General features: G+C 41.8%; 4 protein-coding genes, 1 long non-coding RNA gene and 1 pseudogene across 10 annotated transcripts in view; 1 reads left to right on the plus strand and 5 right to left on the minus strand.

Moving 5' to 3' along the window:
* The window catches only part of TTC7A (tetratricopeptide repeat domain 7A), a 105,791-nt gene extending 105,779 nt beyond the window's left edge, over positions 1-12 (plus strand). For all 5 annotated transcript variants that reach the window (XM_036435230.2, XM_045580712.1, XM_045580711.1 and 2 more), the window contains one exon: positions 1-12. This exon is cut by the window's left edge and continues 1,490 nt beyond it. The gene's annotated coding sequence lies outside the window, so the exon portion shown is untranslated.
* A 4,778-nt stretch (positions 13-4,790) lies between these two features.
* Positions 4,791-4,942, minus strand: LOC118717875 (annotated as a pseudogene).
* Positions 4,943-5,852: 910 nt separating this feature from the next.
* STPG4 (sperm-tail PG-rich repeat containing 4) lies at positions 5,853-42,686 on the minus strand. The gene is made up of 7 exons (XM_036436113.2): positions 42,651-42,686; positions 39,339-39,398; positions 37,718-37,975; positions 29,952-30,016; positions 29,370-29,424; positions 8,544-8,648; positions 5,853-6,018 (listed from the first exon to the last, which is right to left on the minus strand). The coding sequence occupies exons 1-7, from the start codon at positions 42,684-42,686 to the stop codon at positions 5,902-5,904; spliced, it is 696 nt and encodes a 231-aa protein (XP_036292006.1). The 3' UTR covers positions 5,853-5,901.
* On the minus strand, positions 10,176-32,015 carry LOC118717753 (40S ribosomal protein S29). Of its 2 annotated transcripts, XM_036435241.2 has the most exons (3): positions 32,005-32,015; positions 30,056-30,065; positions 10,176-10,435 (listed from the first exon to the last, which is right to left on the minus strand). In XM_036435241.2, the coding sequence occupies exon 3, from the start codon at positions 10,423-10,425 to the stop codon at positions 10,255-10,257; it is 171 nt and encodes a 56-aa protein (XP_036291134.1). In that variant the 5' UTR covers positions 10,426-10,435; positions 30,056-30,065; positions 32,005-32,015; the 3' UTR covers positions 10,176-10,254. The 2 variants fall into 2 exon arrangements, with proteins under 2 accessions (XP_036291134.1, XP_036291135.1); XM_036435242.2 differs by lacking the exons at positions 30,056-30,065; positions 32,005-32,015 and adding an exon at positions 22,433-22,447 and having other exon boundaries at positions 10,176-10,433.
* A 2,805-nt stretch (positions 42,687-45,491) lies between the features above and the next one.
* On the minus strand, positions 45,492-60,383 carry CALM2 (calmodulin 2). The gene is made up of 6 exons (XM_036435240.2): positions 60,255-60,383; positions 54,165-54,195; positions 47,460-47,603; positions 47,267-47,373; positions 46,842-46,977; positions 45,492-46,132 (listed from the first exon to the last, which is right to left on the minus strand). The coding sequence occupies exons 1-6, from the start codon at positions 60,255-60,257 to the stop codon at positions 46,104-46,106; spliced, it is 450 nt and encodes a 149-aa protein (XP_036291133.1). The 5' UTR covers positions 60,258-60,383; the 3' UTR covers positions 45,492-46,103.
* LOC123652214 lies at positions 49,806-51,323 on the minus strand. The gene is made up of 2 exons (XR_006741414.1): positions 50,988-51,323; positions 49,806-50,776 (listed from the first exon to the last, which is right to left on the minus strand). It is a non-coding gene; the product is annotated as an uncharacterized LOC123652214 (long non-coding RNA).
* Positions 60,384-71,468: the final 11,085 nt, after the last annotated feature.

Below are 71,468 nucleotides of genomic sequence, written 5' to 3' on the forward strand. Positions count from 1 at the left end.
GCTGGTGGTGGGTGTCTTCCCTGCTGCTCCCCTTGCCTGCTGCAAGATGCTCCTGCAATTCTCCCCAAGAAGTTGGTCTCCCCACAGGCCTATCAAGGGAATTCTTTCTTTTCTTTTCTTTTCTTTTTTCTTTTTTTTTTTTATCAGCACTTTGGGTTTTAGTTTTAAAGCTCTAGGTACATCTCTCGTTTTAAGACGTGTGGAAAGGCTGGGAAAGGAGTTGCCTGGGTCTGTCCTAGCCCAGTCTCTGTGGGAGGCCCACCCTCCTCACTACACTGGCTCAGCACCGCGCCCCCAGGTGCTTCCCAGGGAGAGCCCGTGCCTCCTGGGCCTCCGCCAGGTGAGCAGCACTGCGGAGAGCAGCAGATCCTTTGCCACGTGGTTGAAGGATCTCGATATATGTAAGTGTGTGTATAAATATATATATATATATGATAGAGCTCTATTTTTATTCTGAAATTCTGTTAGGAAAAAAGGAAACAAGACAAAGCAGATACCATTGAATTAATTGCCTTCGGGGCCCCAAAGATGTTGGTCATCAGTTCTTGGTCATAAGAAAGGCACCAAATGCATTTTGATTATATGCCCTCAGAGGAAGTTATGAATTTGCAGATTGAATAAAGAGATCCCTGAATGGGGAAGCAGGTTTATCTGGAGCAATGTGTTCATTCAGCGCACGGGTGGCCTCAGAACAGTTCTTGAGCAGATATTACAGAAGGAGAGAGGCCCAAGGAGTTATGAAGCTGGGGGCGGGGAGTAGAGAAGCCAGGAGGGGCCCACTGAGGGGATTGTGATTGGAGCCAGTGAGAGGATGAGCATGGTGGAAGCTGGGCCCCTCAAGGTCAGGCTGAAACCTGGAGGAGCCAGAGGGCCCGGCAGGGCCAGCTAGAGTAGGTCTCATTCTGGACTGCCATCTGTCTCTTAGTTAGTGGTGGCCAACCGGTAGTCTGCAGGCCACTGGTGGTCCGTGAGGTCCAGAAGGTTGACAACCGCTGCCTTAGGTGGCTCTGGGTCCTCTGCTGCCTACCTGGCCCCCTGGAGAGGCCAGGGCCAGATCTGTAGTCTGAATAGAGACTGTTCCCAGGGCACAGCACATGTGGGAGAGGCTCCGGGGAGGGGTGTGGTGAGCATCCAGGCCGAATTTACATTGGCCGCCTTCGCTGAGAAGTCTATAACAACCCACATACAATATGCATAATACCACATACCAACACACCACATGTATTTCACAGTGTGGATGAACATTTGGAAGGATGACATAAACTTACACAGGAGCTCGGTTTTCTTCATGTGCCCCAGGGATCATCTGGTGCACCCCCAAGACTGCACCCGCCCACTTTGAAGACAGCTGCCCTTGAGGCTTTCCTAGAACTTGGGGCTGGCCTGAACCCAGCTTCCTGCTTCCGTGGCCTCACTGTGGCCTGGCCTCCCCCACCCTCAGTTCTATTCTCCATTATGGCTTTGCTGTCCTAGTGAAGGAGCGTCTGTCTTGGAGCCTTTAGGTGTCCAGGGTCTTTTTTTTTTTCTTTTTTTTTTCTAGAGGAAGAGGGAGAGAGAGAACCATTGATGTGAGAGAGAAACATCAATTAGTTGCCTCCTGTACGTGCCCCACCAGGGATGGAACCCACAACCTGGGTGTGTGCCCTGACCGGGAATTGAACTCGCAACCCTTCTGTGCACAGGACGGTGCTCCAATTAATAGGCACACAGTCCAGAGCCCAACTTCTCATTTGCTGTGATGCTTTCTTTTAAGGAAACACATTCACAGCATTTAGTGATTTAATAATTAGTACCAGATTGCTTGTCACCCCCAGCTCATGATCCCCTGGGGTGAAAATTAAAGGCCAGAGGTGATGTGATATTCCATTATCATCCAGCCTGGGAGAAATTTTAGAAGCCTCATCCTCCAAGGCAGAGAATGGAGGGAGGCCATCCTATTCAATGAGGGCTCTGCTGGCCTCAAGTGGGTCAGATGCTAAAGTCAAGGAAGGGGTGGAGACATGTCCTGACACCCCCCTTCTCCCCCCCTCCCCCCCCATCTTCAGACCCCTTGTTCACACACAAAAAAACCTCACTGGAGAAGGAAGGAGCCAGCCCTGTGGCCAACCCACTGTGCCAGAACAAGGGCCGAGTCTGGGGACAAGACTTGCATTGCACTACCACCCCCATGGACCTCCGACCCACCCGTCACTCTCCAGGACACAGCCCTTCAGTATTAATAGTGTTTATCTGCAGGCACAAATATGAATGGAATTTCAGCCGCCACCACCCAGACTCCTTTCTGGTACCAAAGTGCTCATTGTTTCACTTGTACCCCATCCCGGGCATTCAGATGTCATCACCATGTAAATATTTCTTGGCCTTGTTTGGGAAACAGCCAGCTAACGAAACCTTCAGCCCATGCTGCCAGCTCTTGATGGCAACCCAGTGCGATCCCAGAGCCCACAGTGCAATCTGGCCTCAGGCAAGGACCTGGGGCTGCTGGGGCCCTGGTGAGAGGCACTCAACAGCCTGGAGAGGACTGGGGAGCGTTCTTGGTGCACACCGAGGGGCCCCCGGAGGACAGTACATCAGCAGAATGCCTCCCCATTCCTGCTGCAGGTTAGATGGATGGTGTAGAAGGCAACATCCCCCCAAAGGTGCAGTGGGGGTGAGGAAGAAGGGAAAGGGAAGAGGAGTGGGAGGAGGACACCCTGTCCCCAGCAGTGCTGTGACTTTTGACATGCTCTGACTTCATGGAGAGGAATTTCACATGGAAACAGCAGAAGACATTTGCAGCCAAGAAGAGTCATTCCCTTTGGTGGAAGCCAGATTCAGAGGGGAGAGGAACAGAGCATGCTCAGGGAAGCCAGGCAGGGACCTTGAGGAGCCAGTGTTACAGCAGCCAATGGAGGAGGGAGGAGAGTCCCTGCAGGGAAGGCCTCTGGGGCTTAGGATAGAAGTCTCCTCATCTGCACTAGGCTTTGCTGAGCCCTGTGGCCATATCATTTGATGTGCACAATGGCCCTAGTTGATAGGTGTTACTATACCAATCTCAGAGCTCAAGCTTAAAGTCAGCTTGGGTCTGTCCTTCTTTCCATTGCGGAAAGGCCAGAAGGAGCCCTGATCTTCAATAGTGTCTTGATTTTAGGCTCGTGGCAAGAGAAAGCCATCTAGAATCTCTCCAGCCTCTTTGGGAGAGACTCTCCCTAATTGTACAAAATGCTATAAAATATTGGAATACGCCAAAGAGGAGAAGTAAAACATTCTTCTCACCACCTAGATCCTGCCAGCACCTCAGTGAATACCTGGGCAGAGTCCCCGTCCCAGCCCCCGAACACACAGGCGGGTGGGGCTGCGTTATGACCAGATGGCAGCACTGGTGAGGACGACAGGGGCCAGTCCCCCAGCTCCACAAAGGCAAAGCTTAGGGAATGGTCCCAATGCACCAGGGTGTCCAGAAGGCCCTGCAGTCTCGCCTCTGAAATATCTGCAGGCCAGTCAGACACCCTCTCCCTCTGCATGGTCTTCATTCTCTCCTGGGACACCGGGAGCCGCCCTCCCCCCCAGTTACACACACCACACAGCTGGGCCCCTGCAGCCTGGTCTGCACCGAGGGTCTGGGCCCTTCCGGCCAGAGCTAAGAGCCCAGGGGTGGACTCCTGACCCCAGGCTGGATTCTCTCTCCTGGAAATCTAATACCGGCACCGAGAGGGCTGGTTGCATCCTTTCAGGGCATTGACTCAGGAAATGATATGAGAAAAGGCTACATCAGCTTCTGTACCTTAAAGTGGCCGTGAAGTCAGCCTGCTGAGGGAGGAGGCCTCAGAGAGAGGAAGAGGGGAGACAGGGAGGGAGAAGTGGTTCCTGCCAGCCCCTGGCCCACCGTCTTGTCGGGAGATACCCCTACATACTGACAACACCATCGCCCTCCTCCCCTGCTGTGAGGGGTTCCTCGAATTCCCATCTACAAACTCTCAGATTGACACAATCGCCCCTCTGTAGAACCACTTCCCCGAGCACCAGGTGCAACTGGAGAAAACACCTCTGCCCGCACCAGCTGATCAGGGAGACTCTGACCCACTTGGAGGATAAAAGGCGTAGAAACCTGCCAGGAACTACCTGCTCTGAACAAAGTGGGACAGGAGCCAGGGCCTAGGACATCCCTCTGGTCTTCCAGTGGCTCTTAGGCCCTGAAGGAATGCAATGCCGGGAGTGTCCTCCACAAATGGGAAATTTGAATGAATTCAGTGAGATGGGGCCTGTCCTTCCTTGCCCCCGATAGATACCCTTTTGATAAGGACCTACAAGACCAGAGAAATATAACAAACTCCTTTCAAAATATAACAAACTACCGCATAAGCATTTTTTTTTAAAAAAAAAAACATATTTTATTGATTTTTCACAGAGGGATAGAGAGTTAAAAACGTCGATGAGGGAGAATCATCGACCAGCTGCCTCCTGCACACTCCCCATGGGATGTGCCCGCAACCAATGTACATGCCCTTGACCGGAATCGAACCTGGGACCTTTCAGTCCGCAGACCAACAATCTATCCACTGAGCCAAACTGGTTTCAGCTGCATAAGCATTTTTTAACGTTCCTTTTAATTATTGATCAGTGACTGGAATCTCCCCGGCTCTCATGTTTGGCCTCTCTCAGGCACGGCTCCCTGAGCAGGCTACCTTGGCCTGCGTGGCTGCCTGTGGTCCCCGGCTTTCAGACGGAACCTCGTCCAACCCCCTCCCACCCTCAACACCAGTCCAGCAGGCTAGGCTCCCTCTGTTTCCCTCCAGCAAATGTTTATTGCCTTTGCGCCGACCCCCACTACCACACATTATGCAGTCGAGTTTCCCACATTTGGGGAAATCACAATGGCCAGCACATCCAGAGCGCAGTAGAAAGGTCTCGCCCAGGGAAAACCACCTTCATGATCATGGAGTCTCCCCTGCCAGGTGAGTATGCAAATGTTTATTTTTGCCTTTTGTCCAAACCAGGTTCCTCGCCTACCACCTCCTTCCCTCTCCCCGCTGACTCACAGCCGCTTGGTCTCTTGGGTGTCCTCCTGCATTCTGCCTTGTCCCTGCTTCCGACCACCTGCGGCCTTCGTTGTAGAAATTGTTCCTCTGGCCACCAGCTTCCTGAGACAAGGGCCTGTCCTCCCGGTGAAACTGCCCCTGAGCTCCCAGCACCAGAAGGAGTGGCTTGGCCCAGGGTTCAAAGCCTTCCTCCAGCCGAGGACCCCCCAAACTACCCTCCTGGCCTCATCTCCCCTACAGCTCCCGCCCCCCCAACTCAGTCACACGCCTTCTTCATCTTTTCTTAAGCCCCCACTCCCCAGTCAACTACACAGCACCTGGCACAGAGCAGATACTCAAAATATTTGTGTTGACTTGAAACCACAAATACTCATCGAGATGAATAAATATTGTTCTTTTCAAGGAGCTGAGAGGGAGAAAGAACCACCTGTTGGGATCCCATCAAGCTCAGCCTGGCCTTGGTTGAATGCACACACACACACACACACACACACACACACACACAAACACACACCCCACCCCCAAGGAAGTCTCCCTGAGACCCCAGCACAGTCCTGGCCCAGCCGGAGAGCCGAGGCCCACAGAGCGCAGCCTGGACCCATCACGCCTGTCTAAGCTGCTGCAAGGGCAGCCGGGAAGTTGCCCAGGAAGACGACCTCTGACAATAAACAGATTGAGCAGAAAACTTATTGTTCAGGTCAGAACACTTGTGAGAGTGAACTGGAAATTGTGCTGAGACTAGGCCAGGAGAGCAGGCTGGATGGTCACTCGGGGCAATCTATTCGATTCTGGGTTCAAACCCTCCTAAGAGTAAACATAATAGAGTTTTCCAAACATAATAACTTGCTAAAACAAGGCAGCTCAGAGCAAAGATGGCTTTATTTTAGAAGCCAATTGTGTTGTTGAAGAAAAGGCTATGTTCTCGCCCCATCCTGGCTATGCTCCGGGGCTGCTTGGGGTATTGTGCTGAAGCCGTGTACGTTCCTGGGCCCGGGGTTCTCTGAAAACAGAACAGAGAAAGGGAACAGATGAGAGTGTGACACCAAAATCCTGGAGCCTGCTGAGCCTGGCCCCTGGCTCAGGGGTGGCCGGCGAATCCCACCGAGGGAGACAAGGCCCGGGGCACCCTTGCACCGGCGCATGTCCGTGGCGCTCAGACCTGCCCCTCTCCCCACGGCTGCGGAGGTGCTGGGAGGCAAGCAAGCCACGGGGCCTAGACCTGCGGGGTGGCCGCTCACATGCCCCCACTTGCCCCCACAGGGCAATCTGTCCCTGGGCATGCATCAGAGTCCCCTCTGGTGAACCTCCCTCCGCCTAGCAGTAAGGGGATGGAGAGGATGCATTCTGCACCTGAGTGGTTGACCTCAAAAGCCCAAACTCGTGGGTGTCTGCCGCTGACCCAGCATGAGTAGGAAGGCATTTCTCTGCCGCGGCCGGTGGGCCCAGGGTCAGAGCATTCTAAAGGGGCCTATGAATTCTACTTTTTAGTAGTCACGTTTTCACTTTGATGAAATTCTTTTTAAAAAATGACCGTGCCAATTGTTTAAACAAAGCTTCCGTTGTGTGGTGATACATGCAAATGGCTGTCATTTCCATAGACTAAGGCTTGGATTTCTTAGGCCCGTGTTTTCCATGCTGGGGTGCCCACATATTCTTAAAAACCCAAAGGAACTTTAGCTTGGGTTGCTGGAGAGACACCAGGTTCCGTGTGTGTAGTTAAGGGAAGAATTTTATGGTCAGACAGGCCTGGGTTTGGGTTCTCGCCTCACCCCTACTGGCTCAGTGTGACCTTGGGCCATGGGGCTTCCCGTGCCTCCCCCATCAAGTGAGGTGCTGAGGCTCCCGGGAGGCCCTCCAGGGCAGTTGCTCCCCACACTAGCTGCAAGTATTATTCCCTGTTATCACCTTCTTGTCATTTCCTTCCTTTCCTGCAGCTTGTTATCTCTTCGGGAGACAGTGAGAGTGGAAATTGGATTACTCTGAGAGTGGGACAGAGAGTCAGCGTGGATGAGGTCAGCTGCCTGCAGAAGCCGCTTTAAATGACAGGATGTTTCCTTTGCCAAAAGCAGAGGAGCAGCCTGGAAATCTCATCAAGTCCTGGCCGGATGTCAAAAAAGCTGAAGCCTTTATTAGTGCAGTTAATGAGGAAGCAGCCTGTGTGAGAAGTCCCGGAAGACCGGCCCACAGAATAGGTTTGTGGGCCCCCCTGCTCCCCAAGACCACCTCTCAAGAGGCTGCCGAGGAAGGTTCTGAGACCTGGAGAACATCTGGCTCCACTCCCCCAGCCCTGATTTCACTGTCACCAGCAAGCTTCTCGTTGTCCTTGGCTTCCATGAAGAGTTTCTTATAACGGGAGACACTCCACAGAGTAGCAGCCCCAAACACCAGCAACCCCCTTCTGGCTTCTCCAGCATTTCCTGGGGGTTTGGTTAGCATGGCTCCAACTTCCTGGGAAGGCTCAGCCCTGTGAGCTCCAACAAAAGTATGAGTCTGGATCATGGCGATGCCATTAGGGTATGAGGATCTGATTAAGGAACCCACCAACCTCCTGTTTTTAATTTTATTGGCAGGGACTTCCCAGTATTCATACCTCCAGATAAAGACCACATTTACCCCACACCACAGTTGGCAACTCTGGGACAAGATCTTGAAGGCAAGGGCCTGGGACGCCTGCTCCTACCCACTGCCTAGCGTCCCCCCGCCCTCCTTCCAGGGTGGGTCCATTTCCTTACAGGCAGGCAAGATTTATATTTCTGTCTCCCAAGTATCTCAAATCCGGTTATATCAGCGAGTTTGAGCGACTTTCAGACTGGTGTGCAGGCTGGAAACACCAAAGCCATGGGAATTAAAACTGTCTTTAAGCATTAAAAAAAAAAAAAAAAAAAAAAAAAAGCCTCTGTTCATAAACTCCATGTTATGCTTTTGAGATCTTCCTTGGTCTTCCCTGGGTCTTTGAGGCTCTCACACACTCCCAGAATCTACCTTCTCTTTATCTCTAAGTGGACTTGAGCCTCTTCTCCGTCTCCTGAGCCCTAAGGGCAGGATGATTGCTCATGCCTTCATGATCTCCTTTGGTTCAATAATAATGTTTCTGCTCTTTCTTTTTACTCTTAGAAGCCACAAAGGAAGACAGTTCTGGATGGAAGGGGCATCCACAGGTCCACTGCCTGCCTCGGTTCACTAAAGCCGTTTCCCCACAAAACACCCAGGCCATAACATGGATGGCTAATCACTGTGCTGGCTCTTCTCAGCTGGAGCCATAATTCAGCTGCAGTCTTCAGGAGTCACCTGTGCCTGAATCTGGCCCAGGGCTTGCCAGGTATTTGAGCCCTAGACTCTGCTGCCTTGACAAGCAATTACACACACACACACACACACACACACACACACACACACAAATTGTATATAATAATCCCCATCCCACCTTCACAACCACGACCACCACCTTCCCTCTCACCGCCCCCCCCCCCTTGCAACACACAGCCATAAAACCTACAACCACAATCTGTCTTTTAGAATACTTACCGAACAGGCGGGCAAGAATCGAGGTACTCTGGATTGAAAACAAGAAGTAACGGAACTTGCTGAAGGTATTTTCAAGTCATAATGACCTGGTCCTGGGCCTTCACGCTATAGAAAAGTTTTTAAAAAGTGTTTTGTAATTACTAATACTTGATATATGTTAATGCTTTATTTGCCTTCTATAAATAAACTTATGAATCAGTGTGACATGGTAGAAAAACTGGTTTGGGACTTGGAAGATCTTATTCATGTGTGCCCTGGCACAAGTCACTATGAAATGGGAAAAATACCTGCTTTATCTACTTTACCTGCCTGGCAACTCTGCAAGATCCTCAACAAGATCCTGAAGGCAAGGGCCTGGGACACTCTCTTCTACCCACTGCCCAGCATCCCCCACCCTCCTTCCTGCAGGGTGGGTCCATTTCTTACAGGCAGGCAGAATTTATATTTCCATCTCCCAACTATCTCAAATCTAGTTATATACCAGCCGATCAGTGATTGTCTTTCATCATTGATGTTTCTATCTCTTCCTCTCCCTTTCTCTCTAAAATGAATAAAAATATATTTTTTAAATGTAAAATTTTGTGCCAAAAAAAGAGCATTTATTTGTGGGAAGTTTTAATTTATTACTTTATTTCGAAGAAAAGTGCTGCTGAAAGTTATCGCATACTTCGGGGAAGCTTATGGTGAACATACTTCATCTCAAGATCTTTGTGAACACTGGTTTAAATGCTTTAAGAGTGTGATTTCAATGTGAAAGACAAAGAACAATCAGGCCAGCTGAAAAAAAATTTGAAAACCAGCAATCACAATCATTATTAGATGAAGATGTGTGTCAAACTCAAAAACAACTTGCAGAAAGATTAAACGTTTCTCAGCAAACACTTTCTGATCATTTACAAGCAATGGGATAGATTTTAAAGGAAGAAAAATGGGAGCCACATCAACTGAATGGAAGACAAATGGAAAACCGAAAAGTAATCAGTAAAATGTTTCTTCAATGGCATGAAAGAAAGTCTTTTTTGCCTCGAATTCTGACTGGCAATGAAAAGTGGATTTATTTTGAGAATCCCAAATGCACCAAATCATGGGTTGATTCAGGTCGACCATCAACATGTACTGCAAGGCCAAATCGCTTCGGAAAGAAGACAATGCTCTGCGTTTGGTGGCATCAGGAAGGTGTGGTGTATTATGAGCTTCTAAAACCAGGTGAAACCGTTAATACTGATCCCTACTGACAACAAATAGTCAATTTGAATCACGTTTTGATTATAAAACCACCAGAATGGGTCAGAAGACATGGCAAAGTAATTTTGCTTCATGATGACGCATCATCCCACATTTCAAAACCAGTCAAACCGGTATGCACAGTTTTAACTGGTAAAGGGTCAATCCATATTTTTAACAGGTATCCGCATTATTAATCAGTACCGGTTAAAAATGCGAATTGATCTTTTACAGGTTAATAATGTGGATTTTGTAATCAAAGAAAACAGGATAATTTCAAGAGAAACATCAAAAGTGCTTTATTCAAGGTAATGTCTATTGCTAGCTACACATTTCCCCATCTTTCAGGTCATGTGTGGATATCGTTCCAATAGAACTTTTTTTTTTTTTAAGAGTGTTGTTTTTTGTTTTTGTTTTTATTTTATGTACAAAGAGATAGCATTGTCATAAGGTAGATGTCTTCAATGACCTATTCACGGAAGTTCCCTTAGTCCAACTTAATGAAGGCGATGCCCTTCGCGTACTGGCGGAAACACTGGCAGCACATGTTGAGGTCGTACTTCCGGATCAGGCCGTGGTGGTTGGAGCAGACGCGGCAAGAGTGAGAGCCCTGGCCGAATTTCCTCGGATGGCTCCAGTGGAGTTGCTGGTGACCCATCTTGCTCACTCTGTAGCAACGAGGCAAAAAAAAAAAAAAAGCCAATAGAACTTTTCTTGTTTTGAGGCAGACCAATTTTCCACTTCTTTTTACGTTTTGAAGTGCTGCTCAGAAAGTACGTGTGCCATGGGTCGGAACAAGTGGTAATCTGAAGAAGCAAGGTCTGGTGAATATGGCAGGTGGGTTAATACTTCCCAGGTAAGATCTTTTAAAGTGTCTTTAACTGGTTTTGAAGTGTGTGATGGTGTGTTATCATGAAGCAAAATTACTTTGCCGTGTCTTCTGACCCATTCTGGTGGTTTTATGATCAAAGTGTAATTCAAATTGACTATTTCTTGTTGGTAGCGATCAGCATTAACAGTTTCACCTGTTTTTAGAAGCTCATAATACACCACACCTTCCTGATGCCACCAAACGCAGAGCATTCTTTGTCTTTCACATTGAAATCATCACTTTTAAAGCATTTAAACCAGCGTTCACAGTATCTTGAGATGGGGCATGTTCACCATAAGCTTCCCGAAGTATGCGATAACTTTCAGCAGTACTTTCCTTCAAAATAATGAATGAATTAAAACTTCCCGCAAATGCTCTATTTCGGTACAAAATTTGACCTTTTTAAGCGTAAAGACATCTATGATGTTAACACCTTCAGAAAATTTGACATGAAGTTTTGAAGCTTGTTTTCAATACAACAAAATAGCATACATATCAAATCGCATACATATCAACATACGTGTAACTTGATCTATTGAAAAAAAATCTGCATTAGTAACCGGTACACCTGGTAAATGAATATGAAAAAAGGAGTAAAAGAGAAAAGGAGTTAGGGGGGAAAAAAGATAAAATGATCAGAACAGAAGACTATATCCCGTAAGAGCCTTATCATAGGTAGGGATGGGCCACAAATGAGCAAGGGATTTGGCAGGACAAGCAGGCCCTCAGAGGACAGGATTCAGGAGCAGGGCTTCCCCATTCACTCCTGCAGGGGCACAGCAATGTAATTAAGGCTCCGTCCTCCATTACTGTGCCACGAGTAGAGTCTGTTATTAACAGCCAAGCAAAGTCTGATAATCAAGGGATGGATGCACCTTATAATTTGACAACTCATGGCAACTCAAAAATAGTGATGTTTTCAAACAAATGAACATGGGGACGGAGACGCTCTCGGTGCGGAGTGACCTCGGCACTCCCACTGGAGAGTCTGAGCCGCCCCACAAACAAAGGCAGGGAAAGCCAAGGGGATCTGGACAGGGACAGTCTGTGCAACGTCCCGTCCCCTTCGTTCGGCCCTAATAAGCACAGCACTCTCAAGCTCAGAGTGGTAGGTGGGGCAAAGGCTGGTGCTGAGTGTGCTGCCATTGGCTGCGTGCCTACGACAGCCCAGCTGTCTGCAGGATGGCCAAGAAATGCCACCACCTCACCTTCCCCCTCCCCACCCCCACCCCTAAGCCTAATGTGGCTTTCATTTCTAAGCTTCCAAGTCATGAGCTCTTTGGGAGTCCAGGTGCCTGGCTAGTGAAGCACTGATGTCTGCCTGCACCACCCAGCAGCCTCCCTGTGTGGGCTTGGCCACCTGAATTTAAAAAGACCAGCCCTGGTTGGTTTGGCTCAGTGGATGGAGTGTTGGCCTGCAGACTCAAGGGTCCCAGGTTTGATTCCAGTCAAGGGGCATATGCCTTGATTGCAGGCACATCCCCAGTAGGGGGTATGCAGGAAGCAGATGATCCAGGTTTCTCTCTCATTGATGTTTCTAGCTCTCTCTCCCTTTCCTTTCCTCTCTGTAAAATATCAATAAAATGCATTTTTTTAAAATAAATAAATAAATAAATAAATAAATAAATAAATAGAAAAGACCATGACTTGGGGCAAAAATAAATGACTGAATGCTATTTGCCCCACATCTGTCAGATGAAATCTTTTAAGTGGGGACATTAGGGAAGTGGATTCAGGCCTAAGCTCAGATTCCAGAAGCCACAGGAATACTGTTCTGAATGAAAAGTAATGATCGGGTCAGAGTACTGGGATGGGTGGGAAACGTTTCCAGCAGAGTCCTGGCTCCTGCCCCAGGGAGGACACGTGAGTGGGCAGAGCAGGAATGCAGAGATGGGGCACTGGCCAGTAGGGCTCTGAACGCACGTCAAAGAGTGGACCTCATTCAATGGAAGGGGTTTAAGACAAAGACTTCTGAACTGTGCCCCACTCTTCCTTGAGGGTGGGGACTCTGCTCCCTCGTTTACTGGGGAGCACTGAGTGTGACCCAGAGCTCTGGTCCACAGTAAGTGGGATGCATGGTGAAGGGCGGCACCTCTTGCATAAATCGAATGGGTCGCTTCTTAAACCTCGCTACTGTCACGGCCATGATTTGGCAGCTCCGGGTTTCCCGAGACTAAACCTATCAGAGACATTTGGCGCCAAGGGAGAACAGAACCGTCACCTTCCTTGAGTCTGCAGCCAAAAGAAACCACGGGAGCCCTTTTATAGTAGCCGTTCTTCTGCTTTGGGGCATGATTATATCTCAGCCCTCCTGCCAAGACGATAATATCTTTCTCTTCCCTTTAAGAAGTCCTATTTAGTTGCCTTTCTACTTGAGGAGCTGTAGGGATTAATAAAATACTATCTTTAAGCTCAGAGTTCATAGTCCAGTGAGGGACACAGGCAAAAACTAAATAAAAATACCCCGGAAGAAGAAATAAGGTGTGAGGAGCTGAGTGAGGACTGAGCGAGCTTCCTGGCTTCAAGATTCTACACCAGGCCCTGGTGAAAGCGGCCTGTGCTAGCCACGTGTGATCTCAGGGGCCGCAGGATATTACAAGGGCAGAGCTTTCCACTCACTGCAAAGGACTTGAATGTAAAGCCCCCACTGACTTTTCTGGAGTCCTCCCGGGTTCCCATCACACCATGAAGGAGCTTGACGCGTTTGGTTACAACCGCGTATGGCCAATGACGCTTATTACCATCATAGGCCTTTGGTAAGCCCTGCCACCCCTCCACTACACACACTCCTTCAGGGCTGAGAGAATGGAACTGGTTCATCCACACAGCACTGCTCAGGAAGGACAAGGTACCAGGTGCCTCTGAAAGACTGGTAAGAGTATAGATGAAATTACAAGTGTGTATGTGTTGAACTATGTCCTTCCAAAATTCATAAATCCTGTGCCTCTTCGTTCTGTTGAATACTAGAGTTCCCCCCACCACCACCACCAAGTTCACAAGTCCTGTGACTTTTGAATTCCCAGTAGCTCAGAATGTGACCTTATTTGGAAATAGGGTCATTCCAGATGTGATTAGTGAAGATGAGGTCATTAGGCCGGGCCCTAAGCCAATATGAGTGGTGCTCTTTATATGAAGGGGAATTTTGGACTCGGAGACACGTACACAGGGAAAACACTTCGTGAAGATAAAGGCAGAGATCTTGTGGAAGATTGCCAGCAAACCACTGGGAGCTATGAGAGAAGTGGGACAGAAGAAACCACATGGCTGGCACATTGATCTTGGACTTCTAGATTCTAGAACAGTGAAAAAGAAAAAAAACACCTATTTCTGTTGTTTAAACCACTCAGTTTGTAGGACTTGGTTAAGGCAGCCCTCGCAATTAAATACACAAGTGTTCAGTCCATTTCCTGGACGAATATATGTTCAATGTGCCACACAGTGTGCTGGGAGTTGGGAATACAGCAGTATAGAATTGTCTCCCAATAGCCTTTCTCCTATTCCTTGGTATTTGGTCCATTTTTAACTGGGCACATGTCTACCCAGAATAAAAACTAAATTTCCCAACCTCCCTTGCAGCTAGTTGTGGCCACATGGCTAATTCCTGGCCAATAGGATGGAGGTGGAAGAAGTGTATGCAAATTCCAAGGAGCATCGTTAAGGAGAGGGCTGCTTGTCCATCTTCCCCACCCTCCTGCCTGCCAGCGTGTCCCGTGTTCCAGCTCTCTGGGAACACGGGAATGGAAGCCATGCTTAGCAGAGCAGCACACCAAAATCTGACGCTGTGGAATTGCCACCTCAGCTTCTGCAGGCAGTTTGTGCAAGAGAAAATAATGTTCCTACCTTGTTTAAAATAGTCATATGAGGACCTTATTACTGGCTTAAGTGAAAAGATATACTCTCATGGACCTTACATCCTATCAGGGAATATATACCTTGCTAAAAAAAAATATACTGACAAATGTGTGCAATATCACACAAAGAAACTCGCACAGTGCTATGGGAGAGCATGTAAGAGGGTAAACTGATCTGATCTGAGGGGCCTATGAAGCCCCTTAAAGAAGTACATTTGAGCAGAAACCTAAAGAACAAGGAGGAGGCGCATGTAGGGTAAAAAGGCTGATGGAAGGGTTGGAGGAAGCAGTAATAGGAAAGGTTAGGGAAGGCCAAAGTGGGCAGGGAGCCTAGAGAGAAGGCTGTTGTTCATTTTAACCCTGTAGTCAAATTCACTGCATCATAAACAATAAAATAAAATAAAATATATAAAAGTGCATAGGCTCCTGTCAATAATACAGTTAGGAGTGTAAAATTCAGCCTTCTCACTACAGTTAATCACTTTGTCGTTTTTTACATGTGTATTAACACTAAGAATGATTTTACCATTTAATTGCAGATGTAAAATGTTAATTGTATTTTATTTTATTTTAAGTAGCCAGATTATTTATTACTCATTCCCAGGGTTAATTGTATTTTTTGTATTTCCAGTCTCCCTAAGTCCTCAGCGTTCTGCAGCCTCCTCATTTGCAAGCAGGAGTGCAGGCTCAGCGGACTCTCCATGGCAGGGAGAGTCCATGGCGGGGCCCTGCTTGCTCCCCATCCCCACTCTCCATCCTGACCTTGGGCACTGCCAGAGTTGCCCCATCCCTGCTGCCATCTCTAGCTCACATACCCATTCTCATCTGATCCTCACAACAGGGTAGGGAAATGCTATTACCTCCCTTTAGCTGAGGAGAAAGTGAGGTTCGGCAGGGTTAGAAACAAATGACTAAGCACCTCAGCTGTAGGAGCCAGAGCCGGTTCCTGGCCCTCCTCCTCCCTTGCTGGGAGATGTCAGTATGTAGCTCTAAGCTTCTTATTTTTAATCACAGCTAAAGGGAACCTAAATGAGCACACTGTCTGTCCCTAATGATCCTAGCACAAACAACTTTCAGTGAATCATACGTGGAGAGAAAGGGTCAGAAATAAATTGTATAGTCCCAAATGTATATATGTGTGTGTGTGTGTGTGTGTGTGTGTGTGTATGATATGCAACATAAACTGAAATTACTACATGGGATAATAAAAACGACACCCCCCCCCCAAATTTGGTGAGAAGGGAATGAGAGGAGGACCATATTGTGCAAAGAAGAAAACAGATACCTCACAAGGAGAGGAGACTCCTGTGTGGAGGTGGCACAGAGAGAAGCTGGCAGCTTCGGGGAATTCGTAAGGCAGGTGGCAAGGTGTTTCTGACTAAAGAAATTCCAGAACTCGGTAAACATTGGTCTACATTAGGGGTGTCGAACTCAATCAGAGAAGGGGCCAAAATCTAAAATCCAGCCTAAATCGCGGGCCAAATGGTTTACTGAACAGTCATAAACTGTCATTGTGATGGAAACGCAGCGGAGTGCAGTGATGACAGCGCGGTGCGGGCCACATTGCAAGGCCTGGCGGGACGGATTTGGCCCACGGGCCTTGTGTTTGACACATGTGGTCTACATCTTCAGAGGAAAAAGAAGGGAGACATGCATGTTGGTGGGTGGGGTACAAGCAAATCTGTCAGGGGCCAAAATTATCCACATTTTTGAAATTAAGAACTGGCGTACCTCTGAAGCCTAGCTCAGTACTGTTTATTTCTGCTGAGACTGTGTCAGTCTCAGTTTTCAGGTATGGGCTGTGTGGGTGGGGCAACACTGAGTGATCACAAACCTGCCCACCCTAGAAATGTAGCTTGTCTAGAAATGCATGTGCCAGGGCCCACCAGGTAATTTAGAATTGCCAGAGGTGTTTACTGGCCCAGCCTCCCTTTTCTACATGACCCTGGGGGCAGAAGGGGCCCCACCATCATTAGAAATCTGAGGCGGTACTTCTGCCTGGAAACTTCCAATCCAGCTGGCAATCCCCTACTCCTGGTCACAGCAAGTGGTCCAGGGTCAGGCACAGGACCACCATTTGGCCAGTCAGAAGAACTTCCCTTTTCACAGCAGCTGGGGCTGCTGGAGGTTTTCTTGCCCAGCTCATGAAGAGACCATGTCCAAAGGATGGGGAAAAGTAAATCAGTAGCCAACGTGCCCAAGGCTATGTGCATCAATAAATTCCACCCCACCTTTATGTTTGTACTAGAGACCCGGTGCATGAATCCGTGCACATTAAAATGAAAGTAATTAGAAGAAATATTTTAATATCCCTTTTTGCCCTTTCTCTATAATAGAAGTGTCAACCAAATTCACAATCAATGATGACAGATCAAAACACATGCAGGCAATTGGTGCCAACAAGACAGATTTATATATTAAGCATATATATATATATATATATATATATATATATATATATATTTCAATATTTGCTTAATTAGACCTGCTTTCTGCTTTAGCTAAACTTTTTCCAGCCCAGTGAAGCACCCAAACTTCTCTTTCAGGTAATTGTCAGCAACACAACAGTAAATATTAACACAAAGCAGATTATTATTGTAGATCACACGGGGAGAACAAAAGGTAAAATATTTAACTGCAGCAGTGTTTGACTATATTCTGCACAGTGAGAAAACCTGAATTTATTTTCAAGGTCCTCCATTTCTTACTTCTTTTCAGTTGGGTCAAGTTTCTAAGCTTTCTAAATTTCCATTTTTCTGGTTAATGAAAAGAAAATAGGATTCCACCGAGTCTCCTATCTACCTATTTCAGGACTTCTGTGAGGATCAAATTCGATGAGGCATGGGAAAATGCTTCACAGACATTTGGTTTAAGTATAAAATGTTGGCACCTGGCTACAAAGCAAGTCATGTTCCTGGGCTGAGGAAACTGCAAAGAGGTTAGTCACTAGGGAGAGGAAGCTGGGCATTGCTACATGATGTCATTACCAGGCGCCCACAGTGACTGTTTTCCGGGCTGGGATGGGCTGTGGAACATATTTTGCGCCATGGGGTCTCAGCAGTGCTGGCTGCGATTTGGTGGGGTGTCACTCCAGGGTGGTGGCGGGGCCTGTGTCCCACTTGGGAGAAGCCGAGTGTTGCTTTATGGGCGCCAGGTCTGTGCCCATTTCTCTGTAAATGGCCAGTGTGTGTCACAGCAGCTCCTGCATTCAGTACCTTCCCCCTGGTGGTCAGTGTGCATCGTAGCAACCAATTGAACAGTCAGACACTTAGCATATTAGCCTTTTATATATATAGATTCTTTGCTTAAATTAATTGGGTTGGGTTTCTGTCACTTGCCACTGACTAAAATCCTAATGTATTCTTTTTTCTATTTCTTGTCAAGATGTTATTGTAAGAAAGGAGTGTAGGACCCAGCTGGTGTAGCTCAGTGGTTGAGCATCAACTTATATGACCCAGGAGGTTCAATTCTCAGTCAGAGCACATGCCCAGGCTGTGGGCTTGATTCCCAGTATAGGGCATGCAGAAGGCAACCAATCAATGATTCTCACACATCATGTTTCTCTCTCTCCCTCTCCCTTCCTCTCTGAAATCAATTTTAAAAAAATAAAATAAATAAAAAAGAAGTGCAGGAAATTCCTCACACTCACAGCCAGGCAGGGGTCTATGACTGCTGGTGTTAATAGCATTGGAAAACTTGCATAACTTTTTGAAAAATAAAAATTGCCAGGATATCTTTTTCTTAAAAATCCTAGTACATCTGTAACTGTATTTGAAAGGTTGTATTTTTCCAAAAATGTTATCTACAACCGAACTCATCTTTGAGGACATTGAAACTGAGACCTTCTTTCATTAACTTTCAGATTCCATTCAATTTGTGTTTGGCATTATACAATCTGACCAAGTTTATTAATTATTTGTCTGCTCCTCATGAAATTTTAAACTATCAGCTTAGTTTCTTTTGTAGTTCACTTTTTAAGTATAGTTAGTATACAATATTAGATTAGTTACATTAGTTTCAGATATAGTGATTCAACATTTTTATACCCTACAATGTGAACACCACACTAAGTCTAATAATCATCTGTCACCATATAAACTTATCACAATATTATTTGACTATAGTCCCCTTCACCTTTTTCACCCATCCTCTAACCCCACTCTGCCAACCATCCCTTTGATCTCTGTTTAGGAGTTTTTGTTTTGTCTTGTTTGGGTTTTTTTTTTTTTTTTTTTTTTTAGATTCCACATATAAGTGAAATTATACAGTATTTGTCTTTCTCTGTCTGACTTATTTCACTTAGCATAATACCTTTTAGATCCAACTGTGTTATCACAAATGACAAGGTTTCATTCTTTCTTTAATTGCTGCAAAATATCTCATTGTATGTATATATTAAATCTTCTTTATCCATTTATCTATCGATAAGACACTTAGGTTGATTCCGTATCTTGACTTTTATAAATAATGCTGCAATGAATATAGGGTGCATATCTCTTTTTGAATTAGTGTTTTTCTTTTCTTCAGATAAATACACAGAAGTGAAGTTGTTGGGTTACGTGTTAGATCTATTTTTAGGGTGTGTTTTTTTTTGGTGGGGGGGAGGGGTAGGAAATTTCCTACTGTTTCCATAGTGGCTCCATCAATTTGCAGACCCATCAACAGTGCACAAGGGTTCCCTTTACTCCGCATCCTTGACAACACATATTATTTGTTGACTTTATAATAGCCATTCTAGCTGGAGTGAGGTGGGATCTCATTGTGGTTTGATTTGCGTTTCCCTGATGATTAATGACGTTGAGCATCTTTGCGTAAGACTATCTGTATGTCTTCTTTGGAGAAATGTCTCTTCATATCCCCTGCCCATTTTTTAATTGGGCAGTTTACTTTTTTATTATTGAGTTGAATGAGTTCCCTGTATATTTTGTATCTTTTTTTAAAAATATATATATATTTTATTGATTTTTTACAGAAAGGAAAGGAAAGAGACAGAGAGCCAGAAACATCAATGAGAGAGAAACATCGACCAGCCGCCTCCTGCACAACCCCCACCGGGGATGTGCCCGCAACCAATGTACATCCCCCTGCCCAGAATAGAACCCGGGACCCTTCAGTCCGCAGACTGACGTTCTACCACTGAGCCAAACCGGTTTCAGCACATTCCCTATATATTTTGGAGATCAACTCTTTAATCAGATGTATCATCTGTGTATATCTTCTCTCATTCAGCAGGTCATCTTTTTGTCTGATGGCTTCCTGTGCTGTGCAGGAGTTTTTAAATTTGATGAAGTCTCATTTGTTTATTTTTACTTTTGTTTCCCTTTATCAGCTTAGTTTTTAATTAAATTAATTCTTTTAATGCAAAACAATTGAAAGAATGCTAGTTTTAATGCAAAGAGTATGCCACGGATGCCATAGCCCTTTTCAAACCTCTACAATATTAAATATGACTAAAACAGACAAATCATATAATGCTCATCTCTGCCTGTAAAGACTCATCCCTGTTTATCTAATCCCTTCCTACTCTTTATAGGCTTGTCAGATTTTAAGAAGTACAAAAACAGCCGAAACCGGTTTGGCTCAGTGGATGGAGCGTCGGCCTGTAGACTGAAGGGTCCCGGGTTCTATTCTGGTCAGGGGCATGTGCCTGAGTTGCGGGCACATCCCCAGGAGGAGATACGTAGGAGGCAGCTGATCGATGGATGATTCTCTCTCATCAATGTTTCTAACTCTCTATCCCTCTCCTTTCCGCTCAGTAAAAAATCAATAAAATATATATATTTTTAAAAAGTACAAAAATATCATAAAATATTTCTGAAATCAAGTAAAAGAAACCCATTTTCATTTGACATTGTAAGATTTTACTCCTACCACCAGGAAAGATGTGCACATCCAATTTTTCACTTTATATACAACTGTGAGAAATGATAATTAAAGAATCTGCTCTGCAAATTGCTGGAAGCCCCAAATCATTTGACCGACTGATTCCCAATTAAGTAGTAAGTGGCACTATTTTTATTTTAGTAACAAAATATTTTTATGTTGACCATTTTGATGGCTCTTTTCCTCAAACATTGCCTACTTCCTGATTTTTTTAAATTGGGTTTTGAAAAATTAAAAGAGAAATGGAAAAGAGAGAAACAAAGTAAACAACTACCCTTAACCACAGCACCTCAGTATGGCCACTAATAGCATTTTGACACATTTCCTGTTTGTTATACTCATAATTTTTCTTATATTATTTTAATCATAATATACACACCAATCTGTATCCTGCATTTTTCATTATATATTAGATCACAAACATTTGCTGCTATTTCATAATTTTAACAATTGTTTCAATGATTGTAAAATATTCCTTTAAGTATATACACAAAGTTCTTTTTTAATTATTTCCCTTCTATTGAATATTAAATTGTGGCTGTTGCTATCTTACTATTATAAATAATCCCTTGATGATATCTTTGTATAGATGAATAGTTCTGTATATAATATTATTACATTAGGAGGATTTTCTCCAAATGGAATTGGAGGGCTAAAAGATATAAATAGTTTTTATAGCTCAATACATACTGTAGGCTGTTTTTCAAGGGATTGTATTAGTGTATACTCCCACCAGCAATTAGATAAAACAAGCATTGGGTCTCTATAGTCCACCGCCAAGTAGATATTAGAGAGGGGGGAAAAAGATTTAGAAAAATAAAATCTCCCTTACTCTTCTAAATAACATCGCCAGCCCCATCCAAGTGGCCCTGATGGATAAATGTCATCCCATACACTAAAAAGATGGTGGGTTCGATTCCCGGTCAGGGCACATACCTAGGTTGCAGGTTCAATCCCTGGTTGGTGCACAGGGGAAACAACCAATCGATGTTTCTCTCTTTCTTTCTCTCTCTCCCTAAAAGTCAATAAAACATATTCTCCAGTGAGGATTATACATACATAAACAAATAAAGAAATAACATCACTTGTAGCTCCTATATGTTCAAAGAAATTATGCAGAATATCTGATATCCTTCTTACTGACATTTTCAAAGACATTCAGAAGGGAACAAAATTTATGTGATTTGTTGGTAGATCAGGAGATTTATTTGGGTCATTTCTAAAAGCAGTTAAATTAATTAAAGGGAGGGCAAGAGGAAGAAAATCCACAAATGACAAGTTTCATTTTGTTCAATTTGATTGCATAAGAATGACTAAGATTTGTTACAGTTTGCTTTCTCTCTTGAAAAACAAAAAAGTCTTGCTATAAGGACTGGCCTTTGGATCTTGGCATTGGTGGGGCGTGTCATTATAAAGGTGCTAAGAGGGAATGGTGGCTGTAGAAGTTCCCGATTCAATTTTTTTTCTGTAGGTGCAAAAAGGCCCTTTTTATTTATGGTAGACTTGTGCTCTGGCATCTGTCCCCAAATACTGAGTCTTTCTTATGGGCAAAGCAATTGTGCTGATCAATAACTGAGAAAGCCAATAAGTACACCACCTTACATTGGTAATTTCAAGACTAAAAACTGTTTTCCAACCAGACAAATCTCTCACCAACTGCTTCTGCTGAGAGCCACCTACACTTCAGGGACAAAATGTAATTCACCAGCTGAATCCCTGACAAACAAGAAGGCTGTGTTTTTGAACAAGTGAAAATGGCTCCTCAGAGGCACCTAAGATCCTAGAGGGTTTTCAGATGAAAAGTTAATGTGCTTTTTATGACTGAAAAATCGTGTAGTAATCTGCTATGCCTTTACATGGTCATCTAGTCCTTTTTTAATAGACTGCTCCTGGAGGTTTCATGCACAAATGATTAAATTTCAATGAGCTAGTTTTCACAGATGATGGAAAGAAAGGAGGATGTGATATGCACCTGTATGTATCCATCTTTTATAACCTGCTCGTTCTCAAAATGGTGTAAAGTGACTCGGTGAATGTCTCTAGGCCGTACTATGTTGCACCAGATCCACAGGTCAGATTTCTGGTGATGGGAGGTTTCAGGTATAGCAACAATGAGACAACCTGTCCCAAGTCAATAGGGCTCAAATGACACCACGACCTTACCATACAACTATACACAAAACACATCTCAGAATAAGTCACACATTTTTTTTTTCTTTTTCCTTTTCTTTTTTTAATATACATTTATTGATTTCAGAGAGGAAGGGAGAGGGAGAGATGAAACCATCAATGATGAGAATCACTGATTGGCTGCCTCCTGCACATCCCACACTGGGGATCGAACTCACAAACTGAGCATGTACCCTGACTGGGAATCTAACCATGACCTCCTGGTTCATAGGTCGATACTTAACCACTGAGCAACACCAGCTGGGCCATTACAATTTTTTTTTTCAAAATCAAAATGCCAAGCCTTGACCAATGTGGCTCAGATGGTTGGTGCTCATTAGAACAACACTCAACCAACTGAGCCACACTGGCCAGAGCTGTCTCTTATTTTTAAGAGCATACATGCAGCACAGTATGTCATTAGAATAACACTATACTGATTCACAAAGCTAGCACTCTTAGAAACATCTTTCATACACACGTCTTAGGCACGCCTGTATTTGAATAGGCTCTAGATAGCCTAAGACAACTATTTTTAAGTCTTGGCTATTCTTCTGACAATCATTTTCTCATCACTAAATAGTATGTGCATTTTGTTATTTCTTAGTTGGCATTTTAGACATTGCCTGTTGATGACTTCTTAGAATAAATGAAGAAATATCTCTCTTGCTCTAGCTCCTGCTCATCCAATCAAAAAGTAGTACTTTAAATCAATGTTTCCTAAAGAACTGTTATTCCTTGCAGAGCCAACTTCTATAACATGATTTCTTGTTTGCACAGTCTTTTGTTTTATCTGGAGTTAATTGATGCCTTATTTTTGCACTTGCATATTTTGCTGTTCATATTTTCTTAATTGTTCTTGAGTGCTTTTCCCTGTAGGAACATTCTTTCTGGAGTTCTTCCAGTTTCTTTCTTAGTGTGGATTGTTTTCTCTCTCAGCGTGCTGTATAGTGGTCCTGTTACAGGACAGGGGATCTGGCCCCGAGCTAGTTTGCCAGGGGCCTGCAGGTAGGGTGTGGGTTCTTGACTTTGTGCAGGAAAGATTTCATAAGACAAGTCCACATGACTTAGATTCTAAGTCCCTAGCATGTGTCTTCAAACTACGGCCCGCGGGCCACATGCGGCCCGCAGAGGAGTCTGATCCGGCCCAACAAGGTTTTTTGGGCAGTGAGCGCAGCCGAGGTGTTACAGTAGGAATTAGTAGTTCATATAGTCCGGCCCTCCAGCTCTCTGAGGGACTGTGATCTGGCCCCCACTTTAAAAAGTTTGAAGATGCCTGACTTAGAGGGTACATTTACTAAAGCTGGGGACAGTGAAACAAGGAAGGCCTTAGCATAGAAGCAGCAGCAGGAGAGCCTAGGTTGGGCTGCTTGAGCTTGAGAGGGCAGGGCGGGGCGGGGCTAACTCCTGACTCTATTTTGTACTGTGAGGCTGGATGGAGCAATCCTCCATTTTGTAACTGGACCCTAGCCCTCACCCAACCAATCAGGGTCAGCCAAAGCAGTGACATCACCACCCCTATAAAACCCTTTGACCTGTTTAAGCTCATGCTCTTCCACCACTTGGTGTAAGTGGGACAGAGCCCATGCTAGAATGGAACAGGCTTTCTGCTATTGCATGGGACTCGGCTCCCTGGTGGTCCTTGGGGGTCACGAAATCTGGGCATAACAAGGTCAATGGGAAGTCAGAGAGAAGAGCCTTGGAGATAGGATCAGGAGATTCGTCCAGGACGAGCTGCTGCTGCTTCCCTGGTTGCACGTCTTGTGGGGTCCCTGACAGTTTAGGAGAAGAGTGCTGTGGGAGAAGAAGACGGGCAAGAGCAAAGGCATGGGTGTGAGTGAGCACTGGGTTCTCTGTCTTGAGGGTTTTATCTCTCCCTTGCAAGTGGCAATCTTAGGGGAGGTCTCAAGGGAGGCTTTCAGCAGAATACTCATCAGTTTCCCAGGTGTGCTCTTTCAGGCTCACAGTCTCCACTGATTGGCCAGAGCTGGGGGTCATGGGTCATTGCAGCTGGTCCTAGAGTCGCCCATCTGGTTTTACTACTTTTCTGGGCCTAAAGCTGAAATACAGCTGAGGCCTAGATGTTACCCCCAGGGAGGTATCTGGCTGTAAATTGCTTGGCCATTTTGTTAAGCTGTCCCATTTTCCCCATTCCACCTGCCAAGAAGTTTTTCTTAGCTTCTTACTATCCTGCCTCACTCTATACCTCTTAACAACTGTGTGACCTCAGACAATTAACTTCCATCTCCCAATCTATCAAACAGAGATGATAAATACTACCCCATCGAGTTGCTGTGAGGATTAAGTGAAACAGGATATGTCTGTCACAGAGCACTGTGACAGGAACCAGAAGACACTCGACGCATTATCGCTTAAGCCAACCTTAATAGTAGTAGTAGGTTTATACAGTTTCTTCCAGTTCTAAAAGTCCTTAACAGACGAAACGGGTTTGGCTCAGTGGATAGAGCGTCAGCCTGCGGACTGAGGGGTCCCAGGTTCTATTGCAGTAGGGGGCATGTATCTTGGTTGTGGGCACATCCCCAGGAGGGGGTGTGCAGGAGGCAGCTGATTGATGTTTCCTCTCTCATCGATGTTTCTAACTCTCTATCCCTCTCCCTTTCTCTCTGTAAACAAATCAATAAAGTATACTTTAAAAAACATAAAAAATAAAAGTCCTTAACAGTTCTTCGACTATGATTTTAATTTTTAAGACCATTAAACTGAATGATAAAGTCAATCAAATGATTTTTTCAGATAAAGGTTTATAATGGCCTAATGATTACTGCATTTATCACAAGAACACGCACATCTCCCACTGCTGGGACCAAAGGAGTCTGCTCTCTGAGTTTACAGATTTGTGGCTCTACACTAAACCCATAAGTCTGCTCTGGGAATGCAAGTTTGGGACAGACATGAGTCATAGCCCTGGGCTACTTCTTTATCTTGGAATATTTTAGTAATCTTTTCACCTTGTTGAAGGACAGGATGTTCCAAGTCAGTGAATCACTGTTATGCATGAAATGGAATGGATGAGATGATATCAATGAAAATGGTGGAATAAGGATCTCCAAAAATCTTCACCCCCATAAAAGCAAAGAGAACAAAGGCAAACTTTTGCAGAATCAATTTTGTTGTGCCATTTCCCATTCCAGGCCGCTTATCTTGCAAGAGGCCTAACCTAAATTGTTAATAAATTGTTTTAATTGAATTTCTCTTTACTACGAATATAAACAAACCCTTACTAATGCATGGCATCCATTTAAAATGTGTAATTCAAAGGAAATACAGTATCACCCAGTGGGGAAGAAACTGGTGTCTCCACTGCTTGCTGCCAAAGCCAAATGAACAATGTTATGACCATCTCCTTCCCCACACACATACACACCTGTGCATACATGTACGCACACACAGAGCCAAGAGAACAGACAATGGCCAAGAGAGATAACATATTTGGAAGATGTGAAGCAGTTAGGAGGAAGAGAACCTGACGTGGCGAGGTGGAGAAAACTGAAGGTTCAGTGCCAGAGAGGGCCTGCCAAGGAGAAGCAGGCTCCATAGAACCTAAGAGAAGCTCGGGAATTTTAGGCATCAGGCACCTGTGAGATGGAGATGAGAGTGGAGCTGAAAACAGGATTTGCTGATCGTCTTCTCCCAAGTCCCTGCTCACCTCATCCCCATCCCACATCCCGGTAGAAGACAGAGGGCTTCATTTATGGGGAGGCTGTGCCAGAGATCTGGCCTCAGGAGCCCCAGGCGCTGTGAGTACTGGGGCCTTTACTGAAGACAGGAGTTAAGTGAATGAACCCTTACGCATGGTGAGACCTCCCACCTTTCCCCCATCCAGTTCCCAGAACTGGCAACTGGCTTACATCCCAGGCAGGAGGCTAAGGAGTCGTCTTGAAGCAACTGAGGGTCCAAGAGAAAAGGCCTACCAATATAAACAATTATGGTCTACCAAAACTGAAAGCCAGGTCCTCTCCCACCCATCTACTGTGAAATCCACCTGGAAATAATCCCCACCTTATCAGTTTCCTGTGGTTGCTGCAACCAATTACCATATATTTCGTGGCTTAAAACAACAGAATTTTATTCTCTCAAAGTTCTGGAGGCCAGATATTCAAACTCAGTTTCTGAACATGGAACTCCCATTTGACCCAGTAATCCCACTCCTAGGAATATATCCCAAGAAACTAGAAACACCAATCAGAAAGGATATATGCACTCCTATGTTCATAGCAGCACAATCTACAATAGCTAGAATTTGGAAACAGCCTAGGTGCCCGTCAGCAGATGATTGGATCAAAAAACTATGGTACATCTACACAACAGAATACTATGCTGCCATAAAAAAGAAGGAATTCTCATCATTTGCAGCAACCTGGATAGAATTAGAGAACATCATGCTGAGTGAAATAAGCCAGTCAATGAAAGAGAAATACCACAAGACCTCACTCATTTATGGATATTAAAGAACATTATAAACTGATGAACCAAAAGACAGATATAAAGACAATAAACCAACAAGCAGACTGTCAAATTACAGCGGGGAGGGGAGGGAGATCTGGGGGAGATAAGAGATCAACCGAAAGACTTGTATACATGCATATAAGTACAACCAATGGACACAAAACTCTGGGGAGGGAGGGTACGTATGGGGGGGGGGCAATGTTAAAATATGTACACAGATAATAATTTAATTTAAAAAATCAGTTTCACTGGGCCAAAATCAAGGTGTGGCAGGGCCATGTTACCGTTGGAGACTCCATGGGGAGAATCCATTCTCTGCCTCTTCTTGTTTCTGGTGGCGGCTGCCTTCCTTAGTTTGTAACCACATCACGCCATTTCTGCCTCCATGGTCACATTGCTTTCTCCTTACCTTTTATAAGGATTCTTGTGATGGTATTTATGGCCCATGAGATAATCTAGGATAATTTCTCCACCTCAAAACCCTTCATATAATCATTTCTGCAGAGTTTCTGCCATATAAGGTGACATGCACAGATTCCGGGGGTTTGGTCATGGACATCTTTGGGAGCCATTATTTAGTCCATCACACCCCCCACATATAGCAAGCTTTCAATCAGCCTTTTAGTTTTTCACACTGTAGTGTTAGTGACATCAAAACGATTTCACCTTTGTTGGATATCTCAATTTCTTGCTTTATGAATTATCTGTTCATAGCTTTATCTGTTTTACTTTCTACTGGTGTTTTTCCCACAGATTAGGCAAATTTTAGATAAGGTCACCACTAACTCTTTATCTGCCACGTATGTTGAACAGACTTCTAATTGGCATTTGCCTATTAACCTGTTTACAGTTTGTTTTCTTAAATATATATGTAGGAAAATGTATGATTTCCTAAATTTATTTTTTAAATATATTTTATTGATTTTTCACAGAGAGGAAGGGAGAGGGATAGAGAGCTAGAAACATCAATGAGAGAGAAACATCAACCAGCTGCCTCCTGTACACCCCCTACCAGGGATGTGCCTGCCACCAATGTACATGCCCTTGATCAGAATCGAACCTGGAACCTTTCAGTCTGCAGGCTGACGCTCTATCCACTAAGCCAAACCGGTTTCGGCCTAAATTTATTTTTCAATGTATCTTTGTTAATTTATTCCCTATCTCTCATTAAATATTTAAGAATGCTAATCATAATATTTTTAATATTTTTAGTAAAAAATATTAAAATGTTATATAATCTGATATATTTCTTTTCCTTTGTACTTCATGCCATTATGTCATAAAACTCTATCTGCCTTATCCTAAAAGTAGATATATGCTAATATATTTTCTCCTGGTTTTATGGTTTTAAAATTATTTAATTATTTAACAAATATGGAATTTATTTTAATATGTGATAGATCCTAACATGTTTTTTCCCAAGTTATTTAACAATTGTCTAACAAAAAATGTCTCTTCCTTTTCCTATGGATTTCTCCTATCATCTTTCTCAAATATATAAATCTTCTATATCCTAGTGTCTGTTTAAGAGCTCGGTTCAGTTATCTTAATTACTCTGTCAGATGGTTCTATATGTCTCCTTCCCCTACCCCGAAGTTTCTAGTTACAAAAAAAATAACTATAGTCCATTACATTGTTCCAAAGAAATTTCATATTTTCTTATCTTTCTAAATGTTTTTATAGTTATTTACTTTTTGGCATTCTACTGGTCACTTATCTAAAAGAGTTTGTTTTTTGTTTGTTTGTTTTTTTATCATAATTCATGTATATGTATTTGGAAATTTTTAGAAACAGGAAAACATTTTCACATTTTTTAAAGAAAAGAGCCTAGAGATACTTTTTCTTTTTGTTGTTAATAGAATGAGTTATTTGAATATCGCTGATGATTTAATTGCTTAGTTAATTCAACAAATACTATGTGCCAGTCATTCTTTTGGCACTGGGTATGTAGGACAAAACCAAATTATCTCCATCTTCATGAAACTTACATTCTAAGAAGGGAGACAGATAAAAACAGGAAAGGTCAAACTTTAATGCAGTGAGTGTATCAGACAGTGATGAGTGCTATGGAGGAAAATAAAGGAAGGGGGACAGGAAATCTGAACAGGAGCCTAGGGAAGACCTCACCGAGGTGGTGTGAGTCAAGACCTAAAAAAGTAAACTGACACAAATGGTTACCTTACATTTGAAATCCCTAGTATAGCTCCGGATACACTGTAAGTATATTTAAAATCAATGATACAATCATTCATTGCTTATCTATGCCAATGAGCAAAATGTTAATCTTGATATATCAAAAGGAATCATTGCATATTTTAAACATCAAATTCATCATGAGTTAAGTTTCTACAATGTACTTACAGGAATGAAGTAGGATGTTGGAAATCTTTGAACTGTAGAACGAAATACAAAGCTCCTATATTAAAAAAAAAAAAAAAAAAGAAAAGAAAAAAAAGAAAAAGAAAAAGAAAGGAAATATATTATTTCCTAAATTTATTTTTTAACGTGAGGATCTTTGTTAATTTATTCCCTATCTCTCATTAAATATTTAAGAATGCTAATCATAATGGGCATATATGATTAAAAGCCATTAGTATTGATTGTTAAGTCTGTATATAGAAAGGCATTAGTGGAATGATTAAAAGTAAGTTAATAAGAGAGAAGATATTGCAATGTTAACGAAATACTATGTTAGTCCTAGATGGTTTGGCTCAGTGGATAGAGTGTCGGCCTGTGGAGTGAAGGGTCCCTGGTTCAGTTCCAGTCAAGGGCATATGCCTGGGTTGCTGGCTCAGTCCCCAGTGGGGGTGTTCAGGAGACAGACAATCAATGATTCTCTCTCATCATTGATGTTTTTATCTCTCTTTCCCTGTCCATTTCTCTCTGAAATAAATAAAAATATATTTTAAGAAAAAATAAGTAACTTAATAAGTATATAGTTACCTGGAAGCATACTTGGGAACTGGTGCAGGAAGTAGATTGTATTGTCCTGGAGAAAGCTTAACTGACTATACAGAATGGACAGGACACCAATAATAGATTAATACAGATCTTAAACTCACTTTATCTGATTATCTGTCATTTATTACATGAGAATACAACATTATACAATTTATTCTTTATTTTAACAGTGGAAATGGCACATTTTCAAAGGTGGAGCTTCAAAACATTCCACAGATATTCACATTTCAAACACTCTTAGAACTAACCAATAAATTCAGTAAAGTTGCAGATATCGGAATAAGAAACTAAGAAAACAATCTCATTTGTAATAGAATGAATCACAATAAAATACTTAGAAGTAAATTTAACTAAGGCAGTGAAAGATCTGTACACTGAAAACTATAAGAAAGAAATTGAAGCCCAGCCAGTGTGACTCAGGGCTTCAATATCAACTCAGGAACAACAAATCACTGGCTCAATTCCTGGTTAGGGCAAATGCCCAAGTTTGCAGCCTCTATCCCTCCCAGTGCAGGAGGCAGTCAATCAGTGATGTTCCTCTCCCATCAATGTTTCTCTCTATATATCCCTCTCCCTTTCTCTCTCTCTAAAAATCAATAAAAATATGTTTTAAAAAAAGAAATAGATACAAATAAATGTGCCACAGCCTCTGTCAGGGCCTCAAGCTGCAGCAGCAGTGGCATCAGCAAGAGGCGGCGCCCACGTGAGCAGCCCTGAGCAGGCAGCACATTCCATCAGCAACTGGTCCGGTACACACACATGGAGGTGAAGTCTCTAGCACCTGCTTTCCCACAGGCCTGAGTCCCCCAACCTCCCTAAACCCCTCCAAGCAGCTGGGGATGAGCTGGGGATCCCAATGGTGCCTGGTGGTGAAGGTGGCGTTCAGCCTGGAGACTGGCAGACGGGCAGAAGATGGCCCTGATCTCAGGAGGCTAGGCCTAGGGACCCTACCTGCAGGATTTAATCATGCACCGGGCCTCTGGTTATATTATAAAATCCAAGGACGGCTGAAACCGGTTTGGCTCAGTGGATAGAACGTCAGCCTGTGGACTGAAAGGTCCCAGGTTGGATTCCGGTCAAGGGCATGTACCTTGGTTGCGGGCACATCCCCAGTAGGGAGTATGCAAGAGGCAGCTGATCGATGTTTCTAACTCTCTATCCCTCTCTGTAAAAAAAAAAAAAAAAAAAAAAAAAAAAAAAAAAAAAAAAAAATTATAAAAATATTAAATAAATAAAATGAAATAAAATCCTAGGAAGAATCCTTCCCAAAGTGAGCAATCTACTCCCCTCTATTATTTTAAAATCAGATTTAAAACTACAATGCTGCCTTATAAATTTTTATTTTTAAATCCTTATGTAAGTTTTACATATGTCCTCCTTCTCCCCCACTGACCTCTTGTAGTCTGTCCCTGCTGCCCATCCTTTCCTCTCCCCACCACCCCCACCTCAACCCCAGGCCTTCAAAATAAGGCTCCCATATGCTGGCATTCTGTGCCCATGGAAGTTCAGCTAATACAGCTCACCCTGCTGCTTTCATTCACATGTTAGTACACAAGTTTGAGTGGATGGGCGGATGTTGTAGATACACTGACAATATCAGTAAATACAAATTTTATGATAAAAGACACACATTGTCCTGATGCACCTGTGCCTTGTTAATTGTTCACTTGACATTAAACAAACACCCAAGGAAACATGGTATTATTTGTTATTCTAGTGTGGAAGCAGGAAAATGTATTTTAAGCAGGGGGCTGTTTGGGGGCTGCAACATCCTATTTCTTGACTTTGATGATGGTTATGTGGGTGTTGGCTTTCTATTTACCTTAAATAGTGCATGTATGCTTTATGTGCTTGCTCTCGCATGCTCGCTTACTCTCTTATGTACATATACACACATACTCAGAAGGAGAAAGAAGAAAGAGAACTGAAAGATGAAGAAGAAAAAAACACACCCTTAAAGCAGCTGTTTATCTATGCATACTCAGCAATCACATAGAGTTTCTATATAAAAGTATTAGGGGAAAAACTCTCATACAGCACAAGTCTAGAAAGGAATATTGGTTTCCCGTAGCTTCTGTATTTGTCTTTCTTTACTTGGCGTGGCCATTCTTTGCTATTTAATGTTACTGAGAGAGGGCTTCCCCCTTTCCCCCCCATAAAGTTGTGAATAGTCAGCTGCCTTATGTAAAGAACTGTTTCTCTGCACATTGTTGAAAACTATTCTGGGTGGCTCCACTGTCCTTGGAGATTTTTAATATACACATATATTTTCCTAATCCCTACAGATGCGTGTCACTTCTTCATTTGTAATGAGGCACAAAGAATCTACACAATGTGTCCATAAAAACACCTGATTCTAGTTAATGTATCAGTCCATGTAGATTAGGCACTCAGAAATCTTGCAATAGCTTGTAGCCGTACAATATGACATGATGCTATTAGTATGGATACTTCATTCAGTTCTGTTGTACCAACACCATCAAGGTCAGAATAAGTGAAAAAATCCAACCCTTCTTATTAGGCTCTTGGTATGACAATATTTTGAGAACCAAATGCATAAATAGGTGGGACAGAAGGACGCAGATTTTTTCAGTGTGTTAGAAGCCCTGTCGGAATGATCATAAGGTGAATGCAGCCAAAGGGCTGGCAGGTGCAATACTTTGTAGGTACTACTGGTAGAAATTCAAGTGTATCTTTTCTCTGAGAAGTAAAATCTTTTGTGCTGTATGGAAGTCTCACTGACTCACCGCTCAGACTTCTTTATGGAATGAGAGATAAACAATATAGGACCTTCTCAAAAAGAAGCCTGCTTAATGATACCAATTATATTGTTTTTTGGTTTTTGTGGTTTTTTTAAGGCTATCCAATATCTGATTTTATTGTCTTCCATATAGACAAAATCATATACTGTGCAACCTTATAGAGTCACTTCAGACTTCTTTGGTCTATCTGAGGAGATATTCTATTAAAACACTGCTATCCACTCCTGACATCCTTGGAGCTGAGATGGTGTGAGCTTGATCTCAGATAGTGTAAAAGACTTAAGCAGAAACAAGTTAAGGAGGCAAGGTAAACAAAACGGGAAATAAAGCAGATAACACTGATATTATTTGTAAATTTACCAGTACCTTACAATCATTATCGGCTCCAAATGAACTAGGAATTGCAGTGGGTCCCAGTCCCTGAGATACATTTTCTGTAACCATCTTTCAAAATCCATTTTCATTTGCCACTTTCTTGACATATTTGCAAGTGACACTAGCTCTTTGAGAATTCAGTTTCAAACATATCTGCTAAATGAGCCAATTTTCAAGGTCACTTTTTTAAAATTTAAATATGTTGGTACAATGAATTGCTCCCTCTTACCTATGTTTTGCTCTTCATTATCCCGACATTTAAGTCTTGAGTTCCCTAAAGTATCACTTGCCAGCCCAGTCAATGCTTTGCCCAATGAAAAACCATCCTGTTGAAAATCCCTTTGGTGGTACCACGGAGCACTTTCAAATTAACACGTCTTCAGAGATATCTTTATCACAGCTGTAAACACAGCGAACAAAGGTCAATGAGCTGGCAAGATCCAGTGCAAAGACCCTGAGACGGGAGTGGCAAAGTCCGGAAGCCTCCAGGAGGCCAGTCCGGCAGTAAGAGAGGGAAGAAGGGGAGTCCAAGAGGAAGTCTGGATTAAAGCCAGTTCACACTAGAACTGCTGACTCTGAGAAAGACCCCTCTATTGCAAAGATTTAAACCCAGTGGTTCCTCATGAGGAGGGGGGTGCCCCTCCCCCAGGGGGGGACACTTGGCTATGTCTGGAGACAGTTTTAGTTGTTACAACTGAGAGGGGGGACTGCTCTTGGCATCTAATTAACTAATGGCCTTAATTACCCAGGAATGCTGCTAAACATGCTACAACGCACAGAACAATCCCCCACATTCCACAACAAAGAATGATCCCGTCCAAAACGTCAGTCGTGCCAAAGTTGAGAAACCCTGAATGAGACATGTAAGCAGAGACATTTTTTTTTAAAGAGCAGTTGGATATACAAGTCTGGAATTCAAAAAAGAAGTCTGGGCAGGAGATATAATTTGGAAACCATAAAGAGTTGGTGTTCAAAGCCGAGACTAAATGAGATCACCAAGGGAGTGAGCATAGAGGAAGAGGTCTGGGGGCCTGGGGCGGGGAGAAGGCACTGAACCTGCAAAAAGGCTGAGAAGGAAAAATAACGAGGATTGAGGTGCAGGTGTCAGAGATTTGGAAAGGAGGGAGGTGAGATAAAACCACCCAGGAGGGTGGGAGGCAAACAGACTAGGGAAGTCCATTCAGCGCTCACATGAGGTGAACACTATAAAATGAGGCCAGTCATTCCGAGACATGGATGCAGGTACAAAGTCCCCTGCGAGAGTTAGATTTAGCCAGGCTTGTGGCTTTGACAAACAAGTGAGATGTGCTGTCAGGGGTAAGGGAATTGAGGGTGTATGCTGGGAGTAACTCTGATGACTAACTATGGAATTTAAGCTTTGCTAGTAGGATCAATGGATTATAGATTGTGGGAAGCAGAAAAATTGGTGGGGTTACTAGAGTGAGTGAAGCTGAATCTTAGGAGTGGTCAGAGTGGGGTGCATGCACTTGAGATTACGCAGGGTTGAAATTATTGGTCTTGAAAAGAAATCCAAGGAGTTAGTACCTGAGGTAGAGAGTTCAAGAAACTGAGAAGGGAGATTGTTGGAAAGTCATCTGCATGTGTACTGCAATGGTGACAGGAGTAGTGGAAAGGATGGCAGGGAGAGAAGGGAGCTAAAATCATCCAGAAATAAGTGGGAGTAACTCTGGGGTTAGTGGATGACAGCAACATTGGGGAGAAGCAGGTCGCACACTGTCTATATGGAGAGAGATGGTCCCACTTTTGTACATATAATTCTATAATAAAAATGTATTATTTCTCTGGTAAGAAAAATTTATTTTAAAAAATTTAGGACCATCTCCAATACTCTCTTTTATCTTTTACCCACTGGCGCCAGGCCAACCAAGGAGGGTGCGATGTGATTGGTCGGGGGCCCTGCCACTGCCCCATGATCACCCCGAGAGGGAGGCCCAGGCTACTGGCCAGCAGCACTGAGGCGGGTGGGCAGGGCTCCCGGACTGCGAGAGGGCACAGGCCGGGCTGAGGGGGCCCCCACCCACAGTGCATGAATTTTGTGCACCGGGCCCCTAGATTATGATAAGATTCTTTGATACAGGTTCTCTAGTTGGGTTACATGCTTCAGAACAAAAATAGTAAAAACTTTCTTACAAATAAACAGCCCTAATGAGGAATAAAGTGGATATTCTATTAAAAATTCTGAAGCTTGAGAGAATGTTGTTCTATCTTAATAAGTAATAATAATAATAAGTACTATATCTACCTCAAATTATTTGAATTATTATTTTACTGAATTCTGCCACAAAAAAACACACACCAGAATTATGAGTTTTATTGGTGAGTAAACAATGTTACATACATCTGGGTAGCTCTCCCGTCATAGAAACATAAAATTTGAAATAGAAAATTAGGAAAACATGTAATTTTCCCGGTTTCTGGAGCTCAATCCTTTGTGTGAGGTGGGAAGAGAGAGGAGAAAGAAAAGAAACAGGAAAACTATGTTTTCAGAAGGTTCTGTCCATCCCTATGAGTAAGCCAAATTCTTTTGGTCTTTTAAAGCCTTAAATTTTGCCTAATACCAACCTTCTGTGTTTGCTCTTCAACAATGATCCTCAGAAACCCCTAAAAGCAAGACAAGATGAAGCAGAAGAGAGTAAATGGTGGTGGAGAATAAGGAAGAAGGGTTTGGCCAGAATTATTTCACATGAAGCATGGTGACCTGATACCAAGCCATAAATGTCTAACTTTTGTTTTAGTGTTTGTATCCATCTACTGAAGGGACTAGGAAAAGACTTGCCCAGTGAACTTTTATCATTCTGTCCTGTTCCAAAGCTATAATTTTAAAAAACAATAAGATGGATTTACAGGTTGTGTATAACATGCGCTCCTCCCAGGGAAAAATTCTCGTTCATCCTAATAATCGCTACAACTACTGTATTTCATTCAACTTCCAGTTACAATGCATTTCTGCTCAGCCATACTCTGACATGGTTGTGAAGGCTAATACTATGACTAGCTTCCTTACAAATGGGAAATGTTAAGGCCCAAAGTCCCAAGTTACAAAGTCCAAGTCATAACTCAGTCCCTGGAACAGGCCTTGACAGAGCTATGCCCCTCCCTGGAGACACAGCCCTTGAGTTCCAACCCTCCAAACCCTGACCTTTATTCACAGCCAGAGACACAGGGTGGTTGGAAAGAGGGCCCCATCGGGAATCAGAAGCCCTCAGTTCAAAGTACTCCTCTGCCTCGGAACAAATTACTTAGTCTCTAGTCACCTCGGTTTATGTGCATGTAAAATGGGGCAAGCATCTGTTCTGCCTACTTCAGAGTGCCTGGGGAGAACTGCTAAGAGAATGTACGTAGAAGCTCACAGTAAACTATGAAGAGCCGCATTTAAGTGCCATGTATTATTCAAGGTCTCGTGTGAGTCCTACTTCGTCCAGGGAACCTTCCAACTTTTCCATCCAGCCTACACTGAACGCTCCCCTGGCATTTCCTGCTACACTATTTGTCTCAGCATGTGATATATTTGCTCTTGCATTGTTACTTAAATATTTGCAAGTCAGGGACATCTTCCCTTCAGAGCCTGGCACAGGGCTGTAGGCATAGCAATTATTACCGCTGTTATGAATGAACGGGTGGACCTGAGAGTAGAGTCTTACCTTCCTGGTACCATAGTGCTCATTTCCACAAGAAATTTTGGGAAAAGCTTCCCTGTGGCATAGAGTTATGTTCATGCTCTAGTAAGAATATTCACTCACTGAAAGGCAGAGTTTTCTTTTCTTATTAAAAAAAATATTTTATTTATTTTTTTTACAGAGAGAAAGGGAGAGGAATAGAGAGTTGGAAACATCCAATAAGAGAGAAACATAGATCAGCTGTCTCCTACACACCTCTTACTGGGGATATGCCCGCAACCAAGGTACACACCGATCAGAATCGAACCTGGGACCTTTCTGTCTGCAGGCTTTATCCACTGAACCAAAGCGGTTAGGGCCAGAGTTTTCTTTTTAAAAGAAGAGAGTACAAGCCCTGCCAGCATGGCTCAATGGTCAAGGGTCGACCTGTAAACCAGGAGGTCACGGTTCGATTCCCAGTCAGGGCACATGCTTGGGTTGTGGGCTATATGCCCAGTGTGGAGGGGAGCAGGAGACAGCCAAATCAAATCAATGATTCTCTCTCATCAATGATTCTCTCTCATCAGTGATTCCCTCTCTCTCTCTCTCTCTCTCTCTCTCTCTCTCTCTCTCTCTCTCTCTCTCTGTCTCTCTCTCTCTCCCTTCCTCTCTAAAATCAATAAGAATATATTTTAATCTTTATGAAAAAAGCAAAAAGAGAGAGAACATTGTGTAAACTGTTTGAAAAGACCAGAAGCCTGGGCCAACCACAGATAAGATCCCAGAGGCTCCCCTAGTTGGGGAATTCTGCCAAGATTCCCTTGCAGGACATATTTGCAAATCAGGCAGCCCTAGTTTGATTTCTGCAGAAAATAATCTATCCTAAAGGTTGTTACTTTGTCCCGGGGGAGATACACTCAAAGTTATGTAGTCTATTTTCCTCGGGGCTCTTGGTAGCTTTCCCACGAAAACGCAGCTGCTAGTAGGGCTTTACCTGATCTTTGTAAACCAGTGAGCTGGGGCTTGACCGCGGTTGGTCTTTAAATGAGTAAGTGGCCGCTTGCTTCTTCAACAAGTCCAAGAAGTCAGGAGGCATGTACTGGGGAAGGTCCGTTACTACTGGATTGTTTCTTTGCACAAGAGGTGGCTTTTTCCTTCCTTCGTTTTTAAAATTGTAGGTTGCTGCCACTGGGTTTAATTGGGATTCTTCAAGAAACGTTTTCAAGTGGTAAGTGCCAGGAATAGGAGTATTCTGTGGAGAATTGACATCGTTTTTCAGACCAGTGTGTAAACCAGCAACATCTCCGAAAGCAGCATTCTTGAAAGGGTCATTCCTAAACAGTATCTCTTAGTTTTACAGTTTAATAAAATTCTATTAAAATACAGCAAACAGCCGAAACCGGTTTGGCTCAGTGGATAGAGCGTCGGCCTGTGGACTGAAAGGTCCCGGGTTCAATTCTGGTCAAGGGATGTACCTTGGTTGCGGGCACATCCCCAGTGAGGGGTGTGCAGGAGGCAGCTGATGTCTCTCTCTCATTGATGTTTCTAACTCTCTATCCCTCTCTTTTCCTCCCTGAAAAAAAAAAAAAATCAATAAAATATATTTAAAAAATTAAAAAATAAAAGAAAATATAGCAAACACTCTGGACAGAACAATCGTTTAAGAGAATCATGATTATTTCCTTTCTGAGGCAGCTGCTGAGTAATAGCCAATGGGTTATGGCTATAGTTGAGGGGGTTTTTGTGTGTGTGTGTGTGTGTTTTTTTTCTTAAATAGTAGCTTCACAGATACTTAAACTTGAGATTCAATTTGTTATAAATTTCAGGCCTCTAACAAGACCTGAAATATAGTTTCTTGACTAAATGAAAAGTATTCTACTTCTGCTCAGTAGATGCTACATGTTTCTGTCTAGCCCTTATATGGGAAGCTACAGGGTAATACCATAAGGCGGAGGATGAGTTGGCAGAGCATCTCGTCTAATGAGTCCAATAAGGGGTTGAGAACTTTCAAATCCCAACCGCAATGTGGCTACATGGCCAAACCTGAAAGTTTAGTCACTGCTGCTTTGTGGCCATCTTTCCACTGAGCGCTCAGCTCAGCGCCACCATTACAATGAGTTCCATTCCCAGAAGGCTCTGGCCACGGGGCCCCCTGTTACTGCAGGGAGTGCATAGGAACCATTTCCGCAATATAGAAATGATGTCTCCTGAGAGGGGCATCTTCTGGTCATTTTACTTTCATCTATTACTACCTTGCTTTCATACGCCGACCATGTCAACCGATAAAAGTAATCATAGGCTCTATGCTAAGAACTGAAACCCAAAAACCTCTCAGGAATGTATGCTTTTTTCTTTCTGGTGTCCTCTTACCAAGCTCATAAACTAGGTTGATCTTACCGCGATGTTTTGTAACACAACTAGATTTCTAGAGTTGTTTTACTGTTCCAAGCTTTTAAATTGAAATTTTAGTTTCTCATTCACATGCTGATGCTAAAATTGTAAGTATGAAATAAAGCCTACTGTTCTCTTATGAATTGTGAGTGATTTAAATGGTAAGACGGACGTAATCAAATGTTAATGGGCATAAGAATGGAAAATAATGAAAATGTACATACTGTTAATGCTGCTCTCCACCATCCTTCTCTTTCAAAAGATGATCGCTTCCGGATTGTCTTCTATTGGCAAACATAAAATATGCTTATTCATGTGAGAGGTGACCCCTGGAAGTTAGATATAACTTATAAAATATTTACTTAAATTAATTAATACCTGCACTAGCTCTAACTGGTTTGGCTCAGTGGACACAGTGTCAGCCTGCAGACTGAAAGGTCCCAGGTTCGATTCCAGTCAAGGGCATGTTCCTTGGTTTTGGGCACATCCCCAGTAGGCAGCTGATCGATGTTTCTCTCCCCTCAATCTTTCTTACTCTCTATCCCTCTCCCTTCCTCTCTGTAAAAAAATCAATAATATATATTTTTTTAAAAATACCTGTACCAAATTTGTCAGTCTGACTTCAAATAGAAACATTGCTACCAATTTTGCCTGTAATAGTTCTTTAAATTGCTATTTTATTGTTTTAAGTGCTTTTTAAATATCTAAATTCCCTTTGGGAAAATTAGAGCAATAAACATCCCCATGTGACAGAGGTGCCATAAGGATAATTAGATGTGACAAAATTTGGTGTTCTTGGGAAGGAAAGAGTTGTGTACATCAAAATCGTATTATCATCGTTGTTATTCAGATTTATGGTTCAGTCCTTCTATCTATGTTAGTGGGTGAAGAGAGCTCATCCTCAGACGAGGATGAGCTGAGGAACATGGCACATTTTGATGCCAAGAACTGAGTAGATATTATGCCATGGATGTTTGAGAGGCTTTAGGAAACCTAAATTTAAAAGAAAGCAATAAAGGAAATGAGCTTCCACCCATTCCTCTTTGATGAGGTCCCAGTCCATAGACAACGCCCTCTGCGCTGCATTTGCCAATGAAAGTGTACAACTAGCTTGGGTTTGTCTGGTGACTGTAATTTCGGGTCTGTTGCTATGTTGTGTCCATTCAAAAGGAAGAGAGAAAATATATATAACGATCATTCCCACAGAATTCATTTTTACTTCTAGCAGGTAAATGTAGGCAGCAGTGCAGGGTGATTGATCCCTGCTTCCTGTACCCTGGCATGCCAAGGGCTCTCCTAGTACTCCACATTCAAACTGAAGAGGGAAACTGAAATCTCTGATGAAGCTGCTGTGTATTAATTGAAACTGCTTGGATGTTTTACCCTAAAAAAATGTGTGTGGCTCAGGTGTCTGTGCTGGGAACTCAAGGTCAAAATGTGTAGTCATCAGATTGAAGTGATATTGAGATACAAATTCCTGAAGATATGGCAAACATTGCCAATTTCTATTTCCTAGGTTCATATACATTAAATATATGTACATACTGATATATATATATTAAATATGATACAGCTGGTTCCCTCAGCTTGTCCAGCTAGCTGTGACACTGAAGTCAGAGTGATAGAGGAGCCAGACAAACTTGGGCTTGAACTCCAGCTCTGCCACTTACTAGCTAAAGAGTACCAGGCAAATTACTTTGGCCCTTATGAGCCCCCACTTCCTCTTAGGATAAAAACAAAGGCATCAGGGATGGACATAGACAATAGGGGGGGTGAGGGCATGTGCTGGGGAGTGGAAGCAGCAGGGGAGAGGTCAATGGGGGAAAAGGAGTCATATGTAATACTTTCAACAATAAAGAATTTAAATTAAAAAAAACACAAGGCATGAGCATAAGGCATCTATAATAATAAAAGTGTAATATGCTACTTAGATGGGACAGCCGAACAAACTTCCGGACGTCCTTCTGGACTAAGCTGCAGCAGCGGGGGCCAAGGCAGAGGCAGTTAGGGGCAATCAGGCAGACAGGTAGGCAGTTAGGGGCGATGAGGCAGACAGGCAGAGTAGTTAGGGTTGATTAGGCAGGGATGCACAGTGGTTAGGGGTGATCAGGCAGGCAGGCAAAGTGAGCGAGTAGGAGCCAGTGGTCCCAGATTTCAAGAGAGATGTCTGACTGCCAGTTTAGGCCTAATCCCACAGGGCCTAAACTGGAAGTCGGACATCTCCCGAGGGGTCCCAGATTGCAAGAGGATGCAGGCTGAGGGGCCCCCCTTCTGTGTATGAATATTTTGCCCCAGACCTCTAGTTGTACATATAAACATTTGCACCCACAGCCAATGTTCCATAATAAATGGTAGCTTTTATTTTTAACATCTCATCTGCCACGTTAAAAAACAGATTATTTTGGTATTCTTCAGTTTCCAAGGACACTCTTGTCTTCCTTAATAAGTACTCTATATATATACCCTTTTATTATTTTCCACATTTGATTCAGCTTCACTGTTAACACGATTGTTCAGTGTTTCCTTTTGTGTTATTCCCACTAAGTAAAATCATTAAAATATTGATTTCTACTTTCACTTACAATGTTTTTGTTTTTAGTACAAAATATGGGTTATCTCAAACAACAACACATTAAAAATAATAAACAATCAAATTAGCGAAACTGATATAACTCATTGTTCCTGTCTAGCAACTTATATCTACTCTACTTATGAGTACCCCTGGCTTTAGTTTTACTGTGTAACATGTGCATTTCTCTAAGAAACGCCTTGTTCATACACACTAATCTGAATTTCTTCCTATCTATTGCCTTTGTTAGATTTATATTGAATGTTCTCTGTTACACATTTATAGTCACAGAAATTAAACTTCCCCAGACCTGTCAAGACAGATCTCCCACCTCTGCCTGGGCCAGGAAAATGAGTTGGGAAGGACAAGGGAGAAGTAAACATGATATATATCCAAAAGAAGGTGACTGGCAGCTGCTGCTTTGTTTTGCTCTAGGCAGGTGATCTAAACTCCACCCATCTACCACTTCAAATTCGCTTTAGGGGTGAATCACTTTACAAAAGATAGGCTAAACATCCCTAGCCCAATTTTAAAAACTAAACAAAGGTAGTTTAAAATATTTTATAAAGACTAAACTCAAAAACGGGCTCATAGACTGAAAACAACAACAAAAACTCTCTCTCGTTAGAGGGAAATGAAAGAAATCTAATCACCATTAAAGCAGCGGTCTCCAGCGTTAGTAGTAGGGAAGAGGGAAAATACAGATAACAAAGGGCAATCGGGTGGTTGAGGGAGTAGCAAGGGCAGAGGAAATAAAACGAAGTAGAACTCAAAGGTCAGAAGAAAGGACTACAAGGTGGTAAGAACAGAGAGAGGAGAGAGAACAGGAGCGGTGCAAAGGCCTGGGACTAGAGGTGGCATCTTGGCAGAAGAGAGGGGCGAAGGGGACGGGTAGTTGGGCGCATCAGGGGGAACGGCAGAACCCAGGCCATGACCACTCAACCCCATGCCCCAAGCCTTCCCTTACTGGGGTAGAAGTGACGGCCTTATCTGGCTGGTCCATTGCGACCTCCGCAGTGCCAAGGCCAAGACTGGAGTCCAGTTGCCAGGAGACAGGGGAGCTGCATCCGAGCATGCGCAGTTTCTCTCTCCCCCAACCCCCCCCTTCTTTCTCCAGTGGGGGAGGGGAGTCAGGCGGCCCACGTTTTGAAGTCCTGCGCTTAGCCTCGGGCACGCACACTTGAGGAGTCGCCAGAAAGCCTTCAGGTATCTGCACCAAGACTTTTTAAATTTTATTTATTGATTTTAAAGAGAGGAAGAAAAAGAGACAGAGAGAGAAAGACAGTAACACCCGCAAGAGACAGATACCAGATAAACACACCCTAAGGGCTTGGGAACGATACTCTAACCAACTAGGCACCCGTCCTGTGGGTTCGTCCTAGGCTGCGCTGAGACTTCTAAAGATGGTTTGTAGAGGCTTGAACATACCATAATTGCCCTCAGCCCTTTCAGAAATCACCCCCGGCCCCTTCCTTCAGAAAAAGGGAATGCTTGATAGGCATAACTAGCTTTAAAGCAAAATTCAGCATTAGCACCCACTTTCTGGGGTTGTTTCCAAGCTCCTCCAGATGGAAATTGTGTCACTTCTCTAGCCTAACTTTGGAAGTGGTGTAAGCACTGGACCCAACAGGATTCACTGAGAAACCAGACCACCCTTTCCTACCAGTATAGACCCTTTCACTTTCAACCTCTTTTGATGTAGCATTTCAACCTATAAACATTCCCATCTTTAAAAACAAACCCTCTCCTCAACCTTAATAATTCCATTTTGTCGAGTACCTGTGTTCACTTGCCCTCCATTTGTCATTGCTGCACTCCCTCTTTCGAATCCCTCTCCTCTCTCTACCAGAACTTGAGGGTTAGGGGGGCATTGGCTACATTTGCTGTGATTTGTGCTTGTCTATAAAGGTGATAAACTGGTACCTCCCCACAGTGATTATGAAGATTAACTTGAGTGAAATGTTTGGAACCATGTCTGGCACAATGTTTTCAGTAAGTATGGACTTTAGTTTTAGGAAAAAAACAAAATTTACAATTGTCTCCTTTCCCTTGTCAGCAGTTCACGTTTTGATGTATTGAGTTGACCCTTCAACACTGGATTAGGGATGTGGACCCCAAGCCAACAAAACCCATGCGTAACTTTTGAATACAGTCCCTTGGTTCCAGGAACCCCCATGAATACCAAAATCTTCAGATGTTTATGGCCCTTATACGTAACATGGCTTAGAACAATGCTTACAACTGGCTCTCTGCATCGGTGGATGTGAAACACAGAGATATGGAAGGCTATCCATTTTGGAGGGGGTGGGAAGAAGTGTTAAGACCCACTCTGTTCAAACCTGTGTTGTTCCAGGGTCAGCTGTACTTGTAAACCCCTAATTTGCTATTTTCACACTTCTAAGGTCTCCCATATGCTAGCCTTCCTTTGACAGCCTGATACAGCCTCTCAAAAGTCAATTTCTCTGAGAAGTCCCTTGGCTTAATCCCTCGTAGTCCAAAGGGACCTTTGTGCCTATCTTTATTGGAGGATTCATTGTAATAAATCATCCCAATTTTAAACATATCTAAAACACTGTTTTTATCTTCTGAGCCTTTGAATATAGGATTAAATCACTGAATAAATGATCAGTTTTCCTCTCTATAAACAGGATAAACTACAGCAGTGCTTTTAAAAAATTAATGTGTACAAACATCAGGGCCTTTTGTTAAAATACACATTAATTCAGATTCTGGGGCAAGGCGGAAGATTCTGCATTTCTAAGAAGCTTTCAGGTGATTCTGTGGCAACTTGAGTAGCAAGAGACTAGAGAACTCAGTTTTTCTTAAAATGGGATTCTAAATTCATTTAATATAACCTTAAAAATTATAGAAGGGTAAAAACCACCGAGCACCAGGTTTGAAATCAAGAATTTTAAGGCCAAGAAGCAAGCAAAAATAAATTTTTACAAATGTAAAATTAATCAAGTCCATCATTTTCTTCAATTGCTCAGCAGACTAGGGTCTAGAGACTAAAATAATATAATGAAAGGTACAAGTACAGGAACCCACACAAGGGAACATCTAGAAGAGAAAATAGCTTTGAGTATACCAAAAATGGAAATAGCATAATGGGTCAATGATTTCAAGGACTTCACCAATAAAATAGATTAAGCATATAGGATAAACAAAATGTCCTAAGAAAACATTGTGTTACATAATACCACTGGGAAAAGTTTAAAAGTGATCATAACAAGCATTTTTCTTTGATGATACAGCACTAAGTAGAGCTTGGTAAGCTTTTGCTATGCATCAGATCTTTAAAATTACATTCCAGGATCAATTTTAACTACAATAGTTGATGGTTTTGTTATGAGAGCAAACATGCTACAGATTGTACTGAGAAAATAATTATCAATTACCACAACCCTGCTAATAAAGAATAGGTAATATGGTAAAAATTTGAAAGTAAGGTTTAAAATTAGCCTTGGCCCGAATGAGCTAATCATCATACTTGAGTGTGAATCTATGAACCAGGAGGTCAGAGTTCAATTCCCAGTCCGGGTACATGCCCAGGTTGTGGGCTCAGTCCCCGGTGGAGCACGTGCAGAAGGCAGCTAATCAATTATTCCATCATCAATGTTTCTAGCTCTCTCTCCTTCTTTTCCTCCCTGAAATTAATAAAATATATTTTAAAAACACAATGAGTAAAACATTAGGAAATAGAGATTAAAACTTAACACCCCCTCCCAGATTTAGATTGTGTTCTTAATTTGATTCTCAAAATTATTAAACCCAAAGTTAATTAAATGACTCAGATTCAGAGCAACAGTTGGGTAAAATTTTTTTTTATTGGAAAACAAATATACAACTTGGAATGGATTTGAGGCAAATTGTGCCATAAGCAGATTTTCTTTAAGTGGCTAAACAAAGTTTAAAAAGCAAGTAACAATAAAAGAAAATGTTTCTGGTACAGGACCAGCAGTACAAAAAAATAGTGTACGAGTACCTGGATAATACACCCGTTTTGCAATAGTGCAACTTTTAAGTACATATTGTTGACTGTCCATAGTCCACGCAGAGTTACAACTCCACACTTCAACAACAACATGCTGACAGTTCCTAAAGAAAACTACTTAAAAAAAGGCATAACCAGATGTTCCCTCATTTGACCAACTCCATCTAAGTTTAGATGTGCAGAAGGGCTTAGATATATCCAGAGTAAGCCACATGCAACATGTTACTTGATCAATTTTCTAAAATAAGGTTTCAGGACAATAACAGTAAGATAAGGGAAGAAAACATGGAGGAATGAAGTCCTAATTACTATACATGCATATTTTTTTTTGACAGTAGGGGAAACCTTTTACAGATAAGTTACAAACAAAGAAAAGGCAAATAAACAATTTTGTACAAGAAATTTAACACATTCTGTACAATATCTTCACTTTGCTGTCATCATTTGTACAAACTCTGAAAAAGAAGAAATACACAAAAAGTTGAGCCAGTCAGTGGCAAAAGATCAACAAAATCAATCACATTTACTCAATCACTGAGCAATCTCTATTCCCCTTTCTTTCCTCAAAATTATAAAGTACTGAGAAAAGCTAACTGCCAAAGCTGGAACTTCATAAACCAAAATTATTAACAAACCAAATTAATGCTTTAGATAGCTATTATAAAAAAGTATTCTTGCTTAGTTTAGTATTACAAATGATACTTCTTAATTTGAAGTATATGTAAACCAGTTTCAGACTAAATCTGTTAAGTAGAAGAAGGGAATCAAAGAAAAGAAAGTCACCTTAATTTCATGTTGAGGATCCTGAACTTAAGTTTGAAGCTTTTCTAATTGTTTCACAAACATTATACAAAAATTGTTTTAGCACAGTTTAGCATAGAATTCTCAAACTTGAATGTGCATATAAAATCAACCACCAGGAATCCTGTTAAATCGCAGGTCCCAAGTATAGGGGTAGGGCCTAATAAATAGCTCTAAAATGTTCTCAGGTAACAGGAAGTGTTGCCTAGTCTGTACACACATTCTAAATACCAAAAGGTTAGAAAATATAGTTTTAACATCTTCATAGGGTAAGGAAATTAGTAATTTTGACCTATCAGATTACCTACTACCTCTAAATGTAAGGTCAAATCAGAGAATGAGACGGGTGACAGTGAGACTTACCTTCATAGTTTACTTGACCATCACCATCAATATCTGCTTCCCTGATCATTTCATCAACCTCTTCATCTGTTAACTTCTCCCCAAGGTTTGTCATCACATGGCGAAGCTCTGCTGCACTAATATAGCCATTGCCATCCTAGAAAAGTCATTAAAATACTTAAGATCATAAAGTTGGAATCAAAGTTTACTAAATTTCACATTAGAAAAACATACTTTAGAAATCCACCCAAAGTAAAAAGAATCTACTAACAACTGACCTATAAATTAAACATCACTGAGATCCAAGCACTATGTCAAAACCAAGTGATACCAGCTTTGCCACAAGAATTATGCAATCATATTACTAGGAAATCGGAGTTTATACTGAAGTTATCTTCATTTCATCCTCAAATTAAAATTAAGAAATCCAGCCCCTGAAAACCTACCTTATCAAACACGCGGAATGCTTCTCGAATTTCTTCTTCACTGTCTGTGTCTTTCATTTTTCTTGCCATCATTGTCAGAAATTCTGGGAAGTCGATTGTGCCATTACCTGAAATGGTTTGTTTTGTTGAATCATCATCATAGAATTAAAATGTCACTTCAAACCACCCCCCAGCCCAAAAATTACAGACTTACCATCAGCATCCACTTCATTTATCATGTCCTGTAACTCTGCTTCTGTGGGATTCTGCCCAAGAGACCTCATTACAGTTCCCAATTCCTTTGTTGTTATAGTTCCATCACCATCCTTGTCAAATAGTGAAAATGCTTCTTTGAATTCTGTTTGAGAGACCACAATCCAAATGTACAGGTTAACACAAAGAATAACCTCCTAAATGAAATGTATTAATCAACTCTTAAAGCTATATATGAAGATAGCACCTGACATGGAATTTTCATTTCTGAAGGTTTTAGATGGGAAAGCCACTTCTGGCATTTTAAACATCTTTAGATAATCATACCAGTATATGCTCATATTGATCTACCAGGAATTTTTTTTCATCTAAAATCTTACAGGGTACTGCAATATCTAGACCCTTATTATTCTATGTTTAAAAAGGAAAAGAATCAAAACCCCAAATGACTGGCTTCCCTATTTTCTGTTAAAGCTGCACTGTAGAACACAATTCTAAATTTAAAAAAAAACCACGTTATTCAGAATATGCTAATAGACTAAGTTATCTTTTCTGTTAGACAGAAGAGTCTATCACCAAATCGTTTATATTGATGTTAACGGGATGATCAAAATATGAATGGCCAGGTTTAGCTATTACTGAGAACAAAGATATTTTAGACCTTCCTTTAGATTATATAACTCCAAACTTAGAGTGAAATATATTATTGCCTAAAACTAAGATCTTACAAAATGGCATTACTTTTATTTCACCAGCAGATTACATGGGAAACTAATCTGAGTGACAGTCCACAATACCTGGTTTACCATTTATTTTACAGAGAAACTAAAGCAGAGATTAAGTCTGACAGTGCAAGGTCATATAATTGAGCTAGCAAAACCTAGTACTTTTCAAGTAAGCTACTTCCTTTTTCAATCAAATACAAAAGCAGTTTCTAAGTTCAAGGGGCCATATGCTCTCCAAACATATCTAGAACATTTGAAAATATATACCTGATACATATTTAAGAAATTGTGTGCCTCCTCTTACAGGACAAGTCTATTTATCCCCTGTCTATCCTTGCTCCAGTCCACACACCTCCAAGTTTCATTTATCACAATCTCTTCCATTCTACTGATTTTGCCATTAATTTATCTATCTTTATGTCTTTGCCTAAAACTAAATTCAAACCTTAGTGTGATTTTGTGTGTGTGTGTGTGTGTGTGTGTGTGTGTGTGTGTGTGTGTGTATATATATATATATATATATATATATATATTTTTTTTTTTTTTTTTTGTCTCTATCCTTACCTCTCCCCAAATTCTGGAAGGCACCACTACTCATATCCATTTCTTCTCTATCAATCAACTATTACAATTGCTACCGGCTCCAGCTCATCAGCTGAAAATACTAGGTTAACCAAGAACGACTGAAGTGCCTAATCCAGCGAGCATGTGTCAGTCAGTATGTGAGGCCATAAAGCATAGAAATGCCAAATCAGACTTTGAAACTCAACTGCCTAGGTTAAAAATCCCAGCTCTGTTACTTACTAGAAATGTAACCTCTAGCAAATTAAGTTACTAGACCCTTATTCTGCCTCAGGTTGCTCATTTTTTTTAAATAGGGATAACTGTATCTAATTCCTTATTTTAAGAACATAATCACTACATGTAAAGCACTCAAAACTATGTCTGGCAAGTAAGAACTTAATGAATATTAAGAGAATGATGATGTCATTTTCCTGCAGTATCCAAAATTACACAAAACCCCCTCAAACTTCTCCATAATAGTACTTTAATTTATATCCTACCTTCTAATGTCAAAGGCTTTTGGTTCCTTGTTTCTTGTAAGTAGATGTGATCAACTCTCTTACCCTTTCTTCACTCCTTGCCCATTTCATCTATGCCCACTTATGATGATGCATTCATGTCTTAGAGCCAAATTTTTTAAACTTAAACTATATAGGTAGGTACATTGTTATTAACTTAATTAGGGTACTACTCCTAAGCTGGCCTTTGCATCTCTCTCAATAACACAATATCCTTTATTTCTTGACTTCCTACAGGACAGACATCTCCTCTGGCTGACTTAAAGCAAGAAAACTCTTCCCCTAAAAATCTGTCAACAACTCCTGTTGAAATCTGCTGTTTAAATAATAGATTATTTTTTCATCATTACAACCAATAATGGCACCATCACCTTTTGCCTGGACAATTATGATAGCCTACCTGGTTTCTTTATACCTGCAACCCAGGTATGTGCCCTTGACTAGGAATAGAACCCGAGATCCTTTGGTCCTTCAGCCGACACTCTAACCACTGGCCAGAGCCTATTTGCCTTTTTTGATTACCATATTACTTGCTTCAGCTTATTCCGCTTAAAATCTTTCAATTGCTTAGTTTAAATCAGATATCACTGACTAGTTGTGGTTTGCTGCATTGTAACAGAGTTCCATTTGTTTAAATCATACTTGTTTTCAGAGGAAATCATCTAATACCAAATTACTCATTGATGTTATGAAAATAGTATACAATAGTAATATAGATCAATCCAATGACAAAAATAGATCAATAAACCCCACAAATAGCAGAATTTGATTAAAACATTTCTAAGGGTTTTTTTTTTGTTTTTTGTTTTTTAAAAACAGGATATAGAAATAATGTCTAGAAATATGCAAACCATTACTAGGGTTTGAACACATTGCATCTATCACCTAATAACTTAGGCTACAAGAAAATTAAAGGACTTGGAGAATTGTATTTGTTTATACTACATTCTCTACTGTAACACTTAGCTGCAGGCATCATTTAACACCACCATTATGTGCGAAATTCACAATGTGTATCTATTATTATTTTACTACTAGCAGCCCGGTGCACAACATTCATGCATTGGGGAGGCAGTTCCTCAGTCCAGCCTGCACCCTCTCACAGTTGGGGACCCTTGGGGGAGCGGCCTAAGCTAGCAGTCGGGCATCCCCCGAGAGGTACAGCCATGGGAGCAGCACTGCATTGAGCATCTGCCCCCCGGTGGTCAATGCATATCATAGTGACCAGTCTTTCCACCATCAAGTCAATTTGCATATTAGGGTTTTATTATATACAATAGGTTATGATTTAACTTAAAGCCAAATTCTAGAAGATGCATAGTGTTAATTTATATGTGTGTATTCTAAGTTTCAATAAGTTTTAAAATCTAATAACTCTTAAAGAGCCAGATATACCTATAAAAATTCCTTGAAATAATAAACTCAAAGTACCATTTAAATTCATCTGCCTGTATAGCTCACTACCTGTACTTCAAAACTAGCATAATCTTCATGCACAGAAGCATGTCCTTCTAAACCAGTGGTCGGCAAACTCATTAGTCAACCGAGCCAAATGAACAGTAGGACAATTGACATTTCTTTTGAGAGCCAAATTTTTTAAACTTAAACTATATAGGTAGGTACATTGTTATTAACTTAATTAGGGTACTCCTAAGCTGGCCTTTGCTAAAACTTCAAGAGGCCAAAGAGCGCATGTGGCTCATGAGCCATAGTTTGCCGAACCCTGTTTTAAACAGTAATTCTCAGGAATAATTTCAAATATAAACCCAGTACTAAATACACAATAAGAAAACAGGTCCTTAATGTCACACAGAATAGGATCTTTAACACAATGACAGGACCTTCCTCTAAATCCATTCTACTTATGCCTAAGTTGAAAATTTCAGGAAACTTATTTACATTTTATATGTTCATCAGCAATCCCAGACCCTTTTCCAATTATTTATATTATATAAGTTTATAATTTTATTAAAACAGGTTATCAATAAACAATTACAACTAAAGAAAAATCAAATGCCTACTAACTTTTTTTAATTAATTAATTAATTTTTTAAAACATATTTTATTGATTTTTTTTTGCCCCCCTCCCTCCCTCCCCAGAGTTTTATGTCCATTGGTTGTACTTATATGCATGTATAGAAGTCCTTCGGTTGATCTATTATCTCCCCCAGATCCTCCTCCCCTCCCCGCTGTATGCCTACTAACTTTTATATATTTAGTTTAATCCCTTTTTAAAGATCATATATGAGACATTTGTTGGCACTCTGTAATTTTTGTTTTAAACAGTACAGTTAATACATTTCATCAACCAAGTTTTATCCCTACACTGGACCTTGAGACTGAAAGTTCAATGACAGTTTAGGCACAAATTTCTTTAAAAAAAAAAAAATTCTTGTTACATTTTTTTAATTAGTCCTCTAAATGTCAACTACTAATGACATCATGGCAGAGTCAAATAAAATTAACTTGTGAAATCATACTAAGACTATTCTAGATTGCTCTTTAAGACTAGGTAATGTAAACAATTATAGTAACCACCTAAACAACAAGCAAGCTTTTTTTCTTTACTTGCTATTAAAATCTCTAAATAAATCTGAAGTAGTGATTGTCACATAAAGATAAAATAGCTTTAAAAAGTACTTTAGTATATTCAATGCTGCATTACATGTATAAAGCTTAACATTCAACAATTAGGTCTTAGATGCTAGGATGTTACTAGTCACCAAGTGGATGTGACCAACTCTCTTACCCTTATAGTTATAATGCATCAGTGATTATAATTTACCAGATAAAGACAAAATCTGTGTTTACCTACCTCAAAGATGGACATTGAAACATACCAAATTTAGGAAGGGATTTTTGGAAGCAGAATAATTCTTATGATAGGGTAGGTAGTGTTCTAGAACACTTTTTGTGTCATAGTCCTCTTTGAAAATAAAAAACTTATTCCTTAAAGAAATATTTACTCAGTCCTTACTATGTGGAAATCATTGGGAATATAGAGAAAATAAAAAGGTCACTGTTCTCACAGGGTTTTTATTAGCAGCATAAAAGCTTTGGTTCCTCTAACCTAAAAATTTAGAGTTTTATTAAAACCTGGGGTTTGAGAAGCACCTTTAAAAGCTTAGGAAAAGGCAGGATAGGGAGAGAATCTTCAATATTTTCCTCCATTCCCACTTGAAATTTAATTGTATGATTCAAGTCAATGAAATGACAGAATTTATCTTAAAGACAATATTCCAATGAACTACAACTGTTCTTGATAAAAATGTTGTAACAGTCATTGAAGATTCTTATATCTCACAGATACAATTTTTCTTTAAAGAGTGTGTTTGGGAAGGCAATAATGAGCACCAACTCTGTGACAGGCACTTTGACTAACACATTTTCTAAGGGAACATTTTTGCTGTGTACAATAGGCACAACTACCTAAGTGGGCAGAGAGGGAGGCCAGATGTATCAGAGAATGTAAGAGTTTAAGAATGGAAATATCAGATAGCCCAGAGGTCAGTTCCTGAAGGATATATTAAAAACTATTTCAGAGTAATTTTACATTTCATTGATACATTTAAAAATAATATAAACCAACATGCAATTTACCAATCCTAGAAAAAAAAATTCCAGGTTTAAATCAAATTCACAAGGCAAGTAAAAATAAAACATGCATAAATTTTATCCTTAATGCTAATAGCTTTCTATCTTATATAATCCTATCAAATAATATTCATGATGACTATTTGAGATTAGTGATGTCTGGCTCCTCCAAATTTGTATTTATAGGGGTGGGAAGGGATTACTTTAAATGGGCTATATAGTTGAGTTCTAGCTGTGTTTCTCAATTTTCTCTAGTATTAAAAAATGCTTCAGCCCAGCCAGGGTGGCTCAGTGGTTGAATGTTGACCTTTGAACCAAGATGGTTCGATTTCCAGTCAGGGCACATACTGGGATTTCAGGCTTGATTCCCAATGGGGGCATGAAGGAGGCAGCTGATCAATAATTCGCCCTCATTAATTGATGTTACTCTCTCTTTCTCCCTCTCTGAAATCAATAAAAATATATATATTTTTTAAATACTTCAGTGTTTCTGAGCACTTCAAACTCCTTGCCTACCAGGAAAATTGTAGCAGTTAAAACTGCTTGATGCTTGTGTTAACAAAACCCTCTAATGTGAAGTAAAGGAGTAGAATTTGAGAGATATTTCAATATTGCATGAAAAAAGCAAAACATTAGCAAGTTTCCAAAACATTTTAATCAGACATCTCAAAGTATTAGGATAAAATAAAAAATACTAATGTTTAATGGTATTACATAAAGACAACATAAAGAAGATAAGATTTAAGAAGCTCATTTAAATATTAGCTGTCACTACTTTTTAAGACAGAATTACATGTGTAAAATAGAATGCTAACCTTTAGATCTAGGTTTTTCATTGGAAAAAAATGTTTATTCCCTGACTATATATGCAATTCTATAATACGGTTAAAATTAGTTATTTCACAATGACATAAATTCAATGTTCATCTTCTGATTCCACATTTCAAATTTCCTATTGGTTACATGACGTTGCCCTCTAGTAGAGACTTGATTTGGAGTTAAAGTATTAAAAACTGCTTAGAATTCATGTTTTAAAGATAATCAACAACAAAAGACCACTGGCTCCAAATATGTCTAAAAATAGCCTAAAACCACGTCTTTAATTACAGTTAGCCCCACACATCTTTCTCAGGCAAGTTTACCTTTTCACTTGCCAAAGCAGGTTCAATTACTGTACTACATTACAGCCATTTACTATGTACTATATAGAGCAAAGTCAATTCTTACGTACAACTATCTTATTTTGGATTGCTCTTAAGTTTATAATAAAATCCAGTGGGTACAATCAGGCAAAGTATTTCTCACCTGCAATCTGCTCTTCAGTCAGTTGGTCAGCCTACAAAGAGATCAAGAAAATAGGTAAGTGACTTGAGACTATGTAGGTTAGCAGTTACAAAAACAAGTTTTAAAGTTTTTGAAGTTCAGCATGTACCATAAACTTCATTTAGTTCAACATTTCTTAGTACCAGCAACAAGCACAAAAGATAGATGGAGAACGCATACATCTGGTTTACATTCTAAGTTAAACAGTCTTGAGCCCAGATTTAAGATAAGGAAAATATTTCAGAATATGTTTGAAAGTAAATTTTACACAAATTGGAAAAAAAAAAAAATCTGGAACACTGAAAGTTCAACTGGAGTTATTCTAAATTAAAGATAGAACCCAATAGAATAATTGTTTCCTTTTCAAAATTAGCATACCTCAACTTAAGCTCACCTCTAGTAGATATAAAATTATTACCAGAAATCTCCATTGAACCAAAAGTAATGCCCAAGGACTATATTCAAAATTGCCCCATAAATGGCTAAACACATAATTTGGACATGAAAGTTGTTTTCTAAACCTCAAAATTAAGCAAAACTCCCATTATTAAAAAGATTAAAACCTACTGTCTTGGGTGGGCAACATGAAGGCTACCAGTTTTTACTCCTCTTCACCTGCCAGGCAACTGCAGAGAATGCAGGATTCTGAACATTTGAATTACATTATTTACCAAATGTTAAGTCCAGCCTCATCTTCTCTTGACTTTTGAAATCCCAAAGTGAGCCTAAGATTTGTGATGTCTTTAGCACATGGATAAAGTTACTGGTTCTTGCTTTAAAAAAAACAAAAACTTATTTTCAGGCATTTGCAAAAACCATTTTATATGTTGTTCTTATTCAGTCTTCATAGTAACCAAATAATGGTTTTCTTATGCCTTATCTTACAAAAGGGGAAAGACAGACTCAGATTGTATTTCAGGGCATGGGTATTAATTAGCTACCGTGTTTCCCCGGAGATAAGACATCCCCTGAAAATAAGACCTAGCGCAACTTTGGGAGAAAAAATTAATATAAGACACTGTCTTATTTTCAGGGAAACAGGATAGTAGAGTGAGAATTAAACGCTAAAGTGTTAGTCATATCCAATGCCTCTAAGTTTAAAATTCAGAGTACATCATAATATATAAGGATGTTTGCAAAATATCAAGGCTTTGTTCTTCATCTTTGGACATTTCCCTGCTTATCAGTATACATAACCATGAAAACTGTTTATGTGGCTCTGGAGGCACTGACAATAGCCTTCTATCTACAATAGTATTGTATACCTACATGAAGTCAAACATACTATGATTAATCCATTCACTTTTGGTATGAAAATAAAAGGAATGCCTGGTTTCATTCTTTTTAAATAAAAAGACCGCCAGAAAGGGTAACACCTTAATGTAGAATAATATCACATTTTCTCTAGGGGACAGTGTGACAATATTTAGGAAACAAAGCAGACGTTTCTTTCCCTGCTCGCTTTGATCTCAATGCAATTAACTCATTCCCATTCTTAAAAATTAAAAAGGAGCCCTAACCAGTTTGGCGCAGTGGATAGAGCATCAACCTGCAGACTGAAGGGTCTCAGGTTCAATTCTCGTGAAGGGTATGTACCTTGGTTTTCGGCACATCCCCATTAGGGGGTGTGCAGGAGGCACCTGATGGATGCTTCTAACTCTCTCTAAAAAAAAAATAAATAAATAAATAAAAATTATATATTATATATATATAATATATAATTTTATATATATATTATAATTTTATATATATATATATATATATATATATATATATAAAATTAAAAAGGAAAAAAAAAAAACCAAACGCCTGGTAATTAAAATTGAAGAGCCAATAAGTTCAAATGCAGAAATTTATAAAATGAATTATCTCCAGCAATCTGGTTTAAAATCAACCAGATTGTTTTCCCTAGGAAAAGATTTAAAATCCAGAGAATCCAGAGTTGTTTCCTTTGTTAGAGGCTATAGGGATGGGGAATGTCAGGCCTAAGAAATCATTTGGTAGGGCCATGCCAAGGCATTAGGGGTGAGTCAATTAAATGTTTAAGCAAAATAAGCAGGTTAATTTTTAAGTTGAAAATTTTATATGACCCACAAATGTTATAAGTGTCCAAATGGCCCTTGGCAGAAAAAAGGTTTCCCACTAGATTTGCTTCTAGTCTGATTTCATTTTGCAGGATTTCTATAATTTCTGAAGGAAGGGCAATATGGTATGGGGCAGGAAAAAGCACAGTGCTTTGCAACTTAATAGTTATGACACTTTGTACATGTTACTCAACCTCTCAGTCAACTTCATCTGTTAACACAATACCTGCCTAACAGGGTTATTGTGTAGAGTAAATCAGAAGCTATGTCAAAGGTTGGCCCAAAGAGTTTAGTGATAATTATTTTACATAAATAAATCAAAGAACCTACAATGTTAACAACCAACCTTACTAGTTCAACTTCCACACAGAAGGTAAACATGCACAGCATTATCAGGCCCTTTACAACAAGCCTACCACGTTTCATGTTAAACTTTAAACTGAGAAAATGTATTTCCACGAACTGAAACCACCAGTTGAAGTCCAGGGACAGATGTGGAAGGCAATGTAGCATGTATGAAAGCTGATGGGCTATGTGCAGAATGGTAGACAATGGGTTTGTTCTCAAAACATGGTTGGGGGAAGATTTTGGGGAAGCTCGTTTATAAGAAAGCTGAAGGCCTCAAGAAGAAACAAAGATGTTAGCTATAAAAGAAAACAGAAATTTTTCAATTTTCCTTGGCAAGTCCAAATTTAATGGTCACACACCATCTTGTCCAGCTCCCTACCTCTAGGCAAAGGCAATCATAGAAAAGATCACAGATGAGCTTCAAGAATAAGCACATGGGAGCCTAAGTTACTCATGTAGCCTAAAAGCACTGTGCGATTTTTGTTTGGAGTGTTTAGAGACACTTAGAGACGTTTTTCATATTTACTACTAAAGAAATCTGTATATCAAACAACGTTCTGATTAAAACCTACTAAAAGCACAAACACAAACTCCCTAGCATTCTAATTTGTAAGTCTTTCCCAACTACACCAATCAATTTGTTTTTTATTTCTGTCTATAGAGAATGACATTTTCTTACTTAGAATTACAAGAATTATACTTTTGGGAAAACTCAAGCTCAATAACGTGTATTTATCTCAGTCAAAAATAATTCACTATAGAACTGACTAGTTCTTACTCTATTTCTACACTTTATATAATGCTTCCTACTGCTCTTGTCATGCCAGAGAAAGCTTCCAGGCATTACTATACTCACTCTCAGGTTCAAAACCACAGGTGATTTATTCACCTATTGAGAAACACTAATCTAGACTAGGTGTGACCTGAAGTGAATGCATTATGTACCCTATTAAATATTTCCTAAATGGCACTCGAAAGTAGGTATGGGTACTCTTGGAGCTCACCTAGTGAAAGGTTTTATACAAATGATCCAAAATTCTTATCAAGAAAATGGATAAATCCATAGGCTTGAAATGGCACACAAACTTCTATCCTTCATTCATTCCTGTTTCTTCCAAGTCCTACTTAGATATAAGCTTCATAATTAAAATTTTCCTACAACTTCAGAAATAAAGGTATTTGTTTTTTACCTTTATAAAAAGTAGTCTCTAAATTAGCTCAGTAATTACATAAACAATACTGGTAGAATAGTACTTACTATATATAGCATCCTGGATTAAAAAAAACAAAAAAACATCAAATTACTTTTTAAAAATTAGGACCTTTACCAAGGGCCTAATTTGATCATTCTAGCTGAATCTAGAATTTCCTGCATTTTAATAGAGTCATAGTGAATTTCCTCAGTCTAACAGAAATAGATCTCTTTGCAGTTTGATGGAATAATGATTATTTATTTAGACAAATGACAACATTTTCTACCTTTTCACATCTTTTATTTACCTAACCACCCCAGGCCTCAAGTCTTCTTAAAGCAATCCCCCCTGCACAAAGCATATATCAGCAATATGTAAACCTGAGCTATGTGAGCAATAGTATTCCACTTTCATGTACTTTTTTTTCTTTTAACTTGTCAGAGTTCTAACTTTAAATCTCCAAGTCTTATAATTATAGTTAACTGAGGACAATTTCCCAATTAATTAATGATGACCGTCAATTTAACAAACAAAAAACCCCAAAGCATCAACGATGCAAACAGTAACTTAAAAAAATTTATCACTGGGGCAAAGAACCAAGAAAGCATAGATAAGCTCTACCCATCACCATGGGAAAAAAACCTATTCCATTTTTTTCAATTATACCTAAAAACACATCTTACCCTTCATTTAAAATATTTTAAATTTTACCTCACAATTTAAACTTGGATTACGTACCTATAATATACTTTCACCTAAAACAGTAAATTCAACCAGCATATACAAACTCCTAATAAAATAACTTAAAAATATCAGTACAGAACGAGTGCATCCCACTTAAATAACACTAGTTTTAACCAGGATGAAGTCCTTTCCCTACACCCATTAAGGCTGAAGGTTTCAGTTGGCAAGGATTGCAAACTCTTGTTTAAGATGTCACCTTGCCTCCTGGACACACCCATCGCTGTAATTACTTGGCAGAAGGAACCACGAAATAAGTACTGCAATTACCGCCCTCATTAGATTTTTTTTTTAAACATAAATTCTGGTCTCAAGTGACAGGAAATCGCTTTTTTAAATTCCCTGCCCTCCAAATACTCTTCTATCACACTACGGCATCTGACAGCCATTACTGCACAAATAAAGGGAACAATTGAAGATCTGGCAACTTCTGGAGGGAAACAGGAGCGGGCAATGCTGTTGCGTGGTCGTGGTTCCCCGACCCAAGGAGGAGCGCACGTGATTACTCAAAAATAGGACACACCGGTGGCCCTTTTCAAAAGCATCCTTCCAGTTGTTACATGAGAATCAGCCCGACTTTCACAACGGCCATCCGGAGCCCGCTCTCCATGGGCGGCTAAGGGCAGATCGGAAACGCCTTTCGGACCCTAACCGGGGCCGAGGGCTTTCTCTCACAAGATGCGTACCCTTCGGGGGCGCGCCCGACTTCCGTGATACAAAATTCATTTCCTCCGACGATCAAGTCACCCACTTAAAAATAATTTGTATTTTTAAATGTCCAGCCTGGACAGTGTTTAAAAAAAAAAAAAAAAAAAAGGCCCCAGAGAACCCAGATTAGGGGGAAGAGGGGAATCGGCATTCACCGAGCTTCCTCCTCGCCACCGGAGGGGGAGGGGGAGGGGGAGGGGAGGCGCTCCAGGCCACCCTCCCCCACCCCCATCCCCAACGCGCCAGCCCCGCAGCGCCGCGGCCGCCGGACCTCCGCAGCCCTGCAGGTGCCAGCGCAGCAGCTGGGGCGCGAGCCGGGCGGGCGGCGGCGGCGGCGGCGGCTCCGGCCCCCCCACCCCCTGCCGCTCCCCGCGCCGCGCGGACTCGGCCCACACAGCGCGCCGCACCCGCTCGCGCGGCCCCCGGCGCCCCCTCCCCCGGCGCGCGGAGGCTGCGGGCTAACGGCGGCGGCGGCGCTCGCCCGGGCTCGCGCGCTCCCTCCCTCCCGCCTCCTCGGCGCATGGCGGCCACCAGCGGACAAAGGCGCTTCCTGGCAACCGCGCTAACCGTCCGTTGGGGCTTTTGAATCCGGCCCCGGGGCTGACCTTTCGAGATGCCCGGCCCAAAGCTCTGGCGCTCCTGCTTCTTCCCCCCCGCCCGCCTGCCCGCCCTTCCACTCGTTCGTCTTCCTCGTGTGCCGGGCTGTCCCCCAACCCGGATCCATCCTCACTCGGCCGAGCCCCCAGGACCCGACCGTCTCGGGAGCAGGGCTGCAGGCCTCCCCATGCCCCAGGGGGCAGATCCTTGAGGAGAATAGGGGTGGGAGGGCACCTGCGACACAACCGCCGCGGGCGCCCCCAGGCCTTAGCGCGCCTTCGGGCGGGCAAAGACCACTCCCTGGAGGTATCCGGGGAGCGAGTCCCCTTTCCTTTTTAGTCAATCCGCTTCAGCTTCTTTCCCCCACAGGCCAAGCGCCAGCAGCCTACCAACGCACTCACCATGCTGCAAGCGCTACCGGTCTCCGAGACGTAACTACACAACCAGTCAGCTCGCTCGCTCCACTCGGACTAATTCTCCCCCTCCGCCCCCAGCGCCTCATAAACACCTCCCTCCGCCGGATCCCTCCGCCGCAGGCCAGATAACGGAATATCACAAACGAGTCCCGGCCTTTTCCCCCAGGCACCTCCCCCCCACCCCCTACTCCCTCGGCAAAACTCTTCTCGAGAACCCTTTATCACCCGCAGTTATTTGGTCGAAGACGCAAAGGGTAAAGAGAAGTGGACACACGGGTGACGTAAGTGGTTTTTATTCTCCGGGAAGCCGTTAAAATGCCCAAAAGAGGCGTCCGAGGGGCGCTACTTTGCGGCGCGGAGGAGCATCGCCGTAGAGACGCGTGTGTGTGTTAGCGACGTTGAGCCGGCCTCTGATTGGCCGGTTTGTACCTGCAATGCGTCACTCGAGCTCGCAGCGGCCGCCGCCGCGGGGACGCGGTGCGGATTCTGCCGTTGCTGCGCCGCCGGCCGCGCTGCCCTGGCGACCGCGCCGACTGTGCCTGGCGGCAGGTCGTTTTCCCTGCGCTTGTCCGGGGAACCCTCCTCCGCCCGCGCTTCCCCGCAACACTCGCGGATAGTTTGCCGCCCGTTGTGTAGGGGTGGGTAGACACCTAAGGGGATGTAGAAAGCCCTCAGGAAAACCGTACCCCGCGCTCACTTTCGTATTTCAGCCTCGTGGAGGCCACGCATTTTACATTTCGCTCCCTCCTAAAACCCGTGAAAACCTGGATGAGGGCACATGCAGCTGCTCAGTTGACTATCTGGAAAGGCCTTCCTTGCCAGGGATAATTTACTAGGGAAAAAGAAAGTCAAACCCCTCAGTATTCGAGATTCTGTGGGGTTGGTTAGTCACTCCCAGAAACTCCTTGATTGGGTTCTGGTTTGGAGTCAGCCCTGGGTCTGAGTTTTGGTTAGGTCACTTCTTTGGATGTATGACCTTGGATGAGTTAGTTAATTTTTAGCCTAATTTATAAAATGGAGATGATAATGCCTATCAGATTATTGGGAGAATTATATAATAATTAGAGGCCCGGTGCACTAGATTCGTGCACGTGGGGTGGGGTGGGGGTGGAGATAGGGGGGCAGCCCTCAGCCTGGTCTGCACCCCAAGCTGGCAATCGGGCATCTTTAGCGCCCTCTGAGGCTGGAGAGGCTCTCACCCACTCTGCTGTGCTTGTCATGAGCCTAGCTTCTGGCTGAGCGGCGCTCCCCCTATGGGAGCACAATGACCACCAGGGGCAGCTTCTGCATTGAGCAGCTGCCTCCTGGTGGTCAGTGTGCATCATGGTGACCTGTCATTCTGCCATTGGGTTGATTTGCATATTATTAGCCTTTTATATAGGACTAGAGGCCCAGTGCTGGGCAGTGGGTTGGCGTCCCTCAGCCCAGCCTGTACCCTTTCCAACCAGGTAGGATCAGGCATTAAAGGGCAGTCGGGCATCCCTCTCACAATCCAGGATTGCTGGCTCCCAACTGCTTGTCTGCTTGCTTTCCTGACTGCCCCTAACCGCTTCTGCCTGCCAGCCTGATCCCCCCCTAACCACTCCCCTGCCAGCCTGATCAATGCCTAACTGCTTCCCTGCTGGCCTGATTGCCCCTAACTACCCTCTCCTGCTGGCCATCTGTGGCAGCCATCTTGCGTCCACATGGGGGCAGCCATCTTGTGTGTTGGAGTGATAGTCAATTTGCATACTACTATTTTATTAGATAGGATAGAGGCCTGGTGCACGGGTGGGGGCCTGCTGGTTTGCCCTGAAGGATGTCCCAGATAAGGGTGGAGTTCCCTTGGGGTGTGGAGCAGCCTGGGCAAGGGGCCGGTGGTAGTTTGCAGGCTGGCTATGCCCCCTGGGGACCCCAGCAGAGGCCCTGGCATCTAGGGTTTATTTATCTTCTATAATTGAAACTTTGTAGCTGTGAGCAGAGGCCAAGGCAGGCCAGGGTTGCAGGTCTATGGCTGCAGCCATCTTTGTTGGGTCAATTTGCATACTCACTCCTGATTGGCTGGTGGGTGTGGTTTGTGGGTGTAGCAGAGGTGCAGTTAATTTTTCATATCACTCTTTTATTAGATATTATTTGAGTGAATGTAAAATGTTGAAGCACCTGGCACAGGGTAGGTCACTGTGATGTATCTTCCCTTCATAATGAATTTGTTTTTTTGGGTCTCTAATGTCTCAAATTTAAATGGACATTTTAAAAACCATATGACAGCTCCTTGGTGCTGGAAACCTTGTTTGTGCACTGTTTGTGGGAAGTCAGTGAAATGGATCAGCCACTAAGGAAAACAATAGATAGTTTCTTTAAAAATTAAAAAAAGAATTACCAGATTGTCTCAGCAATTCCCCTTATAGGTATATATACCCAAAAAAACTGAAAGCAGAATCTTGAAAAGATATTGTACATTCATATTTATAGCAGCAACATTTCAGAATAGCTAAAACATGGAAGCAACCCAAATTTCCATCAATGGATTAATTAATAGGGAAAATATGGTTACAATGGGATATTATTCAGCTTTGAAAATGGAGGAAATTTTACAATATGCTACAACATGTCACAAAAAGAACAAATACTGTATGATTCCATTTACATAAGGTACTTAGAATTGTCAAAATCATAGTGTCAAAGTAGCTGCCAGGGGCTGGGGCTAGGGAATGGGGAGTCATTGTTTAATGAGTATAGAATTTCAGTTCTACAAGATGAAAAAAGTTATGAGATGAATGGTAGTGATTGTTGCACAGCATTATGAATGCATTCAATGCCACTGAACTGTACACTTATGAATAGTGGAGATGGCAAATGTGTGTATTTTATCACACACTTTTTTTTTTAATTAGCTCTTGGCCCTCCCCAAAATAAGCAAGGCTGTCCATAACCTGGAATATTTAACAAGCAGATAGTGAATACCTACTGTGTGAACTCAATTTGAATATAACATAACTGTTACCATAGAGGGGGGCTTAGAGGAGTGGACCTTAGTTTACCACATGTTCCAAAAAGGATTCCTAAAGATGACTCCTAAATTAAGTCTGACGTGAGAAATGGGCAGGAATAAATGGGAAGTTAGGGATGAAGAGGGAATCAAAGTTTAGATGAAAGGAAAAAACAAAAACAAAGGCCCAGAGGCATGCAATTGTATGGCTTGATGCAGGAGCTGCCAGTGGTTAGGCATTACTAGAGCCAGCGGAGCATAGGAGAGGGCCCTGGGAAGTTAGAAACGAACTAGGGTTTAATGCTCAAACTAAATTCCTTAAGACGGTGGTTGGGCCGGGACCGGTTTGGCTCAATGGATAGAGCGTCGGCTTGAGGACTGAAGGGCCCCAGGTTCGATTCTGGTCAAGGGCATGTACCTTGGTTGCGGGCATATCCCCAGTAGGGGGTGTGCAAGAGGCAGCTGATCGATGACTCTCTCTCATTGATGTTTCGAACTCTCTATCTCTCTCCCTTCCACTCTGTACAAAAATCAATAAAATATATTTAAAAAAAAAAAAAAGACGGTTGTTGGTAGAACAGCCATCTAGAAAAAAAGTCATCTTAGGCCATATCAAGGCCTTTAAATTTTTAGTAAAAAGAACAAATGTGTGGACCTTCTAAATGTAGTGGATAGCATTTCTTAGAAAGCCAAGTTGAAATAATTTTTTCTGAGAAGGTTCCCTTTATAGTAGGGGTGTCGAACTCAATCAGAGAAGGGGCCAAAATCTAAAATCCAGCCTAAATCGCGGGCCGAATGGTTTACTGAACAGTCATAAACTGTCATTGTGATGGAAACGCAGCGGAGTGCAGTGATGACAGCGCGGTGCGGGCCACATTGCAAGGCCTGGCGGGACGGATTTGGCCCGCGGGCCTTGTGTTTGACACATGTGCTCTATAGCATCTTCCTGTTCGGCAAGACCAAGCCCTTTTCCAGTAGCTATCTGCACCCACTGGTAAAGCTTCAGTAGAATTCAACCTCTTTTAGCCAAGTTAGACATTTTCAAATGCCTTCAAAAGTATTTACTAGGCCAGAGATGGATTTTCTTTCTGTCAGTCATGCAAATCAGGCATAAAAGAAGTGCTTTTTAAATGAGTATTGGCAACCCTGTGACCTTCCTTTCAGATGAATGGTTGTTCAATGAAAACTCAGGCCAAAACCGGTTTGGCTCAGCGGTAGAGCGTAGGTCTGCGGACTAAGGGGTCCCAGGTTCTATTCCGGTCAAGGGCATGTACGTTGGTTGCGGGCACGTCCACAGTGGGGAGTGTGCAAGAGGCAGCTGGTCGATGTTTCTCTCTCATTTACATTTCTAGCTTTCTATCTCTCTCCCTTCCTCTCTGTAAAAAAATCAATAAAATATATTTAAAAACAAACAAAACAAAACAAACAAACAAACAAAAACCCCTCAGGATCCTGTGCTTCTATTGTCCTGTGGTGATGTAATGATGCCATGGGGGAAAGGCATCCTACAAATGAAATACTAATAAGAATGTTATTTAAAAGTGGGTACCTCTGCTGCAGAATCTGAGCTGAAAACAGAGCCTTAAGGCCACCATTACTCTGCATTCTGGTAGCTCCCTCGACTATACTAGATATTATTCAGAAATTCGTCTCTGATTCCTCCTCAGATGGAAGATCCATCAATAATCTTTTGTTCCAGTTTAGTCACTGAAAACATTCCCTCTTTACACATCCAGTGTCCTATCAGTATCCAGTGATTTACATATGAAAGTTTTAACAATGGGAAATTGAATGACAAAATAATCACCTCCTTTAGAAAATGAATGTTTTTAAAGAATTGATATAATGAGCAGGAGCTTAAGTCTGATATGCAGGCACATGCTTAGAGATGAATTATTGACTAAAGGAGCTTTTAAACAAATATTTGGTAATGAAATATGTCCATTAAAGAAAATACAAAGAACTTCCTGGTTTCTTTGGTTGAATTTCAGTAAGGCCTATCTTACGGAATCTTCCTTGCTTGCCTCTCCAACAAGAGAAGGAAAATGAGGGGGGAAAAGTCAAGATTTACTTTTAAAGCCATTGTGGTTTTTGTGTATTTGAGACTGTTCCAAGTCAATTATTTATAGATCATTTGTCTTCCACAAGATGACATACAGTGCAGCCTGTCTTTGGCAATTGCAGGCTGAGAAGCCAAGTTGGTGACAACCGCTACATCAAGGCATAGGAGGTAGCTGGTTGTATTTCTATTTTCCCCTCCTAACCAGTGAGATCTTACAGCTTTCTGCCTTTGTCCATCTTTGTAAAATGAGTATGTACTTCCTCTCCAGGCCTCAGTTCCTCAATTTGCAGAACACAGATAACACAAGTTCGGTCCTTTGATATTTTCCATAGCTTTTCTCCTTCAGCCAGTTGTGCTAATGAACAGGAGCAGAGGACAGTCACAGTGGCATTCTTGATTGTAAGGCCTGTGTAAATCTCTACAGGTGAAAGAATTACAGTAAAAGCTAACTGCCCTAAGGCATCAATAATATTGCATCAGCTTCTCTCCTGTGCATCTAGAGAGTGATACTTGTTATGTGCCAACTTTTAGAGAATTGAGAAAATAATACTGAAATCATTTTCTTATTCTTTGGTTTGGATAAGGAGCCCTGCTTGAGAAAGTTAAGCTGTCTTCATACAGGATTATGGGGCAAAACAGAGCTGGGACTGGAATTCAACCAGGTCATGAGAATGTCTTTCCACAGCATCAATGAGGGGTGAAGCATATAGAAAAAAACTGAATCCTCCAAACATCACAAATGAGCTTTTGCTCATATACACACAAGAAAAGTGAGGGTCCGGGGAGGGTAGGGAGATCTGGGGGAGATAAGAGATCCACCGAAGGACTTGTAAACATGCATATAAGTACAACCAATGGACACAAAACTCTGGGGAGGGAGGGTACATATGGGAGGGGGCAATGTTAAAATATGTACACAGATAATAATTTAATAAAAAAAAAAGAAGAAAAAAGAAAGAAAGGTGAGGGTCATTAACTTTGACATTGACGCTGTCATTCATTCATTTGCTCATTCAAAAAAATTTGAGATGTCAATTAAGGATGACCATTTATCTAGATTTTCCTAGGACTGAGGAATTTCCTGGGGCAGGACTTTCAGTGCTAAAACCAGACAATCCCAGGCAAACCAGGATCACCCTAAACCAGTGGTCGGCAAACTCATTAGTCAACAGAGCCAAATATCAACAGTACAATGATTGAAATTTGAGAGCCAAATTTTTTAAACGTAGACTTCTTCTAATGCTACTTCTTCAAAATAGACTTGCCCAGGCCGTGGTATTTTGTGGAAGAGCACACTCAAGGGGCCAAAGAGCCGCATATGGCTCGCAAGCCGCAGTTTGCCGACCAAGGTCCTAAACCATTCATTCAATAAATACCAGCAGCCAATGATGTGATATTAGAGGCCCTGACACACAAAATTCATGTGCAAGGTGGTTGGCCCCAGCCCCTGCCCGCTGCCACGGCCCTGGCCAGGGGCCTCTGCCACCTCTGACTCAGCCCCCACCTGCTGCGGCTTTGTCTGGAAGGAAGGACGACCTGAAGGACATCAAGTCTAATTAGCATATTACCCTTTTATTATTATAGAATAAATGTGCTATGATAAGGAGCACAGGAACCCGACCATTGATGCTCAGTAGTTGAACATCAACTCATGCACCAAGAAATCACAGTTTGATTCCCCATCAGGGCACATGCCCAGGTTGTGGGCTCGATCCCCAGTGGGGGACGTGCAGGAGGCAGCTGATATAGAATCTCTCTCATCATTGATGCTTCTATTTCTCTCTCTCTTCCTTCCTCTCTAAAATTAAAAAATTAAAAAAAAAATTCTTTAAGTGCGTCTACGCTGTCACCCAAACTATTGCAGATATCTGGATGTACTATATAATTTCCTATTCCCATGTCTTTGTTCCACCTGCTCCCTCTGCCTGGAACATCCTACTTCCTTTTCCCACTGCCTGCTGCACATAGCTCATACTTGGCCCAAGCATCATACTCCCTATGGTGTCATCCTGACTCCACCATTCCTCTCTCCTGGGCCCAAAGAAAAAAAATCACTCTCAAAATATCCTTACAACATTTTAAGGTAGTATTTCTTTACAGGTTGTCATTCTAACTACGTAGGCGGAGTTCCTTCAGGGTCTATAATATGTTTTTGTTATCACTACCTTGCATGATGCTGGGACATAGTTGAAGCTCAGTAAATTTTCCTGAATGAATAGTTGGATGAACGGACAAATATAATTATTGTTTTGTACATGCTTTTTTCATATGGTTGTTAATAAGCCCTCAGAAGATTTTGTACAAAGTATGAGTTCTTATAAATACTGCAATCCTTTTTTTTATCAGAGAAAGTAGTCAATAGTATAATTTTGATCTCCTTATATAGTTTACTAGAGTCCCAGTGCATGAAAATTCATGCATTGGAGTGGGGGGTCCCTCAGCCCAGCCTGCCCCCTCTCACAGTCCAGGAGCCCTCAGGGGCAGGAGGCAACCCACTGATCAGGGAAAGGTGACGCCCCCATCACACTTCTGCTGCTGCCACTGCCAGCAGTACAAGCCTTGGCTGGCCCTGGTTACTTGAGCCTTGGGCAGCCCTGAGCAGCTGAGCAGCCATCATCTGAGGGTTGCCTGTGCCCTGGGCCCACCCTGGTTGGGTGGTGAGCTGAGGGGAATGAAGGACTCTGGAGGCAGGCGTGTGTAGCAGCTGGACCCGCATGGGGGTGGGCCTGGCCATGCAGTTCACCTTCCACCCTGACAGGGCTGAGGGAACTGGGCATCACCATCTGTTGGCTGTGGGCACTGCCATCTTTGAGGATGTGGCAATCAAGTAGCATATTCCCTTCTTATTAGCTGAGGGCCCTGCCATCTTTGTGAGGATGTGATGGTCAATTAGCATATTCCCTCTTTATTAGATAGGATTATTTAAGTCAATTTGAAAATGTTAAATATGTACTTAAATATAATTTTAAATTTCATCTATCTTGGGATTATTTTGGATGTCATTGTACAATAGCTGTTTATATAATTTTTAAACTGCTTTTTCCCCATCTTATTTAGATAATTTATGGTTCAGATTATATTAGCTTGATGAAATTAAGAAATAAAGCAATTAGCGCCACATAATTAAGCTACAATAATTGTGCTTTCAGTCTGAATGGTTTCATAGAAAAGGTGATTGATGTTGTGGTTGGTATTATATTGGCAGTGTGGGGCCTACATGGAGGTATGAATTCTCTGTGGTGGCCCTCACCTTTTAACTTCATTTTCTTCATACCAGCTTTTTTTTTTTTTTTTTTTTTTTTTTTTTTTTACTACTCTTTGGCTGGTTTAACAGGAAAAAAAATAGAATTCTCATTCTCAAGACTGGGAAGTTGGCATTACTAGGAGTCCTCTCTTTCCTTCTTCTCATTGCTTTTCATTCCACATCTAACTAGCCAATATTTCTAGGTTCTGCTCATGGAACTTGGAGTAAAATATTGTCTGCTTTGAAAAAATAATTTTAAATGTTCTAAACTAAATTCAGTTTCCCCTCTGGATGAGAAAATGGAAGTCACTTAGTGAAAACATTTTTATTTTACCACCATGTTCTCACTTTTTCTGGATCCAAAGTAAAATAGCCCCTTGCCATTCATGTGGCAGCTCAAAGAGACATAAATGTACCCATATCACAATACAGATTAATTAAAAATAAGTTCTTGTTTTTCTAGATGTAAGCTTATTTTTTCACTTCCAAATATTTACTTAGAAATTTAGTTCTTAATTTATTTTTCAAAATTTCAAATGCATATAAAATTTGAAAGAATATTACATTAACCATTCATATACTGGCCACTTAGACTCAACAATGGCTGTTTGCTTTCTTTTTTGTCTCTCTCTGTTTCTCTGTCTCTCTCTCTCTCTCCACACACACATAGATGTGCTTTTTTTGGATGAACCATTTGAAAGAAAATTGCAGACATATTTCAGCCTTGTATTTCAGCATAATTCTTCTAAGAATAAAGATATTCTCTTACAAAGCCACAACATTGTTATCACAGTTATTTTTGCTTGTTTGTTTTAAAAAAATTATCTTAATCATCTTAGATCTAATCTATACTTAAATGCTCCTAATTATCTCCAAAATGTTTTTTTTTTAACTAGAATCTGACAAGACCTGTACTTTGCAAGATTATATCGCATCTCTATAGACTCTTTTAATTCTTTTAATCTAGACTAGTTTCCCCACCTTTGCTTGTTTATAACATTTATATTTTGAAGAATCCAGGACAGTTTTCTTTTTATAATGGCCACATTCTAGATTTGTCTGATTGTTTTTTCATGGTGTCATTTATTTATCTGCCTCCTATATTTCCTATAAACTAGAACTTAGTTCTTAAAGGCTTGTCAAGACTCAGGTTGAAGACTTTGGGCAAAAGCATTTCATAGGTAATGTTGTATAATTTCACACTGCATCATCTCAAGAGCACATAATAGCCATAGATTTTTTTTTTTAAATTCAGTGTATCATAATCAATTATATTTATTTTAGTTGTTGATGCTCAAGTTGTCCCAAATTTGGCCAGGATGTACTGTTCAGCCCAGCTCCTGTGTCCTTTTGAAATACCTCCAACAGTTTTTTAGTAGCTTTTTGCTTTTTGGCACAAAATGTTCCAGGCTCACCTTGTACTTTCCCTGCTCAGACCTGGAATCAGTCGTTTTTATTCAAGGATCATCAGAAATGTTTAATGTATCCTTTTTTATTTTTCATTCCAAACTGGTAAAAAGTCATCTTTCTGTATTTGTTGTTCCCAGCCTATCCATAAACACTTCAATGGCTTTCTTTTTAGTCCTCATTAGTTTTTCTTCTCAATATCGTTTTTTATCCTGGACTCTTGCTCGAACTGCTCAATTCTTTGTGCTATCTCTGTGTGAGTCTTAGCATCGCCTTTAGTCTTTTCCCAAGGTGACATACCTGTGGGTGTAAAAAGTGAGCACTGGGTCAAACTGAATATCGCAAAGGTCGTTAGGAAGCTGCAGGTGAAAGGCCTAGACAAGCAGGGCCTTGACAATGAATAACCGGCAGAATGCAACTATGACTGCCCTTGGCAGGGAGGCCTCATCTTCCCCACAGCCCCTGCTCTCAGCCTCACACCTCCTAGCTTCCTTGAAGACTGAACTTAGGGGGAGCAGAATATTTGTTTTCATCTCAGAGTTCAATGCTTGGGGTAGGGTGATGCCAAGGTCAGGAGAGAAAAGGGGACATTACTGCCCTTGGTCTCTAAGACCATTTCCGTAAGTCATATGAACTATAAGACTATTGTTTTGACTATTTATATAGAAAATTCCTATGTTAATTTTTCTTGTGCGTATGGTTAAGTTTTTGTGTTGGAATATATTCTGTCTGGATTTATTGTTGTTTTTTAGTAATAAATGAAACTGGAATAATTCCTGGTTATCTTTATCATGTTAAAACTCTTAGTTGCACATCAAACTTTCTATATCTAGTGGTGTTATCTCCCAGCAAGCATTGTATTATACTTCCCCCACCCAGCAAGTGCCTCCTGGGCTATGTCCTCTTCTGTCTCCAAGTCATTGGACATCATATAGAGGATCCATCACTGCACAGGGACTCAGGGGTAGGAATTTGTATACAAGTAACCACCAATTAGCTCTGTGGTCTTGGGGTAAGTTTCATGGCCTCCTTGGATCTCAGATTGTAAGTCATTCATATGGTCTCTTGATTTTAAGGTCCCTTTTAGTAAGTCTAGGGAAGAGGGAGAGAGACATCCTAAGAATCTGTTTCCTTAAATTAGAAATTGAGTAGAAAGAGAGTTCAAAGGTCATTTAATGTAACTTTCTAATGAGAAAATAAGGTCCTAAAGATTAGGTGATTTGCCCAAGGTCCTGCATCTAGTTGAAGAGCCAGGTCTAGAACCCAGTTTCATTGATTCCCAGTCTAGTCCCTTCTATACTTTATAAGAGTGATTCCCATCTCCACACTCTTTCAAATACTGCTAACCCTCTATCCCAGCCAAAGTAACCTCAGTAACCCCATTTCCCACATTCACACCTCTGTGTGTGTGTGTGTGTGTGTGTGTGTGTGTGTGTATGTGTGTGTATCACTTCCTATAATTATAGGAGCTAACATTTTCAAACACTATATTCTAGGTTCTTTGCTAAACTTTTTACA

This window comes from Pipistrellus kuhlii, unplaced genomic scaffold (genome assembly GCF_014108245.1).
Source record: "Pipistrellus kuhlii isolate mPipKuh1 unplaced genomic scaffold, mPipKuh1.p scaffold_m20_p_13, whole genome shotgun sequence".
NCBI lineage: Eukaryota > Metazoa > Chordata > Mammalia > Chiroptera > Vespertilionidae > Pipistrellus > Pipistrellus kuhlii.

Coding starts and splice junctions, on each gene's coding strand:
- LOC118717753 (XM_036435241.2), bottom strand. CDS start 10,425: ATGGGTCACCAGCAACTCCACTGGAGCCATCCGAGGAAATTCGGCCAG.
- CALM2 (XM_036435240.2), bottom strand. Junction 47,374..47,459: donor AAATGAAGTGGATGCTGATG/GTAAGTCTGTAA, acceptor AAACCATTTCAG/GTAATGGCACAATCGACTTC. Junction 46,978..47,266: donor CATTCCGCGTGTTTGATAAG/GTAGGTTTTCAG, acceptor TGACTTTTCTAG/GATGGCAATGGCTATATTAG.
- STPG4 (XM_036436113.2), bottom strand. CDS start 42,686: ATGGACCAGCCAGATAAGGCCGTCACTTCTACCCCA. Junction 39,399..42,650: donor AGGCCGTCACTTCTACCCCA/GTAAGGGAAGGC, acceptor GTTTGCCAATAG/AAGACAATCCGGAAGCGATC. Junction 8,649..29,369: donor CAACATCCTACTTCATTCCT/GTAAGTACATTG, acceptor ACTTTTCTATAG/CGTGAAGGCCCAGGACCAGG.